Here is a 72089-nt window from a genome sequence, read left to right as displayed (position 1 = left end):
GAGATAATTCATTCTGAGAAAAGGGGTCTGGTTAATGTAGAGTCTGTTTGTTTCATTTTAAGATTATACTTATCAATCATTATAAAAGTAATCATTAAGAAATTATTTAAATAAATGACTAGAACATGCAAACAGAGGGCCGTAAGACGAACAACTTGTTTGAGACTTACCTAAGACTGCACTTAAAGTTACAAAGCTCGTTTTACTCCCATGAAATTCAGTTGTAGTTCTATCCATTAAGCATGATTTTCCTCCTTTCCTCTTCATGGAAAGGGAGGGAAATATGTACAAGTTCATTGGTAGCATCTAGGAATATGCTTTGCCAAGCGCCTTATACCAGCACCACCTGGCGTGTTCCCAGGAGGGTACCAGTCCCGTAGCCTGGGGGCCCCTGTGACATGAACTCTCTGATAGTTCAGCTGGCACGCTGGCTTCTCCCTAAAGCCCTCGAACTACCTAATTGGAGAAGAAAGTGCAAAGAGGGAACCGGATCGACTTCTCCCCTTCAAATGCTGAAAACATACTTCTGATCTCCTGATGCAATTAGAGAGAAAACAGAACTCATCAACATCATCCAGGGTTGCCTAAACCTGGTGATATAAGACAAGATATCCAATCTAGAGATACACTTGAGGGTTAGGAGATTAAATGCCTAACCCTAACTATTCCACACTATATTTCATTCTCTTATTCTATACCTCCTTAAATAAAAGCCTTTGGAATATTCATTTATGTACAGGGGCTAGATATAAATGTAACGAGACACTCGACATGTATATCAGTTATAGATCGTCACATTATAAACCACCTGAAATTTAGTGGCTTGAAACAACCACCATTTTATTTGCTCAGGATTCTATGGGTCAGCAGTTTGGGGTGGGCTTAGCTAGTGGTTTTTCTGTGGGTCTTGCCTAGAATCGCTCATGCCGCTGAAGCCACCTATCTGACAGGTCAGCTGGGGCTGGGTGATCTAATATGGCCTCACATGCGTGCATGGAAGGTGGTGTCGGCTGTCAGCTGAACCCCGTGTCTCTAACAAGCGAGCCTGCATTTCTTCATATGGAGACAACATTCTGAAAGGGGAAGCCTTAATACACAAATATTTTTCAAGCTTCTTGTACCATGTTTGCTGATAAGTCATTGGCCAAAGCAAGTCACACGGCCAAACCCAGAGTCTCCGTAGGAGGGGACTACTCGTGTTCATGAAGGACATTGCTATGGGGACCTACCACACATGGTCTTGTAAGGAGAGAGGTTAGACACATTAAAGTCAAAACCACAGTACAAGGCTCGCTTGGGCTTCTCAAGGCTTCCTGCCGGAACTCTTTCTCCAGCCCACTCTCTCTCTGTTCTCGCCAGTCTGGCTCCTTCTTTCCAATTATGTGCCATTCACATAAGGCTCTGACAGACCCAGGGGTCTAACAAAGAGACCTAGTCTCCCAGCCTCTGAGCCGAACACCTCATTTGTTCCTGGCCAGCAATCCCTTACTATTCGTTTGTTTTGTTTTTATTTTAACTAGCTTAAAATATAAAAACTTAAAACATGTACCTGGTTAAAAAAAAAAATCTAAATACTTCATAAGAATATAATAGTTCTTCAACTTAGAAAAAAAAGTAATTTCTTCAACTCTACCTACAGAATCTTCTAGATTTTTCTTCTGAAGACATTCCTGCATTATCTGAGCTCCCAAGTCCTTTTCATTTCTCACTCCAAACTTCAAAGCTACAGGAATTCTCTGGGTCTGCAAAAGCAGGCGAAGATCAAATGGGCAGTCAAGAGGGTGTTTTAAGGCGTTACTTGGGGAGTGTCATAGAGTCCAGGTCCCTGCCGCCTGGGGATACACCTTCATCTCAAATTCCACTTAGGGATTTATTTTCCCCACCCAATAACGCGGAGTTAGCTCATTGCACTGGCATAAGATATGCACTCTATAAAGAGCTAAAACACTGCACCCAGAGCAGGCAGACACAGGACAGAATGCCAAGAGCACACACACAGGCAGAGGCTAAGGGGACAGGCATGCAGACAGGGCACCTGCCCTGGCGAGGAGACTATACTTAAGAAGAACTGTTAACATGGGCATTGATGAAAACTGAGACTAGTCATGACAACTCTGGCTGTCATACCAGCATGGGACCTGCAGAGATATGTAGCCATGCCCGGACACAGGCAGAAGAGGCACCCGGACCAGAGCAAAACGTGCACCGTTTTCTCGGTCACGCTAACCCGAGGGTTTTCACCACCTCCCCTGTGCTCAGGAAATATTACTATAATTATCATCGACATCAGAAGGGCAGGTTATATATGAACAGGAAGTGCATATGCACAATATAAATTATTCTTCAATTAATTGTAGTAATTTTCATCCGATCTTTTTTATCATCCTCCTAAAGCCCCCGGATTAGAAAACTCTTGCAAGTCTTGTTAAGAGGAAAATGTATGGGCTATGCAGACACTTTCCAGCTATTGCTGTCGAGAGCGGGCCCAGAGCAGGCCGGGCCCTAGAGAGCCTCACTCTTGGCTGAATTCTGCTTTCATAAGCTTATTTCCGCCTTTTCTCGGGACACGGCGTACTTCCTCGTGAGGTCTGCGTTCATCCCTTCCAGGAAGATCCTCATTTCTCCTGAACTACGGAAGTTCAGGGTATCTTTTCCCCACCCCTTTTTGCTTCCATTCCACCTTCTCCTGTTCCCCACTCCCTTTTTGAAATAATATTTATTGTTATTCAACTTGCCCCATAATCTCTTTGTTACTTTTCCTCTGGGTTCTGGGAGAATTTCTCCATCTCATCCCTCCCTTCCCTGATTTCCATGTCGGTGGTACCCAATGCCTCCGCTGGGGTTTGCGATTTGCCAATCACGTTCTTCATCTCCGCGCCGCTTCCCCTGCTCTCAGCCGTCTGCTTCCTCGAGCTTGTTTTCACTGTTTCCCCAGCTCAGTGTCCTCTGGGGTCTTATTGAGAACACAAATCAGAACTTTTTTTTGCACTGAGTTGATTTCGTAGTTGATTCCGCATATTCACTGGAGTCCTCTGATGGGCTCCCTTCTGTAGAACTGTGAAGTCCTCTGTGTCTTGTGCATTCTGTCTGAGCCGAGTTTCTCAGATGAGCTCTTGGGAGCTGAGGTGCGATCTGTCAAAATGATGGAGCCACCTGTTTGAGTTTTTCACACAAGGAAATTCACCCTAGTTTCACTTTGCTAGGTCAGAGGTCCTGCAGCTTTGGCAGAGAGCATGGTGGGGGTTGGGAAGAAAAGGAGGGACAAAGGCAGTGCCACAGGCCCTTCCTTGGGCAGAGGGCTTTCTCTCTTGCCATTGTCTTCTGAGCAAGCAAACCCGGGTTCCCTAACTCTGCCTGGCACTGTTATCCATTCCACATACTAGCACTGGACAAAACTGCTCCTTAAAGATTCTGGAAAGCTGGCAGAATCTCAGTGTTTTTCTCCTTCCCTTGCCTGCCCCCACCATCCTGCATGCATTCACCTGTCTAGTCCTAACCCTCAAACTCGGTGGATATTGGTGAGGGTCTAAGCCCCTTTCATTTCCCAGATAAGCAGTTCCTTTACATATATGTGCAATATGATGGGGGAAGTCATATTTACCAGAATTTCTTAGAGAGGAATTTCTGTGTCTACAGCTCAGAGAGAGAGAGCTGTATTTGGGAGAAATAATTTGACAAGCTGCTTCACAGAGTAGATGAGACTCCAAAAGCATAACCCTTTGCTAAAGGCAATTGTTTAACTATGGACCAAGAGACAGGGAGAGGAATTTGTTAGAAATAGAGAGAAAGAGAGAGAGAGAGAGAAGAAAGGGAAGTCATAGAGATGGCAAGAACCCATGCATAGTGTCATATCACCAGACTAGTGACCTTTACCTCTTCAGTTAAGGCAGAGTTTCTCAATGTCAACATTAGTGACATTTGGGACCAAATAATTGTGTCATGAGGGGCTACCTTATGTACTATGTCATCCCAGGCCTCTACTTACTAGATGCCACTAGCAATTCTTCTTCGGTTGTTATAACCAAAACTGTCTCCAGATGCTGCCAAATGTCCCCTGGGAGGCAAAATTGCCCCGGTAGAGAACCGCTGAGTTAAGACAACTGAACTCATGAAATGATTGGTCTGAGTGAATTTTTTGTGCAAAGCATTGAAGGGTTTAAGTTTCTGTCCAGGCTGATTTGGGCCAAGCAGGGGCAGTATGAGGGACAGCGAAACCAGAGGCAGAAGGGATCGTGAGAATATAAGCCTCAGGAATGTGCAGATATGGTGCGTCTGGCTTTGATGTTTTACAGGCTGTGGTCTCTGGGGACAGGGAGTTTGCCTGAGTCTGCATCGTAGTCAGTCCCGGATCAAGTCCTCCCTTCCTTAAATCTGCTCCGGTCTGAGCTGTAGACACAGAAATTCCTCGTGTTGCTGGCACGTGGCGGTCAGTCTTCCTTCGTTTCCAGCTCTAACTCAGGCTGCTCCCCTTTCTTTAGTGAGAATCTGGGAGAGAACTAGATGTCATCCTGCCCAGAAGGTGCGCTGTTAACCACGTCTCCACACCAGTTTTGCGTCTCCTCCTGGTGTTCATGTTGACACGAATGTCTGACTCAGTAAGACGGGCATCACTGACAGCCACGTTGTAGGACCTCAGGACAGTTTTTTCAGCTTCAAGTGAAGCAATGTCTTTTTGGTGGCTTCCTTCAAGATAGACGTGGCCTGAAAACTTGTGTGGCCAACTGCTTGCCCTTTATGTGAGTGCATGCATGTGCATGCGTGATCACGCCCGCATCTAAGGTGATCAGTGCTTAACTCCTAGGGATTCAGGGCTTCTGTCTACGTCCTCCAGCCTCTGTGATAGCCTCCCTCGGGAGCATTTGAATGGTTTATTCTGCAGGGTGCCTCCTACTTTTCTTCAGCAAGCGCCCCACTCAGAATTTTCTGAAATCACTTCCTTCTCTCCTCTTCTGCTGGATTTTTATTCTCTACCAGTTTCCTAAGCCCTCATGGTGGGTAAACTGTTAATTCAAATCAAATCAGCAAATACATATTGAGGGGTTGGAATAGAATGCTGAGGACATGAAAACCGTGGCTCCATCATTTTTTGAGCATTTACGTGTGCTCTCCAAAACTTTAGGGAATTAATCAAACAGTAGAAGCCCACTTTAAAGATTAAAAAACTGAGGTTCGGAGAGGTTAAGTAACTTGCCTATCGTCACAATGTCAGCGACTGATCTGACTGCAACCCTTTCTCTTTACAATATAAAATGACGTAAAAGAGGAGAGTATCGGTTATAATTTTGAGCTTTTCGGACACGGATAGCATACATTTATGGAAAACGAATTTGCTTTAAAAAATGGGGTTGTTATTTTCAAAATTCTAGCCTTCGGCTAGATTCTTAAAGGTGGAGTTTGGGGTCAAAGGTAATGAACATATTTTCAAGGTTCATGGTACCTATTGCCAAGTCCTTTCTTTTAAACTCTTTGCCCTTTTGACAGGTGAAAATATGCTATCTTTTCATTTTATGGAACATTCTTTCTTTATCTCTAAGGTTAAACATTCTTTTGCATTTATTGGTAGGTTTCTGCACTTTTATTCATGTCTTTTATCTATTTTTCTGGTGCGCTTTTAAAAAATATTTTATAAGTTTTGCTTGTAAAATAAGGATATTGACTACCACAGTGTTAAAATATTTTTGATAGTTTATCATTTGCCTTTTTATTGTTTAGTGTTCCTTTAAATGCATAAGAATTTCTTTTATTTCATTTAAAAATCTCATTCTTTTTCATAACAATTTATTCTGATGTGGTACTTAGGAAGTGCTTAATTTTTAATTTTCTTCTGCTTTTAAAATGTTTTGTGTTTTACTTCTATGCTAATCCATCAGTAATATGTTTCAACATGTCAGGTGAGATTGTATTTTCGGTCTTCTACAAATAACCAATGAATGTTTCCGACATTTTTTGAATAATCCAATTCTGCCCTCATTGGTTCCTTTATGATCTATTAAGTACTTAAATATCTGTGACCTCTCTAGGTTAACTGTTCAGTTCTGTCTATCCATTTACCAATTCTTATGCCCAGAGCATACTGTTTGAAAGTAGCTTTCTGATCTCCTTTAATATTTAAGGCTCTTTCCTCTCCCCATTACCCCTTCCCAAAACCTTCTTGGCTCTGTTGCATGTGTATTTTTCCAAATGAAGTTTAATCATTATGTCCTTTTTTTAAAGAGAGGCAAAATCTCACTGTTATATCCATGAAGTTGGTTGGGTTAGTTTCTTGCCATTCTCCCAAAATCCGTTTCAGGGCCTTTTAGCTCCCTTTGTCTTTGCCTAGAATTCCCTCCCCTCCCCACCCCACCTCCTCTCCTGTGTAACTCTGGCCACTGGTTCAAGCTCTCGGTTGTTCATCTGTCTGTCCCATGTCACCCTCTCCCTGCTGCCACCCTATTTAAACTGTGACTCTTATTCTAATCGTCTGCCCAGCAGTCCTCTTTCTAGCAAAAGGTGTTGAATGAAAGAAAAGGCAGAAATAGAGCCAGGTAGAGGTGAATGTAAAAAATGAGCTTCGGCCTTGATCTTGAGGCAGCCTCAGGAGACTTAGCTGGGCCTTCCTAGACTCAGAACATAATCTCCACGGTCTCTTCAAAAAGACTTCATCAAATCCATGCCTCGCTTTGACCTTCTGCGGAACTGCTGTAGCACAGCCCACATGGAAGGGATATTATGAGATGATTTCTGTTAAGGACCCAAGTCAAAGACTTATGGAACTGAATTTTAATTTCAGAAGCACAAAGTGTGAATAAGCATTACCATGCTTTAATGCTCTAAATTTGTTGTTAAATTCTTTGCTTCTCTACGAGTCAGAAGCCCAATAAACAACTTATACAGTGATCCAATAACTACTTTGACTGTCATTTCAGATATTCTGTATGAGTCATAGCCTATCTACAGAGTCCAACCACAGAAGTACTTTCTGACTAAAGCCTTAAACCTGAAAATGCATAACTTTCAGAGTCATGGGAAGCAGTTTGGAAAATAAGGATGTTTTCGGAGACATCTGGAGATGTCCGCAGGCAGCATCTTTCTATTTGGTGGGCATGAACACTGAGGTGGGGGCTCAATACTTGTTTTCATATCTGTCCTTATGCAGCTTCCAATTTTAAAGGTGTAGGGAAGGTCTTGCTCTTGAAATATAAATGGAGCCATATCCCTCTCTAATTACACTCTCAACCAAAGATGCTTAATTTGTCGTGGGTAAACAATCACCACCCCTTCTAAATCTGCGCTCACACCCTGCATTACAAAATAAGTGGTAGGATGGTCCCTTGTACGTGTGTAGGCGTGTTAAATTTTCAAATCTGTACCAAGATTTTGTGAGCAGGCTACCCCATGCTCTGGCCCTATATATAGGCAGATGAGCAGGCCACTGCCTGAGTGGTAGGATTGAGAACGTAGTTTACATTTATCGCCTAAGCCCACACGCCCACATCCAACTGTCACAGAGCCTGAAATTCCTACCATTAGAGTTGCTACTTTTGGTCGAGGCAGAGGGCTTCAAGAAAACCCTTGTTCAAATATAAATATAATAGGCAAGAATTGTTCCATGACATCAGTTGCAAGTAGCATCACATTTCGTTATTTTTCTATGGCAAGTAAAAACGGGTCGGGTGGCTTATAAAGAATAGAATAGGGGAATGGAAATAGCATCTTTACGGTGGTGAAACCTGGCAGACACCACCTTCACCTAGGGACGAGGGCTGCCACGATCAGTGACGTCATGTGGGTGTCACGTACCCTGGTGTGAGGCGATGAGAAAGGCACTTCACCCTTGTGGTATTCTTCCCCAGATCCCATATCCCTGGCCTAATCATGAGGAAAAATACCTGTCGAACCTTTAAAAGACTGTCAAGGTCATGAAAATGAAGGAAGACTGAGAAACCATCATGAACCAGAGGAGACTGGGGAGACGTGATGATTAAATGCAACGTGGTACCCTGGGTTGGATCCTGGAACAGAAAGAGGACATTTGTGGAAAAACTGGTGACATCTAAATAAAGTCTGAAGTTTAGTTAATGTAATGTACTAATGATGGTTTCTGAATTTTGACAAATGAACCAAGGAAATGTAACATGTTCACAACAGGGTAAATCGGGTAAGGAGTGGACATGTATTCTCTGATTTATCTAAAATTAGTCCACAATAAAGTTAAGGGTCAGGAAGAAGTCTAATATCCATGTTATTCTTTGGGGCTTCCGCCCGCACTCTTGCGCTACACAGGACCTGGGAACTTAGAAGTGTCCTGAAAAATTCTCTAAGTCTGGAGTCAATGCTCAGCTGGTTTGTCTTACATCATCTTATGTACTGTGGGTGCAGTTCATCACCATCTGTCCCGTGCTGTGGTTCCATCTGAAGGGAGCCTCACTTGCTCCATGAGCCCAGGCCAGCCTGGTCCAGGTGCTGGCCAGTAGTTAATGTTGAGCACCACTCCCTGCGTGTCAGGCTCAGTGCCAATGGACATTTGCCTCGGCTATTAGGGACCTGCACATTGGTACTTGACCCTTCACTGGCCTCCAAGTGACCAGCCCTCATCCAGAGTGTCACCTTTCATGAGGTAGTACCTGCAAGCTGGGATGGGTCTTAACCATTTCAGAGCCTCACCTCCTCCCATCTGGCCAGCCTTGGGGCTCCACACCCTTCAACCTCCCCTTCAACTGCAGAGCCCTTGGCATTCCAGGGGGCTGAGTCCTGACTCCTGCAGTAACCTAGACTGTTGGGGGAAAAAAAGCATCAATTCTCTCCTGAGAGGAGAGAAGTCTAGATATCCAGGACACAGAACCTGGTTCTTCTCTTTGGAGTAGAAGGAAAAAAATGTCTCTCATATTTTCCTGATGGGCTTTCAGCTGAGAAAAAATGGGCACAGAATTCTCAAGCTGCTTCTTTCATCATGTTAAATGTTCAATATATAGCTTTGCACCATTAACACACTAAGGGTGACACAGTACATGGTAATAGCAAGTATTGGCACCAGTCCCTGTACTGCCCTCTGCCCCAAGAGGGAGACGGAGAAAAATGGAAGGATGGAAGAATCCTTTCCAGAAATGTTCAGCCAGGAAACCTTGCCAGGGGTGTCGATGGGAATAGCCAATAGAGGGTAGTGCAAGTCCTTTACTATCTTGGGGGACTCCAAGGTGACCAGACCACTCTGAGTCACATATACAGCCTTGCAGTGTATGTGAGAATTTTTTCTTGATATGAGTCTAGACTAGACTGCTCCTTGAAGTTTAATATTTGTCCTTTGGAGATCTGCATGAGCTTGCTCTAACAGGTCAAGTAGTCAGAGAATCAGGAAGGCCTGCCATACCAATAGCAGAACTGGGGACAAGGAGACCCAGTCTAGAGGATTCAGTTACCATGGGTGTGGACCATCTCTTCGAACTTCACTGACTATCAAGCTGAAGCCCCACGTGCTACTCCAGACAGAACGACTCCAACTCGCAGTGTTGGGAAGCATAAGACCCTTTCATTGGATATGTTTAGGTTTCCCAGGAGAGGTGGGGGAGATTCGCATGCAGATCTCTGGAAAAGGAGAAACATCCTGAGGACCAGAGGAGCCTGGTTAAGATTTGGGGGCGTCACGTCTAGGGTGGTGGCCACTACAGCAAGCTTATAGAGGACCTAGAAGTTCATCCAATATGAGGAAGTCACAGGGCAAGCTGCATTCTCTTTGCCTAGAGAGAAGGCAGTGGAGCATGGCCCAGAACAGCTCTAGAATTGATTTCCTGGATTGTTGCTGGCTGCATAGCCTCCTAGCTTCATTCTCCAGCCCTCCGGGAATTCTAGAAGTCATCTAATACACTTTATAAATTCTTTTCTGCTTTAAGGGAAAGACTTGGTTTCTGTTATTCACCATTAAGAACCCTGATTGACACAGGTCAACTGCTTTTGTCCTAAATTTTTGTAGATAAATGTCACATGGAAATGATTCCCTTGAGCCTGGAAACAGTAAATTAAATGGATGTAATGGAATCAGGCTGCTGTTTAGCAAAAGAGACTGAAAATGTGTTTTTGTTTCCTCCTTCCACAACGCTTATTAAATAGCCCCATCTTACATTACTTCTGTGCCTCAGAGACTCGAAAACCACCAGAAAGCACATGAGCCTTGTGAGTGAAATGTAACAGCCTTTGCTGGGTTTGGCCTGTGGTTTTCCTCTTATAATGAAATGGTAAGAACAGGGGAGGTGATGAGCCCCACGGTGTGTTGCTGCTAATGTTTTCAACCAAGGCTAATGCTGTTCGATGTTTTTGGCTTCATCATTCCCGTCTCCAGTCCCATTTTGGAAATAAAGCAAGATCGAAGTCCAAAGTGAAGATCCTGAGCTACAAAATAGTCTCTTTGGTCCAAGATAAAAAGTTAAATTCCTGAGGTCTCTCTTCTTCCCATCTGAGTTTGCTTTTTTTTTTCATGTGGCAAGCTGTACTTCCCTGATGCTCTTCCTACCGCCTTGACCCCCACCCTCCGCCCGCCCACCCGTCCTGCCTTAGTACCGCAGGCTAGTTTCTGCCCCAGTTTATCTCGGTATTTCTTTTATGGCTGTGGACGTCTTACCTCTTCTTGGGACACCTCTTGTGCAATGAGACTTCAAACTCAGGACTGAGCACTAGAAAGAAATCAAGGTGTCACCACTTTGTTCCTGGATATCCAAGGAGGGTGTGGCCCTATTGCCCATCTTGCCCAAGGGCCACCACGGGACGTAGAACCCAACAGAGAAGGGGGATCCCAGAGCTGAGCTAGGAGACGTGATATTATATTCCTCATCCAGCTTTGAAGTCTCCGAATTCGAGCCAGAGATCAAGGGTGCATGAGGGTATTATTTTACCCTCTATGAACTAAGGGCATTCTTCAGCACAGGTTCAGAACCCCTAAGAGCAAAAAATACCAATGCTGCCTTCTTTTTGCAAGGAAGTGTGCGAATTTTTCTGGTCTCTGTGTACTCTCGTGTGTGTGTGTGTGTGTGTGCACATTTGTGTGTGAGTATGTTTGTGTAACTGGCCCTCGTTTCTCAGAGAACCCAGGTTTGCCTTACTCTATCAGATATTCTGTCTTTAGGAATAAGAGAATTTGAATTTTCTTTTCAGCCCGAGTTGAGCACATGTGGCTAACCGAGTCTCAAACCCAGGGTGACCTCCAAGCTCTCCTGAAACTCCAGACCCTGAGCAGTCTCCTGTGATTGAGGAAGGAAGAGTCAGGGGGAAGTTGTTGAAGGCAGGAGATATTTTTGGTGAAGCTCCCTATGAGCTGTGTAGGAAGACAAATTAGCAGTCTTCTCCTGCTTAATGAAATTTTCTGTTGAATTCATCCAGCCAACGTGCCATTTTGCATTATTTGTAGATAATGGATCACACTGACTCAGCATCCAGCAGGGTAGGTGTGAAATCAGCGATGGTAGATAAATAAATGAACATATGACTTGCAATATCGCTCTTGGCTCAAATTCCTAAGAAGGCATGATGTTTAGTAGCACCTTTGCAACTTCATCTTTTCAAGCTGTGGCCTCCACATCTTGAGTGAATACCAAAGAAAATGTGATATTCACACAGGCCCATAAGACACACTGTCCTAAGCTGCATGTCTCACTCCTGTAAGATAACAACTTGCCTTTGTATAGCATTCGATACCCTCAAAAGTCTCTTTTCTTACTTCATCTCAAGTCTAAAAATAAGAAAGAAAGGCAAGTTTTATTCCAGTTTAACCAATAAGTGGTACAGGCTGAGTTGTGTCCCCCAAAACTCATGTGTTGAAGCCCTAACTCCCATGACCTCCAAATATGACTGAATTTGGAGAAAGAGCCTTCAAAGAGGTAATTAGTTAAAATGAGGTCATTAGGATGATCCCAATCCAATATGATTGATGTCCTTATAAGTAGAGGATATTAGGACAGAGGTGGGGAGAGAGACAGAGACAGAGATTCAGAGACATCAGGGAAGTGCATGCACAGAGAATCAACCACGTGAGGTCACCGCAGGAAGGTGGCCATAGGCAGCCCAAAGAGTGAGACCTCAGAAAAAAAACAACCCAACCTGCCAACACCTTGATCTCAGACTTCTAGGCTCCAGAACCATTAGAAAATAAATTTCTGTTGTTTAAGCCACCCAGTCTGTGGTATTTTGTTATGGCCGCCCTAGCAAACTAACACAGGCTCAAAGAGATTAACACTCAGTAAGGGGCAGAATGAATTTTAGTCCACATGCCCCAATTTAAAAATCCTTTATCAAAAAAAAAAAAAAATTTCCTTAGGCGAGAAAAACCCTGCCTCATAGCTGTTAATGCATAATGAATGGGTCTTCGATTCACTTGCTACTTCATTGCTGTTTAATTGCCCCAAGGGGTAATACACACAGGGACACAAATTATAATGTTCCTTTCATTTCAGGCGACTTTGGGTCCAAATAGTATTTACGGCAAAATGTTCCTTTGATCCTAGGCAACAGTGGAAAATAATTCAGGGGAAAAGCTAAAACATCCCTCATTCTCTATCCTTATTTATCCAATATTCACCTTTCCTATTTGAGCCATAAGCAGAGAATGTTTAAGATTCGAGAAAAATTAGACTTTTTCAGGTAGACCCAATTCCAATGAAAACAGCCCTTTGACACAGACTTGTTTCCTTTGGGGACAACTGAAGTGCACTGCTCCCCCTCCTCCGCCCAAGCCAGAAGGGACTGTTCGCTCAGAGGTGGCCAACTTTGTATTTCTATTGTTAATGTTTTCCCTGCCTCCCATTTCTCTCTGAGAGGCTGGAGCCTGCTCCCTTGCTTTGCATTCTGCAACGGAACTGAAACTTTGGTGTGAGCAGCATTTTGCATTACGAGCCCATTTCCTCTTTTCTTCCCTGCCTCGAGAGGGAACGCTCACACAGTCCCAGCTAGATCTGACCTCTGGGGAAACTTCTCAAAGCAGAGGGAACAAGAGCCCCTCAGTCATGAAGCCGGTTCTGGAACTGGCAGCCCAGAAGCCAAGTTCTATTCTGGGCAGAACACTCCCCCTGGTGAAAGGGCTAGAAAAGCATTTGTCGCTGCTGAGGAATGAGGGGGACAGGAGGAAGGGTGCTCCCGACTTTCCCTGCAGGCAGAGATCAGACACGACCTGGCGAAAATAGTAACTGCTGAAAGTGACAATGACATAATCCATGCGTGCAGCCACCACTGAGTGGTCACATTCTGGTTCTCCATCCCTGTGCTGGCTAAGGACCTTCCTGAATGATGGTTTTGCTCCCTGTTTAGCTCCGAGACCAAAACCTAAGTGTTCTTGAGAATTTAGATTCCTGTTCATTTGTTTAAGTGCTATTTATTAACTGGATTCATTAAAAACATGGAAGCCTTTGTGTCTTCATTATTATTCTTATTGTAGTTTTCAAGATGATCATGAGATCCTTATCAATGCATGCAAAGCTGGCAAACATTCCAAGCATGCCAAAAGAGGCCAGCCTCAAACCTGTGATCTTCAAGTCGAGTGGAGAAGTCAGCATCCCACCCAGACAGACTGTGACATAAGGGCTTGGGAGATATGTGACTCTTAGCTGGGTCGGGCTGTCAGTAATGCAGCTCTTCCCTCTCTTCTGGTGACCTTTGAAATAAAGGCATATTTAAGTCTACTGATTCCCAAGCATCCTAAGTGAAGTGTGGGGACCTTGGGGTAGTGGTTGATTGTCTGTCTACTTGTTCCCAATGCAGCACAATGGAGTCCTTTTCAGGAACAAAAAAGCATCCTTCACTCACCATTACAAGAAAGTTTGCAAATTCCTAGATGCGCCCCAGTGTGATTATCAAAGCTCTAGAAACATACCAAGTTACAAAAGCAAATATTATCCTGCGGCACATGGAAAGGGCTCCTTGAGAAAAACTTTTCGAATATCAAACCGGAAACCATCTATAACAGGAAAGAAAGTCCTGAGTGCGGTTTTCCTTTCTAGAGAGAAAACCGTTGAGAAGAGCCGAGGTTTCCAGGGCAGGAAGCAGCACTCAGCACCCGCGGATTGCGAGGGATCCGGGGCCAAAGGCTGAAACGGGGATGACGAGGGTGAAGCTGGGCTCTGGAAGCAAAAGGAAGGGCAGGCCAGTGCGGTTCAGGCCGCGGGAATCTGCGAGTGATGATCTGGGAAGTCAGTGGGGGCTGCAGCTGCGGGCAGAATGAAGTGGCCGAAGCTGCAAGGGGAGCTGTTCCCAGCTCACTCTCCACTTCTATGCACCTTTCAAAGGCCTGCCTAGACACTTGGTCAAAGAGATGAGACGGCTCAGAAATGAGGGTGCAGCTCCTCCTCCTGCCTTTTAGTTCTCCAAAGCCTTGGCTCTCCGCCTCCGCGCCGCCCCTGACCGTGGGCAGGCTCCGCTCGCGGCTCCCTTTGATTCACAGATGGCTGCGGTGCCAATAACCCTTTATAGAAGGCAGGAGGAACTCAACACCCAGCTCCTGGCTTGCAGGGGCGTAGGGTTTCTTTAAAGAAGGAAATGATTGTATTGACTTAATTTGGAAGCCCCTGAATTTCATTTGCCCTTAATTTGAAAGCTGGGTTTTCTCTCCAACTTTCTTTCCAAAGTCAAGAAACAGATCCTTTGCTGGAGAGCTCCACTCACAGAAGGAGCATATGGCCACTGTGGCAATCACTTGCAGAGGGGCTGGATGGATAGAAGATGCTTTGCCAACATCCCAGCTAACACCCAAGGCTAGTGGCTCGTCAGTAAGGCAACATGCCCACATCAGAGATGGAGATGCTGAACAGATCTGGGACACACAGAGGACTTTTAACTGGCAGCGATAGTGACTTGGGCACATGTAGGAGGGAAGGGTCCCACACTCTCTGTTGCCACCTCCAAACCCAGCTCTCTGTCATGGCAGTAAGATGTCTTTTCAGACTGTAAGGTCTTTATTATATCTCTTGACATGGATCCTTTTCAGGCCACACGCCCTGCTGTCATCTCCGCTGACCCTGCCCCAATCTTCAGTCACCATCTGCCACCTGGGACCAGAAGGGGAGAAATGGATTCTTAAACCAAGGACCTCAGTTAGCTACCTTGATTTTTCTGCAGAAATTGGAACAATTAAGTAAACGGTTATAAATCATAGAGGAAAACTTTGGTTATTGTTAGCAACTTATATTAAATATGATAAAATTCTAAATCTTAAAGCTTCATTTGGTAGTGACATGACATTGGAGCAACTCTTTCCAGGTGGGCATTTTCTGTCTGCTGACGTGCCTGCTTGATCAATCTCATCCTGAACCCTCTCCAGATACAGATGAGTCAGAGTTTAGAAATAAAAAGAGCACCTTCCAGCTCAGACTCAGAACCTTATCTTTTCAAAAATGAAAAAATAAGACTCATTGAGTAAGTCGCTCAAGTTTAGTTCAAACCAACTTCCCCAATTTTTAAGTGTTAAGAACTATGTTCAATATCCAAAAAGAATGATCTCTGAGATTAAGAAGTTAAAGACCTTGATAACAGTAGAGTCGTGTGCCCCTCCGTAGAGTGAGTGGGAGGAGGGAGGTTGGGAAGCAGATCTGCCTTATGTAAGGAAGAAAGATGGCATCACAACGCCTTAGGCTCATCCTCTCCAACAAGTGCTCTCAAGGCATCTGCAAGGACATTGCCCCTTCCAAATGTCCAGCTCTAGGAGACTTGAAAATAAAATTTTTAAGGTTGGAAGGCTTTTGATATTTTCTCTTTAGGAGTTTGGGTGACAGCGGAATCGCAGTCATGATATGCTAGAATCTGCTAGACTCTGCCATCCAGGGTCATGCAGTCATCTGGGGGGCTGAGTGTGTGGAAAGACAAGGACTAAAAGCCTAAATTACAGGAAAGATCTCTTAGGATCCTGCAGATAGGGCACCCAGTGATGAGAAGGAAAAGGAAATGCACGCATGTTAGCCTGTGAGAAATGGCTGGTTTCATAACATTCCTCTGCCACCTAGTGGCATTTAGAGCCTAAACTTAAGTCCTATGGAACTTTCTAGGGGTTCCTATGTCAGGGAGGACTATCTGCAAGACTTTTATGAATTGTCTTTATTTTTTACTCAAACACATTTCAAAAAATTCCTCACGAGTCTCATCAGAAAGAAGATCAAAGAGAACTGACATCCAATCTGTGCTGGTCCACTTTACCTGGACATTGCCTGATCATTTTTGGCAGGTGTCAGCTTGTAGCTTCATAATAATGTGACCCACAGCACAAAAATCACACACACACACATCCTTGCTATCTTTACCACTGGTGACAAGGAGTTCCACAATAACTCCACGACTGTGCTTTTACCATTTGTCCTGCTTTGGGAAATCGTTTATAATGATAAGGCCAAGTCTTAATTACATCATGCTGTTCACGTGACTGCAGTCTTTTGCCTAGTGCCTATGACCTTGCACTGTCCTCAAGCCTGGAAGAGCCACGTTCAATGCCGATGTTCTGAAACTGTACCAGGACAACAGCTAACACATATTCAGTGCTCACACCATGGACAGAGTACATAACGTGCTCTTGACTCATTATCTCATTTGCATCTCACGACAAGACTACACCTGCTCTCACCACCATTTTACATATGAGGAACCCGAGGCTCATAAAGGACCAATGATCAAACCCAGGCAGCCGATTCCACAATGTACACTTGAACCATTTTGCCACCATTTCCATCAAGTTTCTAGCCCCGCTGTCAGACTTCTGGACGGCACAAAACTTCTATCTAATTTTTCAGGCCAGCCAAATTGCTTAATAATTTAAGCTCATCACCACACTTGAATAAAAGGTCTCTCAGCATAAAAATAAAAAAAAAAAAAAAACAGCCTTACTCTAGGAAGTGGTTATCATATTTGCATTGCATATCATGTTATGTCAAGGGCTTCTTAGCACAAAAGCAGAGGCCCGGAAGTGAATTGTACACATGAAAGGCCTGCAGCCAGGTGAGCAAACTTTTGTTAGGATTTCCCAGAAACATTCCAGGGGAAGAACATGTCAGTGGTCAATGGTGTAAAGAAGTAAAATGAGCCCAGATCCAAAATCAGACACTGAGCCCTTGTATGCAATCAAACGAATTAGAAACCTTTCTTAAGTACTAAACATCTTTTATTTGACAAAACCAAAAGAAATAAGTAAACACTGAAACTTAAAATTTTAAGCAAAAAGTGACAGCATAAAAATAATAGTTCAATTTACAAATTTTCAAATGAGCATGGAATGACTTTTTTAATGATTCGACATGAACAAAATCATTTAGTTTTGTACCTTTCAACTTTTAAAGCCACTTGAGGTTTTAAGGCTAAGTGTTGCTAACGCTGTTAAATGTGCTTGTTAACCCAGGTGCTTCTTAAGTCATTTCAAATTTGTTTTCATTTAGAGAAAACTACGTTCAGCTGAGGATGGAGTAATGAGAACGGTCAAAATTAATAATATTAAGGGGAACATACACCAGAAAAACTTGTACTCATGTCAGTTGAGGTTGTGTATTTTTTTTTCAATTTTCCTTTTTAATTATTATGTACAAGGCAGTAATTGGTGTTACCATATGACTAATTCTGTAGATCCCTACTTGAATATTTTTTCATATCTTCTATGCATCTTTCACAACTGACATTCGATCCATATCGATTGGATTAGAATTAAAATGTCAATAAATCAGAAACTGCACTTGGCCTTGAAATTCTTGGGTCTTTCTGGGCAATAATATATATATATATATATATATATATATATATATATATATATATATATATATATATATTTTTCATAATATAATGGAATTTAAAATGGTAAATTATACTCTTTTACCACCCCATGAATATTGAAGCTCACAGAGATTTCTTATTGGCTATTGGTAAGTCAATCAACAAAGTAGTTAATGCAAACATCTTTTATATATCATTAGATTTTTAGCAAAATTTCTGCCAAGGGAGTTTTTCAGTTCAAGAAACCAAAATTTTTTAAATACACAATTGTATTTATAAGTAGAGATATATTTAAAAATAGAATTTGAATCAGTCCCAAGACAAGGTTGTTTTCTGCTAAATATTGAAATGAGATGACAAAGCTCCGCTTACTTTCAGTGAAAATGTGGCCAAATATCAAAGGGCAGCCCATAGCCAGGGCAGTTCGTGTTCCCTGAAGGCAATGTCTGCTGCCATATCCTGCTAGCTAATAAATTGGCAAAGACCAAGAAGCTTTCTTAGACTCTGACACACTAGGAAGCAATGCACACCACTTTTGTGTTATAATAATCCAGGCATAGTATATTCTTTTTCACTGGCCTGCAGAGTAAATTGTATCTTGCGCTGCACAAATTAATCTGAATTACCCAGGGAAAATGTGACCAGTACAGAGATCTATTGTGATATTGTTTACATGCTTGTGTTTCTTTTTCTTTGGCACTGTGTGATATGGTCTTGCAAATGCTTAGACAAATAGTTGTTAAGAGAATACTGAATAATTTATAACTCATTTCATTTATTCGATAAGTGGTGATTGTGCAATTTCCTCGTGCCTGGACCATGTTAGGGCAGAGAATCCTGGTGACTAGGAATTTGGTGTTCTGGTTAAGAGCATGAACTCTACAGTCAGATGGCCTGGATGTAAATTCTGACACTGCCACTTACTAGCTGGGTGACCTCGAGCATGTTGTTTAACCTTACTACTTTGTTAATCTCTGAAATAGTTTTTTTGTTGTTGTTTGCAAGAATCAAATGAGTTAACGTAAGTCATCTCAAACAGTACCTGATTTATAGTAAGCATCTGCCATTTTCATTAATATGGCTATAGATTAGCACCGCTGGAGAAGAGGCATTGCCTTGGCCCTGACTGATTTATCGGAAAAAGATAGATAATTGTGAAATTACTCCTCGTTCACTGTTAGGGAGGCATTTGTTTTGCTAGTGTTGTCATATTTACTGATTTCATTAAAATTTACCTGTTCAAGGCCACCGTCAACACCACTAAAACTGTAATCTCACATGAATCTCTTCGACTCGCCCATGTGCCCTAGCATAACATATCCATCGAGCTGACCGCAGCTTACGCAGCCTGATGGTAGACGTCTTCTCAGCATCCCTTGTTCTATCTTACTCCACTCTGTACCATTTCTTTGAGACACAGCACACGCTAACCACCAGAATTTCTCACAACAGGTTTCCATTTGACTCATGCACTCTCTGGAATTACCTGAAGGCTCATCATTTCCCATCACGGTCCTTGAAAAAACTAGGAGATGAAAGGATGCTCTGAGGCAGATTGTCAGAAGAGTTTAGATTTGCTAACCAGCCCTGGTTGAGTCTCTCAGTGCACTGTAGGTCCCTGCGGCCCAGGCCCCAGACACTTCATGGTCATCTCGTTTGTTGCCTTATTTACACCTTGTCTTCATTTTTCCTCATTCTCACGCCCAACTATGTGCCACCTAAATTGTGGGAAAACACTGAGCGTTTAGAGCTTACCGTTTCTCCGTACGCCCATTAGTAACTACAAGCAACTCAAGGAAGCACTACGCTTGGCGTAGGATGACGATTTGTTTGCCAACTAAATTTGAAAAAAACAAATTCCTCTCTTTAAGAGAAAACATTTCAAAATAATTTCTCAAATTTCTGAAGTTACTTGCTTTATGCCAACAATTTAATCTTTATTAAACGTGTTCACTACTGGTGTTCCCAACACCTAGAACAATGCCAAACACGTGCTCAGTAAATATTTGTTAAATAAATTGAAGAACAATAGGCATGATCATAAACATGAGGTTGTTTGGAGAAGAGATGGAAAATTATATCAAGGGTCTCGTTAAACTATATCCAGAGTAGAATGTATTTGTTCATTTATCCATATTTATTCATTTAATAAATACACTTAATGCTTAATATTTGCTAAGCACTATTATAAGTGATTTATACAGAGTAACTAATTTAGCTAATATTTCCTCTCTATAGGGCTGACTAATCAGATGTTAGAAATTGAAATGAAGTTCGAAAAATAATAGGCGTGTAGATTTATTTGGGTATAAGAAATTTATAACTGATTATTTCATAGTATTCACAATATATCTCAGGCTTACACATTCTAGCAGGCCCCATGCCACGTGCTTTATATAATAAACCCCTTTCATCCTCACAACAAACATATGTTGTAGATATAAAAACTGAGGCTCAGAGAGGGTAGATATAGGTCCCATGTCCAAAGTCAAAATGTTAAGAATTTGAACACAAATATATGTGATTTCGAAGCTTTTGCATACTTGTTCCCTTAGTCACTATCTGCCCTCTTTCTTCCTCGCTCCACTCCCAATTGTAAGCTCTATCCATTGGCGGAGAAAGCCTGCTCTTTCGCTGGAGTATATCTGCGTCTAGATCAATGTCAGGCCCTTGGTAGGCACTTGAGAAATATTTGTTCCATGAGCGAATAAATAAACGGGCTCCAGAGTCTTCATGGTGGTACTGCACTGCCTCGCTGGTACCAACAGTTTCCACCAAAATAAGTTATAACGATCTTCAGACTTACTTTCCTAATTTAACTATTTGTTATCTGAAGCATCTATCTGATGCTAGATACCTCCTTCAGACTTCAGGAACCAGTCATGTTGAAAGAACATGGGCTTTGAGAAGACGTACGAATGGCCAACAGGTATGTGAAAAAGTGCTCAACATCAACATCGCTAATCACCGGTGAAATGAGAATCAAAACCAAGATGAGCTACAATCTCGCCCCTGTTAGAATGGCTGTAGGCGAAAGGACAGAAGATAACAAGTGTTGGCAAGGATGTGAATGAAAGGGAAACTGTACACTGTTGATGGGAATGTAAATTGGTATAGCCACTATGGAAAACAGTATAGAGGTTCCTCAAAATATTAAAAATGGAGCTACCATATGATCTGGCAATTTCTCTTCTGAGAATATATCCCCCATTCATTGCAGCATTATTCATGAAGCCAAGATATGGAAATGACCTACATATCCATTGACAGACAAGGGGAAATATATTAAACGGAATATTATTCAATAGCCTTAAAGAAGAAGAAAATCCTCCCATTTGCGACAATACAGATGAACCTGGAGGACATTGTCCTAAGTGAAATAAGCTAGACACAGAAAGACAAATACTGTATGGAATCACTTCTATGTGGAAACTAAAATAGTCAAATTTCTGGAAGCAGAGAGTAGAATAGTAGTTGCCAGGAGTAGTGGGAAATTTAGAAGATGGTAGTCAAAGGTCACAAAGTTTCAGTTATGCAAGATCAATGAGTTCTGATAATAGCCATGTACAGCATGGCAGCAATAGTTAACAATACTGTATTGTACACTTGAAGTTTGCTAAGAGGATAGATTTTAAATCTTCACAACTCATACACATACATACCATGGTTAACTATATAGGGGTGGTTAGTTATTTAGCTTGATCTTTTCACAATGTATACATATATCAAAATATCAAGTTATATACCCTAAATATATACAATTTTTATATGTCAAAGATATATAAATAAAGTTATTTTAAAAAAATAAAACTGATATTTGAGCATTAAAAAGAAGAAGAACATGGGCTTTGAAGACAGGCCAACCTGGAATCAAGTCCTGCATTGTCTTCACCTGGTAGGGCCTGGTGGGTCCCTGGATGCAGTGGGATTGCTGCTACTTGCTGGGGCCCCAGAGACCAGTCTAATCCCTCTTTACCTGGCAATTCTTTAGCTCTTTGGAGATACTGCTCATATCTCCCTGGAATCTTCTCCTTCCAGGCTGAAAAAGATATTATTTTTTTTAGTCCTTTCTTAAGAACATGATTTTCAGTCTTCATCCTCCTGGTCGCCCATTCGGAAGAGCCCACACATTTTCAGTGCCCCCTTTAAAAAGTAATGTCTGTGGCAAATAAGTGTTTTCGAGGATGTAGAGCAACTGGAACTCTCATACACAGCTAGTAGGTGTGCGAATTATACAGCTACCTTGGAGAACTGGTAGGATCTGCTAAAGCTAAACATATGCGTATCTTCTAGTCCACCAAATCTGCTGCGAGGCATATGTGCAATAAATATATATCCATTTGCTTTGCAATAGACATATACCAAAATGTTATAGCAGCTTTATTCATAGTATCCCCAAGCTGGACACTCCCCCAAAGCCCATCAAGGGTAGAATAGATAAATTGTGATATATCAGCACATGCAATACCATACGGCAAAGTGAATAAATGTCCTATAGCTATACTCGATATGGATGATCCTTATAAACAAATGTTGACTCAAAAGAATGTGTACTATATGAGTCCATTTATATCATGTACCAAAAAATCAGGTAGAATAAATTAATGCTGTTAGAAGTTAGGATAATGGTCACCCTTTGAGAATGGGTGATGACTGAGAACATGAGGAGGGTTGGGGGATATTTCTGTCAGGACCCAATCAGAGAAAGCAAGCCTGGGGTGTTGTTATCACAGCTGTGTTTATTTTGTGGCAATTAATTAAGCTTTATACTTAGGACATGTGCATTTCTCTGGATGTATTACTATACTTCAATAATTTTTTTTTTTAATATAATGACCAGATTGCCAATATACTAATGTAGATGGTACCTTGAACTGTGGCCTTCGGTTGAGGCAACTTTTATGGCAAACTCAGTATTCAAGTGTATTGTATGTGATGTTCAAGGCCATTCACAGCCAGATTGCTATTAGAGAACTTGCTAAGGTCCCTTCCAGTCCTATGGGTCTTACCATTGGTTGCTGAACATGATAAAGGTTGGCAGTGGCAAAAGAGATTCCGTGCTTTTGTGCCAAGAACATCATCCAGATCGAATTCTAGCCAAATAGAACTACCAGCTATATCTTCTACATGTTTCTTGTTACCACTTCTGTGACACCTGTACTGCCTTGAAACAAAGGCATGGCGCTGTCTTCCATCTGGACTTCCCCTCCATATGTTCAATTTCCACCTATACATGAAGGCCCCTCTCAAATGATGCTGTCTCTTCCAGCCAAATCTTGTCCTCTCCCACGCCCATCAGTGCTAACTTAGGATGCTGGTCTCTTCCCACCTTGTTACAGTATGGCACTTGTTTTATCTCCCACAGTGCCTTGCATGTAAATAGATAATAATGAGTTTGTCAAATAATAGAATGAGAAGAAATATAAAATTTTTTTTTAAACATTGAGGTTTTGAGTATCAAAGAGCAACCTCTGATCTCTGTGCCTTTTCAGAAGGTTGTAGGACATACTTCACTCTGGCCTTCAGCAGCAGTCTGGGTCCAATCAGGAGATAGAAATAACACAAGTTAAATGAAAGTTTAATACAAAGAATTATTAACAGTAACAAAGGAGTATAAGATATAGGGAATTTCCATACGGTACCTAAGGGCTGAGGGAGAACACCCAAGGATGCGCAAACTCGGAAGAGGTTCAGACCTTGTAGGAGAAGTTGTGGGTCAGCCCACTGGGTAGCGGAGATGTTAGCTGCTTCAGCCAGGGCAGAGCTGTTTTGGATTTGTTGGGCAAGCAAACCAGCTACCCTATGTAGCGCCTTCAGGCAGTCAGCAACCAGCGGTGTGGACGTGTGGTGGCTATTTTGTGTGTGACTCTTTGGACCACAAGTAATTGTATCCATGTGGTGGCTTTGGTTTCCATGTCAAGAGGGTCATGGAAAGGTGATCACCAAGTGGAGTCTGCAAGGTTGCAGAGGGATGGCTGGGATAGGCTCCACTGGATGTCCTCACAAGCACAAGGCTGACATCTAGTCTTGGCTAGAAATTTCCAGAAGCCTCTTCCTTCTGTAACATGCCTCTGTTTGCCCTCTACTGAGGAAGCTTACCACCATGCTCACTTTAAAGGAGAAATGGTTAAAGAAATTCTCTTATCATGGAGCAGATATTAAAGAATGAATCTGGAGCCAAGAAGCAATAAATCAATAACCTACACACCTTCTGTCTTCAGAACTTCCTTAATTCACTTGGTCCCATGGAACGATAAAAGCGTTGGTATTAACTGTGTTTCAATAACTGGCAGAGTCATCGGTGCCTGTACGGCAGAGAAAGAGCTGATTAGGTGTGACCGCAGGAAATCACTTCCTGTCACGGGCCTTTTTCCTCATCTTATAATGAAGGGTTGCAGTGGATCAGTGGTTTTCAAATACCAGGGTACATACAGCAAGGTGAGAAAAACAAATATAGTGTTTCATAGAGCCAAACTCATTCTATTTAAAAGTTGAACCCTTCAACCTTTTTTGTTTTTGTGTTAAAACGTCTTGTCTTTTATGAAATTATGGTGATAAATGATAATTCTTTTTGATCCTGACTTAGCTAAATAAAGCAGGCAAAAGAAAATCTAAACAAGGTGCTGGCTTCAGCCACACAGGGAATAAATTTGGATCCATCACAGATTAGCATGGCTCCTGCACAGCTCATAGATACACAAAGCAGTTCATATTTTTAAGATATTTTACAAACTCTAGGACAACCACTGAAACATTTTATAAAGAGGCATCACTCGTAAGCCAATAATGGAGCTATAATCGAATCATTCAAAATACTCAATCCAAAAGCAGGCAGAAAATTTAGAAAAGGATGGAAAAATTATTTTACATGTATGTCTTGGTTAGCATAGTGGCTAGTCTTAGTGGCAGCAAGCAGAGCTTGAGTTGTATCAAAACACAAATTATTTTAGTTAGGGATAGTGCTTCAGTTATCTATATTGCTTTGAAAGCATTATAGAAACTAAAAATATTGATGATGGAACTTTCTTAAACTTAAGATAATGAGAGCCAACCATATGACAGGGGGTGACACATGCTTAGGTACCAGCTAACCTGTCTGCCTTCCTTATCTTTTCAGCAACCCACTGCTTGTGTACTAAACAAAGGGTGGCGGAAAACACAGCATCGTTTGGACCTCCTCACCCAGAGCAGTTAGGATGCAATTCACGTCAACACCTCCCTTTTGCTAGTTAGTAAAAAACCAATTCCTCTAGTGCTTTTTCTCCCTTTCTTCTTCATTCCTACAAAGGGGTAAACCACCCGCTGTCCTATCTCAATAGAACCAGCCCCTCAGGACAGAATCTGTGTGAGAATGTGAGACAAATATTAATTTAAAAGCTACAGCCATCTACACACGCCCCTTGCTGACACCTTGGCAGCTGTGCACAAGAGGGTGAGGTTGGGTTCAAAACGAGTGTTAAGTGCACAAGTTTCTTTCATTCTTCTAGTGTATTTATTCTAATAATACAGCTGCTGTACCTACATTCCACCTTCAGAAACGGGGTTAGGCTGTAGGTGTCTTCCAGGTAGCTGTCTGAAAGCATACAAAGGTCAGAAACTAGAACTGGATGATAGATCTTCTGAGGGGATGATGCTCAAACAAAGGTTGCTCCTTCTGAGCAAAACACATTCGCCTTTTACCTCTTTCCAAACTCAGTCTCTTTCAAGAGAATGAGAACATTGAACAATAGGATCTTTTCCAATAATGAATACGTATGTATCCATACTATCTCCACACAAACACCCCCTCCTTTTCATTCTGAACTCTAATAGTGTGAGGTCAGGCACGTGATAGGATTCTTAAACTAAAATTTAAAAAGCCAAATGTAGCAAAAACAGTACATACTCATTGAAAACTTTTTTAGAAACAGGAGAATATAAAGTAAAATATGAAAGTACACCACTCATCAGGGAAAACCACCGTTGAGTGTGATATGTATCCCATTGGCAACCTTTTCTTACACATACACATGGATGTATACGTAACAGTATTTTTGTCGCTTTGTTGTAAAGGTTATTCTGCTAAAGCAACAATTTTTACAATACTCACATATAGGTATTCTTCAACATTTTTGATAATAGTATGTTTAAATTGAAATTACCTCTTTATTTTTTAAAATTTTAGCTTATGTGTCCACATAACTCAGAGCTTTGCAGCTTGCAAAGTTCTTTTGCACGCATTATCCTATTTAGACCTCAGAATGGCTCTGCAAGATAGGTTTTATCATCCCCATTTTACAGATGAGAAAACTGGAACTCAAAGAGGTAAAGTGAGGTGTCCACAGTTTCAGAGTCATTGTTCTCTGGCTGCCTTAGATGGCCATGGGCAGGATGGGGGAGGCTCTCTTACAGTCACCTATAGGACAGCACAGAAGGGTATACCCACCCACAGGTAATTCAGAAGTTTAAGGAACACCTACTCATTGCCCAGACTGTCAAGAAAATTATAATATCCTCTATCAACTAACCATGAGTCCCCCACCGAACCTTTACTGAGTTAAAGGGGAAAAAATGACTGGTTTTATTTCTGTTCTTCTCTGATTGCAGTTAGGAAGAGCTTAGTCAAAAGACAATCAGAAAGAGGAAGAAAAGAGAGGCACCAAGTCTCCAGCTAAGGGTTTGTTAAATCGCGCATACTCACATCCATCTTTTTTTTTTTTCCCACACATATCTTCTTTACCAGATTATTGGTCTTGTTGTTTAAGCAATATTAGTGCAAAGAAAAAGTATATGACTTTAACTCACTCACTGAGGTATTAGAACCTGTGACTTCAGGGAGGCAGCAGAGGACAGTGGAAGGCATCTCCACACTTGGTTCAAATGCCATCTCGACAAATCCCTAGCAGGAAGGTTCTGGAAATGACTGTGTCTGATTCCTACCGCATAGGGTTGTCTGAGCCTCACTCAAAGCAGTTAATTCGTATTTACTCCCTGTCCCTGCCTTGATATGTTTACATTTTAAATGTGTTCCTTCATTCCAAAAGGAAAACAAACACTCTTAAAATACAAAAGCAATACAGTACACAGTGTCTGATTTCTGACCAAAGCAGCTCCTAAATGCTACTTTGCTTTTTAAGTATATATAGCATTGGGTAAACTCCTAAAACACATAATAACACCTCACAGGACAAATCATGTCCATATAAGTCGCTACTTTTCTCATGCTGGAGAACAAGTGTCCAGAACACACGAAGTGCCTTTTAACTTCACTGACGGATGGATCGAGAACAGAGCTGTATTAGGAAGAGAGAAGCTCGGCCCTGGAACTAAAATATCCATTACCGCGGACTTCACCTTTACTTGAACTTGGTCCTTACCCCTGCTCCCTCTCGACAAAACTGATCAAGTATCTGCTTCTCAGTTCCACAGCCTACAATTCTCTATGCTATGCATTTTATCTGTTAATGAGCATTTAAAACAAAGGTCAATCTAAAAACATTTCGGTATAGTAAGTAAATATTTCCTATGACAAATTGGATTTTTAAAAAATCTTTTCTGGAAATCAAACTTTAAATTACATAATACATGAATATACTCTTAGAAACTGAAACAGCCCTTTAACCACCTCACAAAACTCCCTGCACCCCCTCACCCCGTCCCCGACAACACACATTTACCTGAGGTAACTTCACCAGGAATTGAGTGTTTAACTCTCCAAAACCCCAGCCTTTAAAAAAACATATATACACACACATACGTTAAGCTAGTACACCTCTAGTTTGACTTAAAATTCCAAAAAGATACAAAGTGACATCAGTGGTTACCTCTTTAACAGCCTCGTTACCCCAGTCCTGCTTCCCCTGGCATACAGCCCACAGCACAGGTGAGCCCACCTGAGATGCAGCATTCCCGCCATCAAAATTAGAATTTGACAAATGTTGACAAGGGATCTTGCTGAACTTAATCTCTTTTCCCTTTTGTCTCTTCTTCACTTGACTGACCCGGTAATAAAAGCTCATCTAAGCAGGATGATGAATTGAAGGTTGGTAACCCAGAGGTAGCCAGACCACCTCTGAGCAAGTTAAATGTCCTGATTGTTGTTTTGGGCGTAGGTCTGTTGTGTGTTTCGGGGTAGGGGCATGGAGGGGTGGCCAGAGACAAAAGGAAGGATTGTCTTCTGCTCTATACCAAGTTGCTGCTGAAATGGGTATGGCATCAGACAGGCAGGTAGAAGGTCATCTTTGAAACCATCAGCAACCTCTGTGCTCTACAGCTTGGGCTTTGACATTCAAGCTACTCACACTGATTCCTTCAAGTGCAGAACTCCATTGTGAGATCACAAGATGGGATCATCTAATTTCTCATAAGGGACCGGGGACTGGAGCGTGTGGCACACACTCCACCATGAGGCTGGGCCTCCCAGCCTCTGCTTCAACTTTTTTTGAAAGTTGGTGCCTTGGAGCTTAGAAGGCATTTAACCACATAAAAGTAAAGAAAAAAGGTGGTAATTGTTTCAGGAAAGCACACGAAGCCTTTTTTTTTTTTCCACTATAAATTTTGATTAGAGACTTAAGTACCCACTTAAGTCTGTGAAGAAGTGAGCTCTGAATTCCAAATAGGATACCAGGAACAGACTTCCTAGCCTGCTAGTCCAGCAGGGTCTCCCTCCAATTCCTCCACCCTCACCCCAAATTAACACAGAAACAAAACACGAAATCCAGGAAGGGTACTTCAGAGCCCAAAGCAGCACTCTCCTTTAACATGGACTCCTGGGGACCTGGTTTTTTGGAGAAATAGGATCTATGGTGTGTGAGAACAGACGCTGAAAAGTGTTTCTCCTATGCAGTAACAGAAACACAGCTCCAGACCTACAGCAAGGGAAGCAGGGTGGGTGGGCATCTGTGATAACTTCTCTAGCCGAGAAGTACCTGCCTAAGAAACAGTAGAGAGGAGGGCAGTTTAATTGATATTTCTTGGAACAAGCAAAGTGGGAGGGTGCTGAAATCACATGCATACATACCACTTCCTGCCCTTGGGACTTTAACTGGTTATTAAAAACAAAAACCACATAGTGAAATGGATGATGTGGAAAGCCATTTTAGTATTTAATATATTTCCTAAGTTAATGTTACTACAAGTTGACTATCAACAAGTTAATTTCAGTGGCTTCTAAACTTTCAACAGATCTATCTTTGCATTGGGTTAAATGGTAGGGATTCCTCTCTTTAATACATCTCATGCCTATTTTAGAGTACAGTTAGGACAGTCAGTCTGCCTGGCAAAAAAGCAAGACCTTTATGCAATCAAAAAAAAAAGAAAAAAAGCTGAAAATTCCTCAGAATACTCCTTAAATGCATTTGTCTTTTAAAATATAAGAATCCAGTCTCTTAACTCAGGGATCAGCAGTACATCACAACAAGGACAGAAACTTTTAGTTTGTCACACTGTTCTTGGAAAATCAGCAAAACAGCATCAGTATTTGGTTAAATGGAGGCAGCTTTTCCAAGTTGCTGGTCCTGAGAAGTGTGTGCTCTCTACACTCACTGACTGAAGCGGACTTTAAGAAAAAGAACAAAGTGGGATATAAGTTCGTTGGATATAACCGTCTTTCCAATCTTAAGACTGTGGGTCATACCAACTACTTAAGAACCACAAGCCAACATCCCTTTCCCAAACTCACCCTATTCCTGAATATATTTATTCTTTTCTCTTGCAAACAAATCCACAGGCTACCAAAGGCAGACTGTTAAGGATGTTGGGAAAGCTTCCTCTAGTCTATTAATTTTACCTTTATTCCAAGGTCCTGATTTCAGGGGAACCCTTCCAATAGTGAACTGGTTAAAATATGTGGCATAACTTAAGTACCAGAACTGTTACAGAAAAGGAAAACAACACAATGTGATTTGAAATATCCAGCACACACATTCACTTCATTAAATTAATGCTATTTCAATATTTATTGAACACAGATCTTTATTAAAGCCAGATAATTTGGCCAAATAAGTTCCATAGTTTTGTGGGAAATCTGAATACCACTGGATCATCAAGTTCAATGAGAAATTTTCACATAGATATGTGAAAATTTGCCTTTTGTAAAAGGCCAAATTTTGTCATCAATAATTTAAACGAAAATTTAAAATACAGCCCAGCATTCAATTTAACCTGCTTACTACTGTTCATTGACTTCTAATTAAGGATAAGATAAAGATAAACATGGAAAGCAAAAATTTCTAGTCTGGTTTAAAAAAGAAATTCAAACAGTCTGGAGAATCAGTTTGTTTAGTAAGCGGTGTATGTAAATAAATAATCAAAGATGACATTAAAATACGACTTGGTAAACAGGCATTACCTATTTAATAAGTACAATATATACATAGGATTCTCTTGAAAAGCTTCATTTTATACAGAAACATATTTACAAAATGAACAGTGTAATCAAATTAAAGATTATATGTACAATGCACACACACATATATATATATATATCTGTCTACATATATGAACTTTGGAAGAGAAACGAGTTTCATCATTGTCGTCAAAATGGACAGCCGTATTGCATTTTAAAAAAGAATTCCATTCCAGAAGAAAAATACATCTTTAATATACAATTATATTTTTCATTTATTTTCCCGAAAATTCTTGATGTATAAATACTTTTTCAATTATTTTCTCTTGTTCAGCTTTGAAAAATTTTCAGGTTTCTGGTGCCACCAACTGGTGTTAAAAATTAACAATCTTACTGTCAAAAAATAACTGTTCTGTTTTAAAATGAAAAGATTATTGAAAAATAGGCTACTGGAGTCAACATTCATAAGGCAAATTAACCATATTGAATAACAACATGATTGATAAAAATATTTTTACAAGGGTAGCACACATAACGTTGACAATATTAATGGTTTCTAATGTTTTGTTTTCTTCTACTGGTAAATTTTGGTCTAAATTAATATGTAAAAATCTTTAGAAAATAATAGACTGCAAACCAAAGTTCAGAAATACACATGATTAGATTCATCTTTATGACCATCAAGTAGGCATTAATAATTTACTAAAATGGCAAAAATCGAATGCCATTTTATGGTCTTTGGGTTTTTTTTCCTTTTTAAGGAATATTTAATCACCAAACTGTAACACAAAGATAGAAATGTGCATAACTATCAAGAAAACAGCAATCTGCTCTCAGCATACCTTGGTGAGGATTCACTTCCCAAAACTTCATACCAGAGTGAGACCTCTAGGTTACCTACTTTTACCAGTAGATTAACCCTCTTCCCACAAGGGGCTGGCTGGGAGCTACAAAGGCTCAACGAGATCCCCCTACTTCCTCCCATATGTTTTCACTAGACCATAGGCTCTATGGGAACAGAAACTGCTGTCTGGCCTGTTTGCCAATATAATCACAATACCGAGAAAGGTGCCTGGCAATGGTTGGTTTTCAACAAATGTGTTTATTAAAAGAATAAATAACATACTGGTAGCCTGATAAAATTTAATTTCAAGATAAACTGCTTTAAATGATTATGAAGATAGAAAGTTAAAAAGAAAATACCAAAGTTCAAATTCATTATTCTGCCCAAACCCACTATTTTCAGTTAAAACGTAACAGGTTAAAGTGGTATGGGAAAAAAGGGAGTCACAGTAGGTATTCACTTAAAATTGAAATCCTGTGAAGTGTACAACATATATATGCACACACAAAATAATTTCCTGCTCAAAGAAACCAAAATAGTGCTAACTAACCAAAACAGCCTTTGATTTGTATACTTCCTAATAAATTTTCCCCAGATCTCGGGTTTATCCAGACCATTTTCCTTTTCCTGACACCCCATTCTTCTCTCAAGACCCTCTAAATCCTTCCATCAGGAGCTGTTTGTGAATCAGTATAGGGATAAGAGATCTGATATATGTACATTTTTTGTACAGTATTTTGCTCAGACTTGATCCATATAAGAAAGGATGTAGTAGAAACTAAAGAACAAAATGAAAATAAAGCATTTTCTTCAAAAGTTTTCCATAGTTTCTTACATTTGGGAGGGAGTAATAAGTTGAAATATGATTTATAATAGCTTTCTTCTAAAAATTGTTTCACAATTAAGTTTCTCCAAATGAAAGGTGGCATAAATGTCAATATTGGAATGTTTCAATTTTGTATATAATAAACGTATACATTTTTTAAAAGTGTATAGACATTGGACACTATGGAACTGATCACTATTTGTCTCCACTAACACGTTTGTGTTCTAAAAGAAAACAGCAACAAATATTGTAGTGTATGAATCTGTATCACAAAAGAAGCCATAAAAATTTAGGTATGTTGGCTACTCTAGTCTTTAGCAGTGTCAAGAGTATGACTAAAAACAAATGGGAAAATAATTCAGATTGATTGCACTTACCCTTTTTTCCTTTATTTTGATAAATCACTATTGGTAAAAAGAACAAGACACCTTATGGTAAGACTAGTACTTTTTACAGCTATTTTAAAAATAAAATGTTTTTAAACTTATATTTGTTTCCACTTTGAAGTAAAAACATTTTGGTTTAGGATGACAATATATAACTCGATATACAGAAAAAATAAGATACTATAGTGAATCATCTAATCCTTAGTAAATGATTTTTTGAAACGATGATAAAAAAAAATGTTAAGACACATTAAAGGGGTATTGCCACCATGAGCCCAACTTTGAGAGCTACACAATTCTTTAAAGGCTTTTAACTCATTATCCCAAAGCTGACTTAAGGGAAGAAAAAAGGATTCAAAATCCAAAATGAAAATGAGACTTGCTGCAATATCTATCTGCGTATGAGCCAAGGTATCCAATCCTAGATATGACCTAAAAAAAAAAATGAAATTTGAAAACCACACACAGAAATTTTAACAGGTGGGAAATTATAAGTGAGAAAAAATTCAATGACAAAGAAATATTGACATTATAGCAACATTTAAGTATACATCTTAAATATTGGGAAAAACCAATAGGATACATAAATTTGGCTCTAAAATTCCTTTGGTTACAGATTAAAATTTTGTGTTTTAAATAAATATACTGAAACAGCATATTTGGGGACTCTAAGTTCACTCCACTATAACATATATCGACAGTAACAAATGGGCGCTCAAATGAAATGGTTAACAGTGCCATATATCACATTCTCTTGGGAACTGGTTCTTCATAAATATCTTAAACATTTATCTTCACATTTGATGTTAATAAAACTTAAGTGTTTCAGTTTCAAAGAATTCATTATTCATCTGTTTTAATAACTAATCTATTTCACATTTTAAAATATAACTGAAGTCCACAGAAATTTTCTAACTGAGCATGTTATTTAAAGTCGTATTTTATGCAACTGAAGATTTAAAAACTCAACTATAAACTCAAATACTTTTGAATCTGAAAAAAATGTACCTAACACACTTAAGAAAACCTGATAGGAGCATACAATGCCTGATCAATGCTAGTTACCACAAGCTATCTTGCCTATCAGTCTCCATTAAAATTAAAAAATTTAAGAATCATTGTCATCCCCTTAAAACACAACCAAATGTTTTACTGGAGTGTCAAAACAAAAACTTTTATTACGTCTTTAGTTTTAAGTTGGAAAAACAGCATATTACTGAATGAATACCTGGTCCTTTCACACATAATTTTTAAAAGACAGAATCAATTTTGACATGTATTTTAAAGGGAAGAAATATGGAGAAGGAGTGTTCAAAAGCCCTTGTAATGTTAAGCACTTCATATGACTATCAGCGAATTAAATTAGGTTGTTTTGGTTCAATGACAGGCTGTCACTATACAAAAACAAATTTCATTAAGTTTACACTCAAAGTATACATAGCAATGCACTCCTCTTGTAAAAGGATATTTTTTATACAGATGAAACAAAACAAATTTTTTACTGGCTGACACACAAAGCAAAGAAACACTTCCAAAAATACTGGGCAGTGGCACCTGCTCCTTGTGTGGTTTTTGTCTCTCTGCTGATCAACAGTTTCGTGCTAGGTTTTCTTCATCCTCTGTTCTAGTTCATGCTGGTGTTTAATAAGACGTTCTATTTCTGTTCCAAGTGTTTGTAGATTTTCCTTGAACCATTGGAGAAGGATCAAAAAGAAAACAGAACTACTAAGTATAATAAGTAAAAGATTCAGTTTGAACTACTTTAATGGAAATTTTGAAGCTGAAAGAGTAATGATTAGTCTTAAATGCTATGTGAGATAAACTAGGCAGTCAGCTGTTCCAGTAGTCCTACACATTTCAGAGACATACTTAATCTTTTCCCTGAAGCTACAGCAAATTCTATTGCATAAAATTATTACTAGATTTAAAAAATATGTTTTTAAAATCCATTACCATCAAGGTCCAAATACAGCACAAATAGAATAGTTGGGTCAGACAATAGCTGTAAAAAATAAAATAAAGCTAGAAAATACTTTAGAAAGTAAATGCCTCAATCCTAAAAAGTCTCAGTAATCAATTTTAACAAATTAAATTTAAAAATTATAGTTTTTAACAAATTACCCAATAGCTAAACTGATTTTTTGTTATTTCTTTCATTGCTAGTTTTAAAAACTGTACTTTTCTAAAAGAGAAAACCACACAAATTTTATCTCTGGCTATCTTACATTTAGAAATAGTCCATCTATGTGCTAGATCAAACTATGACAGATGCATCATTTTGCCATGTTTACTGGCTGGTAAGTGAATGAAAACAACGAATACCTTCAAAGTAATATTTTTTAGTAATGTATCCTCCAAAACAGCCTGTAATTTTCGGTTGATCTCCAAAGAGAGTTCCAATGTTAATCCACTATCAGCCGGATGGGATGTATATAGAGATGCCATGATGCCACCCCGTCTACTTAAATGGACTTTATTAAAATCAGATGCCTCTGAAGAAAGTGTGCCCGATTCTTCCCGTAAAATGTAACTCTGAATTATTCTGCAAAATAAAGCGACACTATCAATTATGTACCTGCAAAATTAAAAACATTAGAATTTGCAAGTCAACTAATCATAAGCATGAAGATGATCAGCATGAATACTTATTAGGTTAATAACAGAACTATACTAGAAAATAAATGAGGTTTCCTCATTCAGATGTCTTCTTTAATGATCCCATTTTTGTTTTAACATGGATGTTAGATTAAAGATAAACACTGCTTGTCTATTTCTTTTCTTATTACTTTAAACTTAGTACTGTATTTTACTCTTTTTCTTTTAAAAGTCATAGGCTAACTTTTCCCTAAGTCTAAAATTATTTCAAAATAAAATTTAAAAGTCATGAGTAAAGATCACTGTGTGTGTGTGTGTGTGTGTGTGTGTGTGTGTGTGTGTGTGTGTGTGTGTGTACCTCTTAAATGAATACAGTATTTGTAAGAGGAATGTGGCATACGGGTCTGGAGCCTCACAGCTGGGCTTGGATCTCCAGCTCTTAGTCTGTCACTTACAGGATGAGTGGTGATTCTGGAACATTTAGTGATTTGACCTGAGTCCCAGTAACTTATCTGCCAAATTACAGAATTCATCCTCTCCTTGAACCGATGTAAGAAATCAATGAGATATTGTTAAGTCACAGGCATAGTGCCCTGTACTTAGCAGGTGCCCAATAAAATACCCCACAATGTTCTACCCAACAGGAAAGATAATCCACAATCCCATGTATCTTTTCGAACCACAGTCATGAAAATAAAAAGCTAAGTTGAACACTATCTTTTTAAGTCCAAAATTATTTTGGTATCTTAAAAAAATTAATGTCTACTGAACTCTATATCACCTTAAAGGAAAGATATGCATTTTCTTTCACCTCTGTATTTCTAAACCTATAACTAATAAGTGATCATTAAAAGATTGAGAACTCAATTACTATAAGAATTATTTTTTGAAAGATAAGATCTTGATGTGATTAACTTGAAAACAGTAACTTTACCAGCTGAATAATGGTATTTCAAACAGATTATGTTACTATAATAATAATAATAATAATAATAATAATAAATACTTTGTTTTTTTCCTAATTTCTTCCACCAATTGTTTGATGTGATCCTCCATAAATTCTATCTTTTCATTTTTCCGGGCATGTGCTTTCTGCAGCCTCACTATTCTCTCAATCAACATGGCCTTGTCTACTTCTGGAAAGTTATCCACGGCTCCCGACGACCCAGTATTTTCTGGAGATCGATCTTCTGCACTGCTTCGAGCATTAATGGACCCTAAAGACAAAACAAAATTTAGGCATTATACTAGCTCTACCGTCATCTCTAATCTCATATTATTTCTCTTAGCATCATTTTCAAATATTCAATCTAACGGAGTTGGGTACAGAACACATGTCATACCTGGCCTAAGTTCTCATTTCTGAATACACTAGTGACCAGAAGTACAAATCTACTATGTCTTTCAGGAACAGGATGAGGGAGTACCAACAAGAAGAAACTTAAGAAAAAGTCAGAAATAACAAGTCTGAAGTAAGGCCAGAATTAAACCAAGAGAAAGAGAAAGATAGAGAAGACAGAATATAGCCAGTTTGGTTAAGCTCAGGAGCTGGTTTTCCTAGGTTCAAATCCCACTCCTCCACATTCTAGCTGTGTGACTTTGGACAAGTTATTTAACTCTCTGTACCTTGGTTACTTCATCTTAAAATGGGAATAATGACATCGTTTACCTCAAAGGTATATTACCCTCATTTAAATGGGTTAATATATGTGAAGTGCTTAGAACAATGCATATATAGTAAGCATTAAGTAAATATTAGCTATTATTTTTATTAACAGCTGAAAACAACCTTTGATCCTCTTTACCCTACAAAGATGTGTTTTTTTTCACCCCACTTTGTACATTTAAAACAAGTAATATATCGAATCAAAAGTCATATACTAATAAATGGCAGAACTGGGATTTAAATACCTACATGTAATTTCAAACCCATGTTTTTTCTACTACACAGTTTTCTCACTATTGTAACAGTTGAAGACATTTTCTCGCTGAATATGCAACTCCTGGGAGGGAGTGCAGCGCAGTGGCGTGCAAGGACCCTAGAATCTAAGAGTTCAGTTGCTGTGGATTTGGGGCAAGTTATGGAAACACTCTGAATCTTAGTTTCCCCATCTGTAAAATGGGCATTAGAATACCTCACGTGACTGACTTCTGCAGAGTAAATGATATGTTTCAAGCATTTAGTATAATTCCTAGCATTCTAAAAATGATAAATACACTGATATTTTGCTAATTATAATTTTCATAATGTTACCAATCATAATTTCATAGACGCTATTCATTTCTGCTTTAGACCACAGGCATATTTACCATGAGAAAAGCTAATAGATTGAGAACTCAATTACTATAAGAATTATAAAAAATCTGATATATAATCATAGCCATTTCATTAGTTCTCGGATGTTAAAAGTAAAAGAGAGATCATACTATAACACATCTCTCTATATGAATGAATACAAATCTGAATTTAAAAATTGAAGGGGAACTTGTTGCACAGAATAAAGAAGCAGGTAAGAAAAAAGGAGGTAGAGAAACAGACAACATGACAAACTTGTAACCTTGGGTAATAATTAGAACTTAAACATTTAACTGGAAATATTTTTTACAATATAATTATGTATAACTATCACTTTTTAAAATTCGAAATGAAAGAAAAGCATATTAATATATTTTACAATAAAAAATGCTATTTCTCTTCATAAGCAATCATTAACTAAAACTAGTTATTTTTACCTGATGAACTAGAACGACTTCCCATGCTGCTGACTTCTTTATCGTAGCTTCCGTTCTCAACCTGATCTAATTTTCTTCGTGCTATAGGGAAAAAAGTGAGTACTTGTGACAATTATCATGACCATTTGCCTCCACTACCTCTGATTTTAATTGCTAAAATCACTTAGGCAAAAATGGCAGAGATAGCAAGGGGAATTTCTGGAATACATATTTTAGACAGGAGGGCTGTAGGTATCATTTATAAAAAATGACAACTAGAAATGTGCAGGTCAAATACAAAATATATAGAAACAACATTATGATAATTGATACCGGTATCACTAAGGTGCACTGAGCATAATAACTTTTGGAGTCTTGAAAGATGTAGAAGAGTACCAGAAATCTCTACCCCCAAATTCTCTTTAATTATATCTATAAAAACAAACTGAGTTCTTATGGAAAATATCTGAATATATTTCTATTAAGAAAATGCTAAGTCTCTTTTACTTCTATATTCATCCTATTCTGACACGAATAAAGCAGAGGGGAATAGTAGAGAATAAGAAGTCAGAATGCAAATCTTATTCATCTTTGTGTCCAAGCACAGGGCATAGATTCCCAATAACTGTATGGATTTTTAAATCAAAGAGATCTGGGTTCCAGATCTGGTTGTTAATCATTATGTTTGGTTAATCTACATCCTTCTTGGATCTGAGTTTCCTATAAAATAAAGGGTTAGGTCTCAACAATCTCTAAGTTAGAAGTCTCTAAGTTGGGGTGCAGGTACCCTAAATGCTGCCATAGACGCTGCACAAAACAATTCACAGATGTGTAGGCAGAAAATATCAGAACTTCTAATTTATACTTATAAATCTGATCTTTTAAAATTTCTATTTTCTTATTTTTTTCTAATACACATAAAATAGAGTAATACATGTTTAAAATTTATAAAGAAATATATATAAATTAAAGAACAAATACTTAAGTACCTTTTACTAACAGAAGTATGTGATCAAAAAAGTTTAGACGCTACTGCCCTAAAGTACTTTCCCAATTCTTACATTTTGTGGTTCTGTGAATAAATGTCCTTTAGCATAAAGGATGCTACACATTATTCATGTAACTGCAAGAAGTTTAGCAATTTGGTTTATGAATATTAATACATTAAAAAGAACATAAGGCTCTAATCAATGTGGTGGAACCTAATGTAAAGTATATATTTCTCTATAAATTCTAATAATTAAAAGAAACAAAAAATATTCAAGCCTGAGCATGGAAGAATTTCATACCTTGCTGAAGTTGCTTGGTAAGATCCTTGACACTAGAGGCATGCTTACGTCTTTGAGTTACTAATTCATCTTTCAATTCTTCGACCTGGGTACTCAGTGCTTTAACTTCTGTTTGTTTACAGGTGAGCTCAGCTTGCAGAGCCTGGACTTCCTCTTTTCTCAATTCTTCCTCTTTCAACAATCTACTTTCCTGAATATTAAACGAGATTTAAAAAACACGAATTTTAATAGGTGACTGTATGTTTCCATTATTTCTCATGGTTTAAAGCATTCAGAATACAAGGTCCTTGATAGTAGATCCTTCTATCATCACTCCTTACTAGGTTTTGTGTACTGAGCTCCTCAAATTCTTCATGCGGTAATAATGCAGAGGGATACATTAAATGCGTCTGCCATTCTATACATGCAAAACAATATGTGACGCAGGTCTCTGTATTTTTAGACCAAAGTCCCAAATTATTTTTATAAGTAACTTGAAGGTGCTCTCATAACTTGTAAATATTAAACAATTTTTAAACTACAAAAATACAAAAATTTAAAATACTTTTAAAATATATATAGTTTTTCCAAATAAGAATGACAAAATTCTGGTTTTCTTATTTTCAAATGTGAAATACTTCTTCATAATTAGTTTAGGGAAAATTCTATTATAAATTACGTAAGTTGAAAGAAAAAATTAACAGTTCTCACAGCATTTGAAATTATAAGAGTGCCAATAAAAGAGAGTTTAGATCAACTACCATTAGGTTTATGCCATTAGAGAAATTTAATTCGTGCTTCTTGCTATGTTGCTTTAAATGTTAAATGTACATTTATACTTACCAAATTAATATTTGTCTGTTTCATTTGCTCACATTGGCTTTGTAACTGACTTTCGCTACAGGAAAGTTTATCAAATTGTGACTGTAAAGAATTGGATTCAGACTGGAGTTGTGCATTCTTACTAGTGAGCTTTTCTGTAAATAGTAGTAGCTCAGATTCTCTTTTCCTACTGCCTTCGATGTCTTTTTGTAGGTCATTAATCAAAGAATTAAGACTTTCCACATCTTCTTTCAAATTTTCAATTTCTTGTTTACCTCTAAAAAACAAAGTTTATATTTAAGAAAAAATTAAACCATTAAAAGACATTAAATTAATGGTTTGGGAATTTTCATAGAATGATATGCTTTATAAAGGTACTTTTATTCATTCATCTAAATATTTATGAATGACTAATATATACTGGGAACTAAGAACTGGGAATATAAGTGAGTGAGACCGACGGTCAGAGCTTTTAGTCAAGCAGGAAAATTATATGAGCGTGATAAAACATTTTTGATGATGAAAGCACAAAGCGAGTCACCTAACCTAGTATGATGCTTGAACTAATAGTTAGAATAAAGGTTAGCAAACTTTTCCTGTAAAAGGCCCAGATAGTAAACAATTTAGGCCTTTGGGGGATATGGCCTTTTTTGTAACTGTTCAACTCTGCCACTGCAGTGTGCGAGCAGCCACAGACAACACATAAAGGAACGAGAGTGGCTATGTTTCCTGTGTTCCACAAAAAAAGGCAGTGGGCTGGATTTGGCTTGTAGGGCACAGTTTGCTAATTCTTGACCAAAAGGAAAAGTAGGAGTGAACAAGAGAACAAAATATGTTCCAGGTGGAGGAAATAATATGTGCTCAAGTTGAGAAGGGAACAAGAAAATGGCTTCCTGTTGGTCTTCACAAATAGGTGTCCAATATTGATGAAGATAAAGATAAGCACTCTATCCCTAGCATTGAATACAGAGCTTGACACTTACAAGATGATCACTCGACATTAGTTAATCAACCACTGCTGGAACACAACAGCGAAAAAGTAGAAGGCATAGAGGGCGTAGCAAGGGACAGGTCACTAATGACCTTCTCAGCCATGTTAAGGCTTCTGAACTCACCAGGCAATCTTTGAGGCAATGAGAAATCATTGAAAGGTTTTGAGATTTCCTTTTTAAAAAGCTTGTGATGCTAACCACAGTGTGGGAAACAGATTAAAAGTAAGCAAAAACAAACAAAAACACCAGTTTAGAAGCTGTGGCAGTTTTCCAGACTAGAGTTAATAATGGCTTGGATAATGGTAGCAGCAGCGGGAATATAAAAAGTGGACTTAAAAGACATTAAAAAGTTAGCATTAATAACACTTTGTGACTGGTTAGATGTATGAATATAAGGAGAGAAGAGCCAAGGTGACCCCCAGGTTCCTGGGTTGGAAAACCATGTGGATGCTACACTCATCGCTCTTCTCAGGAACATCAGAGAAGCAGATTTGAGGGTGGGATAGATGAATCTGCTTTGGACTTATTAAAGTTTGATACCTGTGTTGTCTGGAGCTCAGCAAAAAGGGCTGAAGGTAATGATTTGAAGGTCCTGTGGCATACTGTAAGAATAGATAGCATCACCCAGGGTTATAATAAAATAAGAACAAAAGAGAGTTTTATGACAGAATGAGAAGGCTGCCAAGGAGACTGAGAAAAAAGAGTGACCAGCAAGTGGGGAGGAACATCAAGAGAGCATGATGAAACGAAGCCAAAGGCACGGCAAGAAAGATAATAATAGGCTCAGTGGTATTAATGCTGAAAATTCAAGCAAGGCTTAGCCTGAAGGAGTGTCTACTAGATTTAAGAAGGCATTAGCGGTTTTTAATGGAATGTTGGGGTAGAAAACCAGAATGAAGTGGAGAGAAATAGAACAAAGAAGTGAAAAAATGAGGGACAAGTATGGATGATTCTATAAAGATGTTTGGTTGTGAAGAAAAGGAGAAAGTAGGACAAGGTCATAGCAGTTTTGATGTTTTTAAGATATAATAATATTTAAATGTAGAAAGAAAAAAGTCAGTAGAAAAAGAAGGGTAAGAGATAAAGGATAAAGAAGGAATAATTAACAAAGACCCTGAGAAGGCAGGAGAGCATGGAGCCCACAGCTGAATAGAGAACAATTCGATTTAGAGAGAAACAGGAACATTTCTTCCCTAATAATAGAAGAAAAAGAAAAGAATGGTTGCAAATGCAGGCCAAGTTCATGGGACTGACGGCAAGAGGTTAAGAGAACTGTCAACTCATAGCTACTATTTCTTTCTGTGAAGTAAGAGATAATTGCCTGCCAAGAGTAAATGGGGTGAGAAGAACAGAAGTGTGAAGAAAGCAGTAAGATCTGGAATAGATGCTGAGCAGATGGGAGAGAAGGCTCTAAGGACATGTGGTAGGATTAGAGGTATACTATTATTCCCATTTGAGGTTGCTAACCATGAATTGATAGCAGCATCACTCTGGATGATGGTGATGATTTCTTTAGCCTGGGTATCAGTGGGGTGTGAAAAGTATTTGGATTCAACCTGAATCCATGCTCTTCTAAGTAATGTCATGAGCAGAATTTAGCTAAATGGTTTTATAAGAAGCCAAGAAATAATTTCAGCTCCTGACCTCAAGCAACATATATGCAAAGATATAATACATATCTACCTTTTAGAAGAAAAACTAAGTACTGTGCAAAAGTTAACAGAATTTGAAAGCCAAGGAATGGATAAGGAAACTAAAATCCATTCTGTCTTATAAACTGCTACTGTCAATGTTTAGGGAATATAAACTTTGATTTTTAGAAGCCATAATGGGAACTTTAAAGAAAATCCAAAAAAGTTCTAATGAAGACAAGAATTTAAATTTTGTAGCTAGTAAAACTATAAAATTATTCCGTTTAATGAAATAATTGCATTTAAAAATAGAAACCTGAGTTAGAATTAAAAAACCTGTTGATTAGCATAAACAGAAGTTGCTCATTTTATACCTTTGATGCTGCTCCTGTATCTGATCCACGATTTTCACTTTGTCCAATAAATTCTGAATTTCAGCTTTTTGGCGATTAATAATTTCCTTATATTTTGATAACTCATCTTCTGTTCTTAATCGCTCATCTTCTAGACATTTCACCTATTACATAATCATAACCAAGTTAAACTACAAACAATATTTTCTTGTTCCTTAATAACTATTTCAGATAGTGGTTATATGCTAAGAATCTAAGCTTAATTCTAAAGCAGTATTAATTAATGTGAAGAAAACATAATGAGAAGTTAACGGTCCTGGGTTTCAGTCTCTGATTTCTACTCATTTAGGCATGGAAGTTTTAGTAAGTCACTTAATTTTTGCTGAATCTCCATTGCCTTACCTGAAAAGAGGATATACCTTCCTATCTACCTCAAAGAACTGTCATGGAGAACAAATAGAAGGATATGTGAAAAAAACTTTAAAAATTAAGTGATTGCAAATTCAAGATGGTTACATAAAAGCCTGTTTATAAATAAATGAATGATATACAATAATAAGATGTTTTACAATCATATTAAAAGGAATACTATTCTTACAAAAAAGGCAATAAACACTGGTAAGAATAGCTAGTTAGAAATTAAAACTGTATACAAGACTATTAAGTATACCCAGAAGAAATATAAAGTCTTTCTGTTATTTTCTTATACTCACAGTTCTTAAGTCAAATTAATCTTACCAATTAATTTGACAATAAGTGCCTTTGGATCAGCGGCCCAAGGATAAGTTATAGATACAGCGAATGTGTAATAAAACGGGATTGTTTGGCAAATACTTCAAAGGGACCGAAGTGGGAGACATTTTCATTTCAACAATAGTTAATTTTATTGCTAATGAACTGATATTATACTCATGAGTTCTTTTACTTTGGAAAGCAAATAGTAAATAATAAATACCCTTTCTCCAACATTTCAAAAATCAGAATGAGTCCAAAATTAAAAATATTTATCCTTCCTCTTGAGTCATGACTAAAAATTTAATTACCTTTGTCCTCAGGGTTCGTAGCTCATCCATGCCCTCCTTAAATGTCCTCTTCAGATCTTCCAGTTCCTTTATTTTGGCATGATGCATCTTTTAAAAAGTTTAAAAGAAACCATAAATCATTATGTACTAAACTATATCTCAAATTTATTGCCAGCTCCTCCCAAAAGGTCTTAAAAGTAGATGACAATAAATACTTGGCATTTCTCTCCTTCTGTATTTATTACACAATACATATTATCTAGGGTATACATAAAACAAAACTACTCACTTCTAGCTGGTCAGATTTTTCTTGCATTTGTTTTTCAAGTTCTCCTTTAGTGACTCTAAGCTTGGCATCAAGCTCATTTGATTTAATTTCTTCTGACTCCTAATAGAAAGGAAATGAAAAAGGTATTAGTTAATTCTTAAAGTTTTATACTTTGAAAAGTGAAGAAGGCTTTGGCAATTAAGCTTACTAATTGAGAAATACAAAGCTTATGTATTTAAAAATGATGACTGCACTGAAACATTTAAAATGTCAATTTTGCATGAACAAGAATAGCATACTTAAGATATATAACATAATAAAGAGTGGTTTTCTTTTTAAGTTATACATTTCCTTGTACTTTTCATTCTTCTGGCATTTTCTAGTGTTTTTATCTGGTTAAAAACTTTCTAATAACTTCTCTACTTAAGCTACAAGTATTTTAACATAGGGAATAGCCTGTATTTTATTTAACTGCCCTACCAAATACATTATACGCTTCAAATGTTACAGATATAAAAAGTTAACAAAAAAAAAAGAGTACTGATATTTGGCATAATTTGCTACTAATCTACCTGAAAAGTTAGGCATACCTGGTATGTTTTTATCATATCCTGACAATTTTTTCGTATCTGGTCTGCTTCTTCCTTTGCTTGAGTTAACTTTGTTGTTGTCTCTTTGAGTTTATCTTTGGTTTCCTGCGTTGACAAAAAGACAGTGACACACTTTGGCACAATGATGTGATGAATGGTAAGAACAATGACCAGAGAATGGAAAGTTCTTGTCTCAGCACTGCCACTGAGGGGTCGAATAACTGAAACCCATTAAATAAAGTTAAGTTTGATAGGGTTTTTCAGCAAATCATGTGAATTTACTAACTAATCTGATATGACAAGAAGAGCAAATACTAAATACTTCTTTGCACACACACATAAAAGACAATTCTTTGGTTTATGGCCATGATATCTAGTCAAAAACTGCTTTTATAGATTCATTCTGCAATTTGGTTTCTGTTCCAAACCACTCTAAAACAGCAATTCTGAAGGTTTACAGGGATTACTCTCTCAGCAAATTCAATGACTTTCATTTTCTCATCCCTTATTCTTGACTTTGCTCCAGTTCTGACCTCTCCTGACCCTGAATATCCTTCCTGTTTCCATTACAACACAGTATACTCCTGTTTTGTCCCTTTTTGTTGTTGCTTTGTCTCCTTGACTGGATTTTTACTTCCTGTGGTGTTTTCCAAGATACAGCCCTGTCCTGCGGCTCTTTCTCCAAATACCTTCAGTGTACCATCCAGTCCCATGGTTTTGGCTAATACGTGGATTTCAAATGAGAATCATCTCCTCCAAGTAGCTTCCCTTCAGAAAGGGGTAAATGCTGCTATTCTGCCTTCCCATCAATAGAATCCATGGCATTCCTAGATTACAACAACTGACACAATGGGCTGTACGTGTCTTCTCCGATTGAGGATACAGCTTCTCGGCAGCACCTAGCTCAGTACTTACCACATATTAATGCTTCAAGTTGTATCTGCTGAATTAATAAAGGAATACCTAATATAAACCTTCTGCTCTAGTTAGGGTGGTCTTCCCAAATAGCAAATACTCATTTCACGTTTTTCTTGTTGTTCCTCCACTTGGAATGCCTTTCCCTTCATCTCTGAACCTTTTAAACTTCATCAATCCTTCACACACTGCTTCTTGTATGTCATTGTTTTTGTATAAATATACCATACAATTAAGCTCTGAATTATGTACTTTCAGCTGCTGGTCTTTTAATAATAATTTGACTTATATAAAAACTCAGTATCACTTTTAAAATATAAACATTTGGAGACTTTTTCAAATACTGTTCCTTTTTTTTTTAATATTTAGAATATTACTTCTACAAGAGGACAGAGAGGAACTTTGTTTTTTGTTTTTTTTTTTCCCCTCAAATTCTATGTCATCAACTGAATCTGGCACATAGTAGCTACTCACTTAATTCACTCAAAAATTAGCAATTGAGAGATTCCTATATGCCAAAAATATTTATTAAATAATTGAATAAAAAAAAAGTGAGAATCACATTAAATGTGTTTTGGTCAAGGTATTAACTGTTTCATTCATTCAATATTGACTGAGCACCTACTATGTACCAGGTACATAAGTAAAAATGTTATATTATATATAACATATATATATAATATGTTATATATTATATTATATAGTGACAAGTACTAAGGAGAGAAAATAAAGACACGAGAAAGTTTGGAGTAGGTGATGAAAATTCAGAAAGAGCAGCCTGAGAAAGTCCCATTGAGAAGGTGATAGATGAGTAAAGACTCGAAAGGACTGAGCAAGATTTACTAAGGGACTGGATATGATGACTGAGAAAACTCAAGAATAAATCTAAAGGTTTTGGCCTGAGCAACTAAAAGGATGGACTGCCATTTGTTGAGATGGGAAAGCAAGGTAGGGAAGGGGCATGTTATCCACCTAATTTTAAACTTGTTGAGTTTAAGATGCCGATGAATCATCCAAGATGTCAGATGTCAAGTAGCTACTTTAATATATAAACATGGAATTCTGAGTAAAAGTTCTAAATCTGGGAGTCACTAGCATACAGTTTTCTATTGCTATGTTTTCATATATGTTTTTCAAGTTCACTAGTCTTGTCTTCGGGAATGTCAAATCTGTTCATTCCATCGGTGTATTTTCTGTCTCAGACGTTATATCAGTTTGGCCTTTTTAAATATCTCCCATGTCTCTCCTTAACATACTTACACTTTTATCTATCTTCCCAAATATAGGGCATATGTGTGTGTGTGTATAAACTTTTTAATATCCTTATCTACTAATTCATCCATGTGATTTCTGGCTTTATTTCTATTGATTGAGTCTATACTTCCCTGCTTTTCGTGTCAGGTAATTTTTTATTGGATACTAGATATTGTGAATTTTATGCTCTTAAATCTTGGAGATTTTTGTACTCAAATATTTTTGGGCTTTGTTCTGGGGCATAGTTAAGTTATTCAAAACAATGTGATTTGAGGCTTTCTTCTACGGCTTTATTAGGTGGGTTCATAACAGACTTTAGTCTAAGGCTTAAGAGTCCCCAGTGCTGAATCAACACCCTTCTGAGGACCACTAGATGCCCTGTGTTGAGGACTTTCCCTTGGCTGGTGGAAACATGAACAATTCTTAGCTGTGTGAAAGCTGCTTTAGAAACTGCTGTCTCTACTCCTTTCTGTTCTTTCTCCATCTCTGTAGTGTTCTCACACACATATAATGATCAGCAGTGAGCTGAAGAACTAAGAGGAATACAATGCAGATCTCCATACCTTTCTCTTCTCTGGTGCTCTGCACTGGTCCCCATACATCAAACTCTGTCTCCTCAACTCAGGAAGACTGTTGGGCTCTGTTTGGGTTCCTCTCTTGAGAACTCCAGGTATTACATCTCGTTTATTTCCCTTCTCTCAGAGATCACTGTCCTATGCTGCCTGTGTTATCCCAGGTCTAAGATTCTTTGTTTCATATATTTTGTTCTTTATTTTTAAGGTGGGCGAGACCTTGGACCCTGTTACTCCGTAATGCAATAGAATATAGTTACAGAATAGAAGAGTTATAGAAAAGAACACAGAATATAGTTTTACTAAGTGAGATAACAGCAAAGCTAATTAAAAGTGAGCCTGGGTTTCTAATTAGTGAACCTTATGAGTAAATAAACCACTTAAGAATGAGGCTATCATTGACAAATGATAATCTGGGAGAAGAGCATAGTAAAGTAAGTGGTGGAGTCTTGCCGAAGGGCTGCATCATAAAATATACCATCCCCTAGTCGCACATTAGGTCTGCAGTATATTACAGTCTGGTACTTCCTGCTGCTCTAGACTCTGTCTTGACACCCAAGACTCCACTACTTTAATTTTCTCTGAAGCAAAAATGTCTGGCAAGTACCCAGCACAGTCAAACCATGTTCTATAAAGATCTACTGCCACCTCCACCAGCCATATCTATGCTCCAGTGAGATTATATTATCCTACAGTTTTCTCAGATAATACTCTACACAAATATCCAAAAGTTATTAACAGTTTTACTGACTTTATTATTTTTCTCCCCTCTTTAATCCCCCCGCATCGCTTCCGCCCTTGACCTATGGATGTTGCTGTTTCCCCTTAAGAACTGGATCTCTGAAGGTGCGGCATCTCCTCCCACAAGTTTGCGGGGTGCACCCGGGGCCTGGCCCACCAGGACCTGGCCCCCCCAGTGTATTCAGGGGGCCTGGCATACCGGGGTATGGTCCATGGCTCCACTTGGGGCGTGAACCCAGGACCTTCTGCGTGTAAAGCAGATGTGCTAACCACTACACTATGGAGCCACCCGGTTCTATCAACTTTAGAATTATTTAGTGAGATAACTCATGATTATGGTTTTGAACAATATCATTAAGCCTATTTTTGAAAACTTGGAAATTACTGCCGTAACAGTGTTCTTTTATCTGTCATATTTTAGAGTTGTTCTTTTATTTCACATTCTGTCATCTTCGGATTTTTATTACCTGTAATACTAGTTCAGTTAGTGCTTAAAATTATGGCATCAGGAATCAGCCTTTATAATCATTCTTCATTATAGTAAGTTTTTGGTAAAATGATATTCATAAGTAGGCACAATACCAATGGAATTATATTCATAATACGCATTTAACTTATTCTAAAAATCTTTATATTACCTTTGTATTTAAATAAGAATTTATATTTCTTGATTAGAAGACTCCTAGCATCAGTGGTATTTTAAAAATTTCCCAGAGTATACTTTCAATTTTTATAACCTATAGATTCTCCTCTTCCTCTCAAATTTCTGACAATGTTTAATATAAAGTAATACCAAAAAATGCTTAAAGAACAAAATCAATTTGGAGGTTGTAAACGATGAATGATAAAATTTAACATTCTACCCAATTTAATATGTAAATTATATGAGAAAATATCTTTTCATAATCACCAAATATTCAGGCCCAATCTATCGTATAGGAGTCACTAAATTAAGTTTTATGCCTCATTAACTAGTACTTCATTTGCTCTTAAAAATGATTCTAATAACTTTCCATTGCATTATATTACTCACCTTGTGTGAATCCATTTCTGCTTTTAATTTGTTTTGTGCCCATTTTACTTTAATGATGTGAGAGCTGATATCTTCCTTTAATTTGTCTATTTCTTTGATGAGTCTAGAAGTTTCACCTTCCTAAAATAATATCACTAGGTCACATTTTTTATTCGACAATCAACCAAATATTTGTGTATCTTTTATACTTTCTCAAAATAATTAATGCAATAACACTATAATTCAGAAGCTAGCACATTATGGACTATGAGCTATAAAACTGATTTAAAGGGCATATAATAAGAGCAGAGTAAAATCCTATATCCAATTAACAAACATAATTAACATATATATATTTTAACCAACTAGGTATGTTGCAAGTACAAGCATATCTTTAAGATTCTTCTTAACCAGCTGGCTTTAAGATAAAATACAAAATTAAACTGATTTTTGCCAGAATTCCTGAGAACAATGACAACATTCCTGATCTACAAGTTAATTAATAACAAATAACATTCATCATCAAGAAATGCTAATCTACTGGAAACAAGACCATGTCATGAGGCTGCAACTTAATGCAAGGGCTCTGAATAGCTCAGTAATGGAATCTCCTTAGACAGCATCTAAGAACATGCTTTTTTCCAAAAAAAAAATATAAATTCTATTCTATGATGAGTGTTACATTAAGATTCTGATTAACTTATTAAACTATGCACGTTTTGACACTACTAAGTATATATTTTGCCAAAATAAATTCTTTTGAGCACAAACTCATTTCTTCAACATACAGACTTAATAAAAAAGCTTTTTAAAAGATCTATCAAGAAAAAGTTATCTCATAAACAACATGTGTCAATTTCTCATCTTTTCCCAGCAAACATTTTTTGTAGACAAGTAACAAGAAACCAGAATTACTAAAGCACACATATTCTAAGAAGGTAAACTAAACAACTTTATGTTTAATAGCGGTTTACTCACATTAAGTTATGACTGATTAAACAAGAAAAAGCAAACAATAAATTTCAAATAAGGTACAATAGCACAAATTCTACCTTTGTTTCGTAGAGCTGGTGCAACCGTCCTTTCTCCTGAGAAAGCTGCTTAATTTTGTTAGTGTTTTTCTCAGATTCTTTATTTGCATCTCTAAGTTTTCTCTCAAGTATCTCTTTCTCCTTTCGAAGGTCTAAAGATTCCTTCTCACCTCTTACATACTTCATTACCATTGCTTCTTTTTCTTGGCGAGCCTCTTCACATTTCTTGTTGGCCTTTGAAAAAATAGCTAGCATTAATGAAAAATATTTTTCAAATAAAAATAAAAATAAGTGTGATTTTTCTGTGATATTACCGATGTATTTTTTGGTCTTTGAACATTCCCAGGACCTGTGTCATGAAATTTTAAAAAGGAAAGGAAAAAGTCATAATTGTAGAGAAACAATACAATAAACAAATTATTATCACTAACATTTACTTTTACCTTTTCCTAGTCCTTTTACTTTGGCTGATATGGTTGCTATTTTCTGTTTACTCCTCCAGATCCACTTTCCCACTATTTCCCATCCACCCTGTGCTCCAGAGAGATGACCTTCAGATACTATATCAATAAGTTTCCTTGCCTTCATACTTGCAGTTGAGTTCAACCAACAGGAGGCACTAGCCAAGAGATCAGGAGCATAGGCAGAGAGTGAGATGTGGCTCCCCCAGAGTCACAAGTTGGCCAAAGGCCACTGCTCCTGTCAGCTGTCCTCTTTATACAACTACCTTCTCTGAGTTGTACTCCCTGTGCCCGCTCTCCTATTCATTTAGCCCAAAGAGTGATAATGGCTCCCCCAGCAGCCCCAGGATCCTTCGTTTTCCCTTGCTGGGCAACCTAAACCTTGCCTGTACCATTGTAAAGAGTGCTTCTATTAAGTCCTCCTCAAATCACTTTCTGTTCTCTGCCAGGACCCTTACTACATGGCTAACAATTTCTAAAATCTATAACCTTAGCTCCCTTGCAAAAAAGTAACAATATACTAACAAATAATCATTTGATTTCCTAAATATGAAAAGCTTTCTAAAGCATTTTGCACTTAGCAAGAAATATCGAATTAGATTAAGTGTGACATCGTTATAATCATTTAAAATTCCTTATTCGTGTAAACTGGTACTCCATGGTCTGAAATTTTATACATTAAAAACTTCTCCACATAGCTTTTCATTTAAGTAAATTCACGGTTTGCAAATATGACGGAGCACATATTTATTTTATAGAAGATGGAACCTCAAGCTTTAGGGATTTTCAATCGCATCTAGTGATAAACGCCAACTGATACTATAACTGAATTGAAGAAGGTACAATGTCTGGAGAATATAGGAAAAGTTCCTATGCTCTGATGAAAAGTGACTAAAGAGTTTCATGAAGTTCTGGTAGAGCTGATAAGCACATTTAATAAACACTCAAAATACTATACATATATGTGTAAGAACTTTTTTAATCATCCAATTGGGATTTTTTTCCTCCCACTGAAATAGCCTAATTTTCAAGAGAAATTAAGGAATAGGGATTTCAGAGATTTGACAAGGTGCTGTGGACAAAACTTGAGAAAACTGTGCTGAAATTAGCTAACAGAATTAGATTCGCGTAGATGACTGAGTAACTGTACTTAGAAAAAGTCTATTAATAGTAATGTCAACTTTAAAAGCAGTTCTCTCACGATAACTTAATGCTCAGGTAATGTATTAGGTTTGAGAAATACAAAGAAAAATAAGTCATGGCTTCTGTCCTGGAAGAGCTCTCTACCTAGTAAGAAGGACATATAAACAAATGTTATAATACAATACAATTTCTAGTGGATGAATGTACAAAGGTCTTTGAAAACACAAAAATAGTAACTTTCCCTGAGAAGAGTTGGCATAAAGGGTGAAAGATGGTATACTTTAAAACTATGTGCTATATATACTTGAGCTAGACATTGAAGTTTAAGTAGGATTCAACAGAATAGGAGTAGTTAGTCAAGGAAAGGAATTCAAAGTAGAGTGATTATCCTGTGTGAATGCTTAAAAGTATAAAATAGCGTGATATATTTAGAGGCTATCCAGTCATTTTGTAGGGTTTACATTTGACCTGCAGGTTAGAGTGGGAAGGAAGTAGTTATAAAACAAAGAGAGGTAGAGATTAGATTGAAAGGTAGAAGGGCTTCCCTTGTCATGCTAATGATCTGAAATTTTATCCTATAGGCAATGGGAAACCAAAGAAAGATTTATAAACCAGAAGCTTTTATTAAATATGTGTTTTAATAAGATAACTGGTGGCAGCATGGATGCTTCATTGAAGTTGAGAAACAAGAAGCAGAAAAAACAAAACAAAACAGGAAAAAAGACCATTCTAATAGTTAAGGGAAAATAGATGAGCTTCTTGAAAACAGCAGGGAACGTGCACCAGAATGTCCTATTACTCAAGAGTCATCTGTGGATAAGTTGTAAAGGAATAAACTGGGGTGCTAAAAGTTCACATTTCCAGGTCCTAATCCAGATAATGGCAGTACCCACTTCATTATTGGGACTATTAAACAAGTTAACATGGTAACTCCTATTAAAGCTTCTATAGAAAGTCAGTCCACTTATAAGCACAGATAAAAAAAGAGGAGCCAGTAAGTCTTTGGACTTGAACAGTTTCAGATGTTTATTTTTGACTTGGATGAAGTTAAAGCATGAATAAGATAATCAATGAGATTCAATAACCAGCTAAAATGATTAGGTATATGAAGTTGAGGGAAAAATCTATAAAAGAAATATGTACAGTAAAATTCCAATCAAGTAGGGGGAAAAATATATGAATATGTACACATAAGCATGTGTGACTGATATATGCATATGTGGTAAGATACAAAACCAAAATATCGATAATTAGCAATGGAAAAAGGAATGTGATGTAGAGGGATTAGGGTCAGGAAGGGAGAAGTACAGATATGTGGACTTTCATTTTTTTACTCTATATATTTCCTTAATTTATTATATTATTTTTTGTAGGTAGCACATATTTACATTTGCTTTAGTATTTTTAAAAAGGTTAATTTTTATATAAATAAAATTGTCTATTCCTAATACATTGCTGATGTCCAAAAATCAAAGAGAATTAGTTCACTTTAATAAAAAAGAGTCCTCAGAAAGTTAACGATGATGACTTGAAAAATACCTGTTCCATCCGATGGGCCACCTCTTTGTGTAATTGCTGAATTGCATTTTTTGCTGCAGTGTCTTGAGCTATTAGTGTATCTTTGGAAGCTTTAACTTCTTTATTAAGTTCCTCTATTCTTGATTCTAACTGTAAAGAAAATTATTTCCAGATTATTTTTATAGCTATACCAAACAGACCACCGATACTTCAATTAAACAATGGAAATGAACATAAAGAATATAATGAATATACTTCAACCATAGAAATCAAAAGTAAATGATAGTAATGTTTCTGTATCTCATTAGAATTAAGTTAGTATAAATCTAAAGCAGATTCTGATAAGATGGATGGTTAAGTTCTAGAGTAATTACTAAGAAAGTAACTCAAAATAATACAGTGAAAATATCATGAAAAAAATTAAATGTTACATATTCAGTTAATGCAAAAGAAAAGCAGTAAAGGAGGAACAGCTGAACAAAACAGACATGAGACATATTAAAAAATGGTAGACATAAATCCAACTATCAATAAAAACACTAAATGAGAATAAACTAAATAATTATATCTAAAGGCAGAGACTGTCAGACTGGAATAAAAACAAGGTTCAACGCTATGCTGTCTACAGGAGATGCTTTAGATTTAAAGATATAAATAAACTGAAAGCAAAAGGATGGGAAAAAATATATCAGGCAAATCATAAGAAAGTAGCAGTGGCTATACAGATATTAGACAAAATAGGTTAAAATAAAAAAAAGTTACTAGAGATAAAGAAGGACATTTCATAATGATAAAAGGTCAATCCAGCAGAAAGATATGACAATTATAAATATACATGCACCTAGTAACATAGCACCAAAATACATGAAGCAAAAACTGACTGAAATGAAGGAGGAAATATATAATTCAATAATAGTTGGATACTTCAATACCTCACTTCCAATAACAAATCTAGACAAAAGGTTAACAAGGAAATAGAAGATCTGAATAAAACTATGAAATAACTAAATCAAACATATCTATCTATATAACATTCCATCGAGCAACAGCAGAATATAGTTTCATGAGGTGCACACAGAATATTCTCTGGGATAGAATAAGCTAGGTCATAAGTCAAATATCGATAAATTTAAATTATTGAAATCATATATCTTTTCCAACTATAACAGAATTAGAACTCGATAACAGAAAGAAATTTGGAAAAATTCACAAATATATAAAAATTAACCAAAATAACCAATGGGAGAAATCACAAGGGAAATTAGAAAATACTAGGTAATGAATGATAATAAAGACACAACATCTAAAATATAGGAACATCTAAAGCAGTGCTCAGAGGGAAACTGATAGTTATAAACACTTATATGAAAAAATAAGATAGATCTAAAAAAATATAACTTAAACTTCATCTTAAGACACTAGAAAAAGAAGAGCAAAAGAAACCTAAAGCTAATAAGAATTAATAACGATTAGAGAGAAAATTAATGAAACAGATAATAGAAAAATACAGAAAAATCAACAAAACAAAAAATGATTTTCTGAAAAAAAATCAACAGAATTGACAAACCTTTAGCTAGACTGATCACTAGAATCTAAATGAAAGAGAGGCATAGAGTTTACAGAAATAAAAAGAATTATAAATATTATGAACAATTTAACTTAGATGAAATTAACAATTTCTAGTAAAACTGACTCGAGTAGAAAATCTGAATAGACCTATAGTAAGTAAAGATATTGAATTAGTAATCAAAAAATAGAAAACTTACACACAAAGAAAAATTCAGGTCCAAGGAACAACACAGGTAAATTCTACCAAACATTTAAATACCATTCTTCACAAACTCTTCCCCTCAAAAAGAAGCAACACTTCTCAACTCATTCTATTAGGTCAGTACTACCCTGACACCAAAACCAGACAAAGACATCACAAGAAAAGAAAGCTGCAAGACCACGATTTCTTATGACTATAGATGGAAAAATTATCAACAAACCAATCCTGCAATATATAAAAAGATTTATGCACCATGACCAAAAGGGATTTTATACTTATAAGGTTAAGCTGGCTTAATATCCAAAAATCAATTAATTTAATATACCATATCGATAGAGCAAAAACTACATGACCATCTCAGTAGATGCATAAAAAACATTTGATAAAATTCAACACTCTTTCGAATAAAAACACTCAACAAATTACAAATAAAAAGGAACTTCTTCAACCTGACCAAGAGCATCGGTGAAAAACCCACAGCTACTATAGTATTTTAATGGTGGAAAACTGAATACTTTCTCTCTAAGATTAGAAATAACAATAACCACTCTTGCCACCTCTATTCGACATGGTATTGAAGGGCCCAGCCAGAGCAACCAGGTAGGAAATGAAATAAAAAGCACCCAGATCAGAAAGAAAAATGTAAAACTCTCTATTGGCAAGATGACATGATCTTGTAAATAAAAAATCCTAAGAAATTCACGCAAAAAATTTTAAGTAAACGAGTTTAGTAAAGTTACAAAATATAATAAAATCAATTGTTCTTGTACACTTATATCAACAATCTGAAAATGACATTAAGAAAACAATTATTTTATAATAGCATCAAAAAGAATAAATTATCTAAGAATAAACTTAACAAAAGTGCAAAATCTACACTCTTAAAACTCCAAAAGACTGTTGAAAGAAATTAAAGATCTAAATAAATGGAAAGACAACCCAAGTTTGAAAATGGAAAGACTTGCTATTTTTAAGATGGTAATAATACTCCCCTAATGAATCTATAGATTCAATACAATCTGTGACAAAAACCCAGTTGGCTTTACTGTAAAATGCAAGCTAATAATAAAATTCATATGAAAATACAAGGAACTGAGACTAGCCAATCTTGAAAAACAAAATGGGAGGAGTCACACTTCCCAATTTCAAAAATTACTGCAGAACAACAGGAATCAGGACAGTGTGGAACTGGCATAATGACATAGAAATCAACGAAACAGAATTGAGAGTCTAGAAATAAACCCATATATCAACTGATTTTCAAAAACAATACTAAGACCATTCAACAGAGGAAGAACAGTCTTTTTAATAAATGGTTCTGGGACAACTGGATAACCATATACAGAAGAATGAAATTGGAACCTTATATCATACTATACACAAAAATTAACTCAAATTGAGACTAAAATATAAAGCCAAATGATAAAACTCTTAGAGGAAAACATAGGGATAAAACTTCACGATCTTGGATTTGGCAATGGAGTCTTGCATATAACACCAATTGCACAAGCAATAAAAGAAAAAATAGATAAATTAGATGTCATCAAAATTTAAAACTGTGCTTCAAAGTACACTATCAAGAAAACACAATCCACGGAATGGTAGAATATATTTGCAAATCATATATCTGATAAAGGTTTATAGTTAAGAATATAAAAATAACTATCACAACTCAACAATTAAAAAAATCTAATTTCTGGATAAATATCTATTTAAGATATACAAATGGCCAACAAGCACAGGAAAAGATGTTCGACTTCACTGGTCATTAAGAAAATGCAAATCAAAACCATGACATACCACTTCATACCCATTAGGATGGCTATAATCAAGAAGTCCAATAATAAAAAGTGTTGGACTAGGGTGTGGAGAAATTGGAACCCTCATACACTGCTGGTGGAAATATAAAGCGGTGCAGCCACTTTAGCTCTTCAAAAAGTTAAAACAGAATTATCATTTACTCAACAATTCTACTCCTAGGTATACTCCCAAAGAAATGAAAGCATATGTCCACACAAAAACTTGTACATGAATGTTCATAGCAGCATTATTAATAGCTACATGGTGGAAACAACTCCAGTATCCATCAACTGAGGAAAGAATAAACAAAATGTTGCATATCTATACAATGGAATATTATTTAGACTTTAAAAGAAATGAAATACTGATACATGCTACAACAAAAATGAATCTTAAAAATACGCTAAATGCAAAGAAGCCTGACACAAAAAGGCCACATATTACATGATTTCATTTATAAAAAATGTTCAGAATAGGTAGATAGATAGAGACCAAAAGTAGATAAGTTAGTTGTTCCCTAGGGCTGAAGGGAAGAAGAGGAGAAGGTTGGAGAGAAATGAGAAGTGACTACTAATGGGTTCAGGCTTTCTTTTTGGGGGATAAAATATCCTAAAATTGTAATAAACATTACACAACTAAATACCATTGAATTGGACATTCAAAATGAGATGAATTATATGGTATATGAATATCTCAACAAAGCTGTAAAAAAATCCCTAAATGTTAGCTTATAGTACACGTGTACTAATTTTCCTTAAGACAAAATTATCTAGAGCAACACTGTCCAATTGAAATAAGAGTCACATGGATAATTTAAATGTTCTGGTAGCCACATTTTAAAAGGCACAAATAAATATGAAATGTTTTATTAAACCCAATATATTAAAAATACCACTTCGATACACAATCAACATAAAAAGTGGAGCTGTTTTACTTTTTTTTGGTAATAAGTCTTCAAAATTAAGTGTGCATTTTATACTTACAGCACCTTATAATTTGGACTAGACACCTTTCGAGTGCTCAATAGCTATATGTGGCTAGTGGCTGTCATATTAAATGGTGCAGATTTGGTGGCTGTCATATTAAATGGTGCAGATTTGGAGATAAAATTAAAGAAGAAAACCCTGCTATACTGGCTAGCAAAAGAAAGATGAATCCAATTTTCTCTTTTAAAAAGACATAACCCCTGACAAGCCTGTGAAAAGAACAGCTCTTAGTCTCTCCCATCTATTCAGTTTGAAGTGGCTGATCACTAGCAGTGATATGCCTACCGAAATATAGATTCAGCCTATTATTAAGGTTTTCTCACACTTTAAAATTCTAAGTTTTGTTTATATGTATGTGGTGGCCCTATAGCACATGACAATCAGGAATAAATATGTAACATTTTACAAATAGTCACTTTCCAACTATGTAAAGGTTCATTAAGTATAAATATACCAAGGCATGAGCAGGCGAAACTTAGTCTAATTTTTTATTATAGTATTACTTACTGTTTACTGTTATTTTCATTATATAGCTTTCTGTAAAAGATACCAGTCTGAAAATTCACTTTATTGATCCATGTATCACAGTGGGAGGGGAGGGGAAGAGAGAAAAGGCTAGGGAAGCCAGCTAGCCAGATAATCTGAAATAGGAGAGCCAGTCTCCCCAGTATAGTTCACAAAGTACTATATTGGAATCATATTAAACTATAAGCTTAAAAATATTCTGACAGTTATAAATATTCTGATGTTTGTTTCTGACTTAAATGGGTAAAAAGGTCTATTTTACTGCCAAATCAAATTGTATTTTCTTCTCAGATTTGTTACATACAGAATATAGTCACATATATAGTCACATATAGCATATAAAAATGTAAATTTACATAAAAGAAAAAATCAGGCTACAATTCCCACTTCATAAGAGAATGCTTTATATACCAAGCAATCCTCCGCATTTAAAATATAATTTAACTTACAGAACTTCAACTTATATAAAAATTTTCAAGAATGTATTTATTTTATAAAATTAAATATAGTCCTTTTTTAAATTAAAAAAGATTTTTCAATTACAGTTGACATACAATATTATATTAGTTTCAGGTATACGACATGGTGATTAGACATTTATATAACTTATGAAATGATCACCTCGATAAGTCTAGTACCCAACTGACACCATATTCAGTTATTACAGTATTAATGGCTATATTCTCTTTGCTGTTTCTTACATCCCCATGACTGTTTTATAACTGGCACCTCTTAATCTCTTTACCTATTTCACTCATCTATCCAACCCCGCTCCCATCTGGCAACCTGAAATAAAGTTTTTAAAAAGACTGTCTTTTTTACCTGTTTAATTGTGTTCATATGCTGCTTTTCCGTTTCTGTTCTTTTTTTTAGTTCTTCTCTTAAATTGTCTTTTTCTGAACAAATGTCTAAGATGAGCTCCTGATGCTTTTTATTTTCTTTTATTAACCTAAATATACAAAGGGCAGTATAAGTAAAACAATTTTAAAAAGAGATGTGGAATATAATGTTTGCAGATTAGATTATAGATATTTATGATTAATAAATTCACATTCCTAAGTAATCCTTTTGTAATGATACATTCTACTTTGTAATACATTCTTTGGCCAGTCTAAGTATTAACTTTTTTTGACAAATTTGTATATTTCAAATCAAGTGAAATATAATCAGGTTAAAAAAACCATACTCTTTTATGTCTTTGGGCATCTCAGTTATGCACTTCATCCCTTCAGCACTTGAATCCCTTCAGATCAGTTAGTAGTTCTCAACCAGGGGCAATTCTACCCCTCCAGGCATTTGTCTGGATACATTTCTGGTTGCCACAAAAGGGGTGGGCGTTACTACTGGCCTCTTGTGGGTGCAGGCCAGGAATGCTACTAAACATCCTTCAACAGATAGGACAGCACACCAACAACAAAGAACGACCTGCTCCCACATGCCAATAGTGCTGAGGTTAAGAAATCTTGCTTTAGATTTTAAGGGTATTTAAATGATATTCTAATAGAGAAGAGTAGTCAATGCAAAATAAAAGTTTAAACAGAGGTTTCATTTTCAGTACCCTAGAAAAATATAAACAAAATCTTAAAAATTACCTGCAAAGTACTTAGAACTATAAGATACCTAAGAAGGTTAACAGCTGATATTTTAAGATTAACAGCTATTACTTAACATTCATTGCACAATTACTACTTGCTAAGTTTAAGTGCATTATTTCATTTAACATTCAAGTCTATGAAATTAATATCTATGAATTATTACGTTTTGTGAATAAAAAAACTGAAGCCTAGAATTTGTTCTAGGTCATTCAGTTAGTAAGTGGATGAACTGAGATTTAGACCCAAGTCTACTTCCATAGCGCAGGTTTTTCCATTTTCTACTTTGAAGATCTCTCATTCACTCAGCAAATGCTTCCTGGGTACCTAATGCTGTGTTAAGAATACATCAGCAAACTGTCCCTGCCCACATGGAGCTTACATTCTAAGGGAGAATAATAAAATAAACAACTAGATACATAATAAAATGTCAGGTAGTAAGTCCTGCAAATATCTAGGAAAGCAAGTTATTCAAATCTTTTTTGTCACAGTGGTTTAACTTTGACTACTTACATGATTAAGGTGTATACTCAGTATGTTGCAGAAACACAAGAATTCTGGGTATAGTTCATAAGTAAACAGTTTAGGGAAGAAGAATAGCAAGCCCTCAAATTGTCATTATTACATGCCAAACGCACATCCTATAGACGAGCTGTTCTTAATTAACAATTCTGGTTGGGACCTTGGACAATAATATTGCTATTACAAAATAGGAGAATTGATGTATAAACAAAGACATTTGGAAATAGATACATCCTTTAGCTTAGATACATTTAAGCTAAAGGAACTGAAAGGCAGTTATCTTTACAGAAAATTAAATGAAGGAGAAAAAATTAGCTGTTTGAGAGTTAACCTGAGTCATGACATACTTGAAATTTAAAATATTATGTGTGTAACAGAAGATAAACTTAGATTTCAAATGACAGTAGCCAACATTTTTATAATGCCTTAACATCCATGAAACAAATCCATTAACTAAGCATCATCCCTCTCATTTGATAAAAAATCTTTGATTCAAGAGAGGTTGATTTGGCCAGTGAAACAGAGCTTGCAAGTGGCAGTGGGAATCTTCCAACTCTTGGCTTCTGACCAGAACTGTGCTTACCTCAGTCCACTGTGCTTCCACTGTTCAGACAGAATGGAGTAAAACATAGGAATAAATGTGGCTAAAAATATTAGTAATATAGTAGAAAATTAACAACTTGTAACTAGTTCATTTCGGACAACATTAAAAATTCTCTGAAGCCAGACTAATTAGGCTTAGATTTTAACTTTGCCATTTACTAGCATGTGACCTTGAACAAACTGCTTAATCTCTGTGCTTCAGGTATCTCATCAGTTCATACCACATAGGGATGCTGTAAGGATTCTATGAGTTAATATACATAAAGTGCTGGTCTCGTAATTAACAGTACATAATTTTTTGCTATTATTATTATTAAATGTACAACATCTTATATTTTATGAGAGAGGCATGAAAGTGATTAAGAGTCTGGATCTAAGAAAAGTGGGAAAAGGCATCAGGGATAATCTCAAAGGGAAGGTCTAAAAGAATAGAGAGCAAGAAAATGAGAAAGCTACCCTAAAAAGCAAGAATGGCAGAAACACTGATGGTTCAAGTACAAAGTCATATAATTTATTTATAATAGCAGCATTCTAGTAAGAACATGAGTAGGAATAGCAGCCATTAGTTTTAGGGTAGTATTAAGAAGGCCTTAGAGTCTCAAGAGATATTTGTACACCCGTGTTCACAGCAGCATTATTAACAATAGTCAAAAGGTGGAGGCAACCCAAATGCCCACTGATGAACAAATGGATAAACAAAATGTGGTATCTATGGAATATTATTCAGCCTTGAAAAAGGAAGGAAATTCTGACACATGCTACATAATGGATAAACCTTGAGGACATCTGCTAAGTGAAATAAGCCAGTCACAAAGAGGCAAATTACTGTATAATTTCATTTATATGAAGCATCAAGAACAGTCAAACTCTTAGAAACAAAGTACAGTTAAACCCTGAACACTTGATAATCATGTATAACTTGTGAATCCCCCAAAACTTAACTACTAATAGCCTACCACTGACTGGAAGCCTTACTGATAACATAAGCAGTTATTAACATATTTTGTATGTTATTTGTATCATAGTTTCAGATTTGCATGAAAAGGCTGTGGAAATCAGATGCACTACAATGGGAATATAATGCAGTTAACACTACTATATAATACACTTAAAAATGGTTAAGATGGTAAATTTTATATGTATTTCATCAAAATTTAAAATTAAAATTAAAAACGGGAAAAAAAGGGAGGGTTCTGGATGCTAAGAGATTAAAGTTTATTGGGTAAACCAATAAAGATGAGCTGGTTTTGGGAAGACTGATCCACTGAGCAAGAAAATCTGTGAAAAAAAGACTAGAAGCAAATTGATCATTAAAAGCCAACTACATATCCAGCAATATTTGGATAATGAATTTTTTCCTCCTCCTCTGGTATGGAGACTTCTTCTCCTTTCTCTACACACACACCTCCTATTCCGAATTTTGTTTAAAGTACTGTTTTTTAAAAAGAGAATCAGTCTGTATTTTAGCGAAGGCTAGTCTGTTTTATTTTCCTTTCTTAGAGGTTATAAAAGAGTACCTAAACATATGCATCACTTACGCATATAAATCTAGAATAAAAACATGGGGTAATATAATACTATTAGAAAAAGATCAAGTGAAATTAAACTAGTTAAAACAGAAATTCATGAATCCAAGAAGTCTAAAAATAACCATGTTCTTTATTTACTGAATGATAATCAACCAATTCTTCTGTTCTCTAAATTTTAATTTTTTAAACCTATGAATTTATAACGGGGATTTTAAGACTACTTTTTTTAATTTTATGACTTCTCATTTCCTTTTGAATTTCTCATAGTTTTGACAATATTATGCTCCATTCGTTTAAAACTAAAAAATTTGAGTTGTCTTTAGAAATATCTCTAGATCTTAATGAACTTATGCTATTTATAAAATATTCCTTTAGACTTAATATATTAAGTCATGTAAAACAAATTTTGAATCATATTAAAATATTGACTTTATATGTATAATTTATAAATGCTAATTGTATGACATATAATATATATAAAACCACTGACGCGTACCTATTTCTAAAATAATGAAAAAAATACCATAATATTAAAAAAAAGACATATTAAATAACTGGACAAACTTGACATTTGTTCATTCAGTAAATACATATTTTCTGATTAACTATAATGTGCATGGATCTACTGCGAAATTTAAAGTGCACAAGATGATTACCTTCCTTTAAAAAATGCTATTTTTAATCTCTGTGGAAAAAAATAACCTAAAAGAATAAAAAACTTACTTCCTTATGGTGTGTTCCTGCTGCAAATACTTATCTTGCACACACTTTTCAAACATAATTAATGCATGTTCTCCCTTATTCATTCCATTTGGTACTCGGTGTTCTGCAAAATCCGTCGATAAGAGCTCAGATTCTATTTCTTCCAACAAATCCTCTGATGCTGAAACATTCTTTATTTTTGAAATAAGTTTCTTGGTGCAGTCTGTATCATAGGGACTCTCAGAATACATCTTTTGACTAGCTGCTTCTGTAAATGTAGATGACCTCAATTCCGCCAATATTTGAGTTACTGTCTGTTCTGTTTCATTTGTTTTCAAAACTTGCTTCGTAAAATCTCCACCAGGAAAATTAGCTATTTGTTCAGAATTTTCTGGGCATATGTCTGCTTTAGCACAGGAATCCTCTCCTCCACCATGATCTGGAACATAATTTTCCTGTGCTTCGGTTTGACTACTGTGTTCATTAGGCTGACATAAAGTTTTATCAAAGTTTAATGACAACAGTTTAGATTCATTGTCTAAGCTACTGCTTTCGTCAACAGAAAATGAGTTGCATGAATCTTCCTTTAATTCAGATGTCTTCCCAATATTTTTATCTGAGGAAATGGAGTCTATGTGCACTGTCTCTGACATGCTGAATGGCACCAATTCACTCTGCATTTCTTCCAATCTGTTCCTGATCTTCGTTTTACATCTAAGAAAGTCAAAACATCGAAATAAAAGTTTTTTTTAAACCAAGACCATATATACTTGCACATATTCTATGATGTGGAATAACTAAGGGCACAAATTTTATCACTAACAGTTCTTTCAAAAGCCATTCATTAAGAAAAAAAAAAAGAATAGGACAGCAATCCAAGGGTGCCACAACCAGTAGGGTTCTACAAATACTAGTAACTGGAAGATTAGTGCCAAAGAATTGTTTAGCTAGAATTCCTTTGGCTCCATGTGAAGAAAATGACTTTCTTAAAAATCTATAAAATAGTGGGGAAATAGGACAGCAGTGAAAACACCAGAAGAAAAATTATAAACCAAGATAACAAAACAATGCATACTAACGATTACATAAATTTACTGAGAAGGAAAACTAAACAATAACAAAACATGGCTACCAATAACAAAACACAGCTACCTAGAGCCCAGACACCTAGAGCTGAGCTGAAAGAAGAGTGTAAAGGATCCCTGACAGAAATTCATTTTTCGTCCTGGCAGAAATCCAGGAGGTACCATGGGGATTTCCAAATATGCTGCTCATCAAGAATAAACAATGTTCAGTGCAACTCGAATGGAGACCATATGCACTGCCTAGGTCATAAGAGCAACATTTACAAAACTAATTCAATAATGTTAGAATACATTCGTACGCTATTCATGACGGTTATTCTCTAGCTATTTCCTGAAAATAAGTCAACTTCAAAAATTAACCTGAGATAGATAAATATAAACATCCCAGCAATCTTGATGGAAAAGAACTGTCAACTTCTTTTGTCAGATATCAAGAAAGCATGTACGGGGTATCAGCGGTACCGTACATTTTTGGCACCAGGGACCAGTGCTCCTATGAGAATCTAATGCCTGATGATCTGAAGTAGAGCTGAGGCGGTGATGCTAGCACTGGGGAGAGGCTGCAAATACAGATGAAGTTTTGTTCACTTGCCTGCCACTCACCTCCTGTTGTGCAGCCAGGTTCTTAACAGGCCACGCACAGCCAGGGAGCTGGGGGCCCCTGAGGTAGACAATTTACTGGAGTCATGTGAGGTTGGATAAAAATGTGGGCAGATCATAGTTTTGACAGAAACTAATAATTCCAAATGGAAGATGTACTTATGGAAAACAAAACCAAGACTAAATTTTTGAATAACAGAAAGATATATGTTCATGTCAGTCTGTGATGGAGGTGGTGGTCAGAGATGGTGAAAAAGGGTAAAAGAAGATGGTCAGGTAGAATCCTCAGAATGATACACAAGAATGAATTTGCTAAAGACAATAAATCATAATCAATTTGTATATACTTGATTAGAGTATAGGGCTTCTAGTATACAGCAGGTTCTCAAATATTTGTTGAACTAAAACACAGAAGTGACAGGATAAAACTGGTATTTGAGGAATATTTTTCTAGGATTACAGAAAACTGAAAGAATAATTCTAAGAAAGGAAAAGACCATATTGTTTGTCAAATACCTTGTCTTTTAGTTTAGACAGCCCTTTGAGGTATAAATTGTTATAATATAAACATTGGCCTTAATACTATGAATTACTTAGCTGTAAATTTGCAAACAATCAAATAGAAATTATCATAATGATCTTATCACATATATGCTATACCTAAGACAAAGCCCACAATAGTATTAATGGCTTNTCTCTTGTAAACAAAAATATAGCACATTTACACTCATCAAGCACACAGTCACAGCCTTCCTTGTGACATTTCTTTTAAACGATTTCTGTACTTACAAGAAGGCACCTCATTCTTAACTGAATCAAACTTCTTAAATCTCAAGCAACAGTAATAATTGATAAATCTAACAAATATATTCTCTACCGCCCTTACACTCATTTTTGCAAGTGCCGTTCAGTGGTTCTCCATGACGGTGGGACCTACTGGTTTTACACAATAATCTGGGGGGGCTGAACAGCACTTAGTGGGTGGGAACCAAGTTGTTAAGAAGACTCATAATGTGCAAGACAGCACAGAGCAATAAAAATCTGTCTCATTCTGCTGAATATTCACTTAGGTAAACAAACAAACAAACAAACAAAAACTTGATTTTATAATTACCTCAGCTTAGACTGTTTCACTATTATCCTCCCATAAATTAGGAAGGCTTACTTTAACCTCAAAAGGCAAGTCCTTTCTATACTTTTGTTCAGTAACATGCCCATGAAAAGTCTTCATATAAATTGGCATCTGATAACCATTTAGCTTTCAAACTTAATTTTCTGATGCTCAAATGAATACTGATTGGATGCAAAAGGAAATGGAGAGGGGTTAATGAAGATGTATGTATACACATGTAACAAAGCCATCACCAAAGACTAAATAACTATGTAAGAATAGGGGGGAAGAGGGGCCGCAATGAGCTTATGTCCATGATTAACCAGGGGAAAAAACAGTCAGCTGAGTCCTCTTGTGGGCCTCCAGCTGGCAATGCTGATGTAGGCCAGTTTGACTGCTGTCCAAGTTTTTTAGGGGAAAGGAGCTGGGGGTGGGAGATGCCATCAAAAGCTACTGAGGATGAAATAAGTCTAGAAACAGATTAGAGGCAGGATGTAAAACTACACCCTTATTTACAAGATTGTTTTAATTAAGATCTTGTATAAATTAAAATGACATTCATATATAGTGTTTAAAATTATATATTATAATACATGCTGCTTCTTTGAGATAAAAATAAAGGGTTATTTGACTTTTAGCAACTATAACTCATTAGGAGAAAATACTGTATTTAAAACTTAGCAGAGTCACAAAATTCCTCTTAATTTAGCACTTTTTTTTCTAGAGTTGTTTCTGACACAGTACTACAGGACCAATTCACACTTCAAAATTGTTTCAGTGGAGTGAGAACTGGTTTCGCTCTTACTGGAGCTCATCAGCTGCAGGCAACTGGTCAAGAAACATTTCTTGTTAGCCTTAAAGCCAACCATTATCCACCTTGGATTTTATTTCTTAATGTTAGTACTCACATTTCTACGAAATCATTTCCATACAAGAGCCATGTAAATGAAAACACTGTCTTTAACAGCTTTTAGCACTATTTGTTTTCCCAGTAAATTAGCAGTATAAACAAAAAAAGCTTAAGCTCATTCAGTTAATTACAAATGAATCCAATCCACAGATATTTGGTAACAGGTTATCAAAAAAGTCTCATACAAAAGCACCAAGTCATAAATACATTTCCAAACTAGATATTAATTCACCAAATATGTATTCAGCATGTATTATGTGCAGGCACTGTTTTATGTACTGGGAGCAGAGTAGTAAATAAAACAGTGTTCCTTTATGGAATTTATATTCTGGTATAGTGGACCAATACATAAAAACTACGTTAAATCTTTTACTCTTTGTGTTTCATTATTTTAATTTGAAGGTCTGTCAGTGTTCCATCAGAAGCTATATATGATATACATGAGTATTTTTTAAGTCCAACAGAAAAATCTGACGCAGTTCAACAAATTGTTTACAACTACAAATGTTTAAATCACAAACTGTACCATTTGAGTCTCAAATAATACCAGCTGTATACTTAAGTAATTTCCATTAAGCAAGAGCATTTCTGTTCTTCAATATAAGCGTTTACCATCCTTGAAAGGACAAGTACACTAAAGGGTTTTTACATAGTCCTCAAATTAACTTTGAAAGCAGCATAAACAAAAAAATAATCTTTCTGACCAGTTCTAATGAGGTTCTGAAATGGCAATTAAAATCAGAAGCAATAAATTAAATCAGAAAAACATCCATAGTGCAACATAATCCTACCACAATCCCCAAGCAAGTGATTTTTAATAGACATTAACTTTAAAATACAAACACTTTACTGGATGAAGTTTTTAAAAATAGAATAAAATAAGAGAACAGAAAAGAACCTGTGTAAGAAACATGAAAACCATTTCACATGATGAAAATATCTGACATTGAAGTTCATTCAAATTTGATTTATTCAAATCAAATTCTACTTTTAAAAGATTAAAAACTCAGCTGGTTATCTCAAACAATTCTAGATTAATTCAATCAAAAAGAAGAAATATTTTGTAAAATAGTCACATTCTTATTAAGTTTTTGGATAAAATTAAACTTTACTGTTTCCTTAACATGAAATATATCACTAGATTTTAAAAGCTGCTTTTAGTCCATCAGTTTAAAATGTATGTTATATGAGGTCAAGGTCAATTATTCCTGTAAGGGTTTATTCATCTTTGCACCTAAGACTCAGGGCAGAATGAATTTTACGGTGCATTATATCACATGGACAAAAACGATGTTAAAAAGACAGACTCAGGGCAATGAATGCAGCAGCATCCTCCTGCCCCCCAATATAGTACCAAAGTCTGTAACAGAATAACAGAGAAATTATGGTCCATCAAAATTCCAAGAAAAAGAGGCTAAGTAGCCACATCATAAATTACATTATCAAGTTATATATCATTTGATCAGTTTGGTATCTTAAATCCATGTAATTTTATATATCTCATTTTATAATAAGTGTTAAAACAGAAAATTATTAATATAGAAATCTTATTTCAAAGCTACGTGTAAGAGCTCACCATTTGAATTTTAATGAGTCTGATAAATCAAGAAAAGTATTTTCAGTTACTTTTTGTTTCCAAATCTGAAATACTTTTAAAAGAAGAAATAAAATTGACCTGTAGTTCCTTTTCCAAAAAGGCTGATAACTTTAAAAAAAAGAATTAAAGTTGTAAATCTGCCTTAAATTAAGGAATTCTGTCTGGTTAATGTTTAAATTTTGAAACTACCTTTTGCTTGGGCTTGGTTAATTTAGTATGATGTAGTTTACCAAAAAATTAAATTATGCATTAGCACATACTACATAATCATTCTTACAGTAGACTATCAGTTCATATGTCTTAAAGACAAATACATTCACAATTCAATCGATACTTACCAAGGCTGGGTTTGATTTACGCTTCATGTCTATTACCCCTTCACCCCAATATTTTTCCATTTGCTTACTTCTTAGCCCAAATAGACTTTTTAAATCTCAGTAACTAGAAATAAAGTTCAAAGGACAAGTCTGAAATAATATAAGATTCGAGGATTATTTGTAAATTTAAATTATCTATGCTTTCACTGTTGCCCTGAAATGAATAAGAAATACAACATTTTCAATACTGTAAGCTCAGTGACATGTTTATGAGAAATTCAAGAATCAGCTTTAGTTATTTAAAGCTAGAGATAACGCATAAAAGCAAAAACTAAATTTTATTCAAAGAAAAAAAACTGAACTTCAGGTTAAGGATTTTCTCATATGAAACTGTTGGATGAATTTGGAAAACTAGTGCAGATTACGAGTCATTCTTCAAAGGGAAAGATGATTTTTCTAAATCTGTAAATAAGGCTGCTTCGTCCTATCATCATCTCTTCCTCAAGAGTGAGAATACTGCACTGCTTTATCCTCACTCAGTGATGTCAGCATGTAGCTGTAAATAGATGTTTTTAAATTAAATATACTAAGCAATCATCATCAGATAGGCCGTCATTGTATATCATCAAAGCACAACTCTTGAGTTTATGGGTGAAGAAATAAAAGGGTAGAGTGGTTACTGTGCTATATCACTCCTTTTGTTAGCAATAAATAAAACTGAAATAACCATGACACTTTGAAATCTCCACTGTTTAAAGAAACCTTCAAGTTTATATGCAGGTATTCTAAATTAGACAAGTTCTTAAGAACAAAATCAATATAAACAAATCCACGCATTTCCAGGGAATAAACCAATATAAACATAAGCCAGGCATTTCCAGGTAGACTCGTCTGTAATTATACATGCTTGCCTAGTACAATGGGAAAAAAAAAAAAGACTTTTAATTCTTTACACTGCAAGATTTGTGAACTACTCAATATCTTCACCTAATTTAAAATAACAAGAAAAGACCATAAAAAAATGGAAAAAAAAAAAAGGAGGCCAATCAACAGTGTTTTCTGTTTGTGTAATGAATGATGGATGAAGAATTGAAAAGTAGCTGTACAGAGAACAGCGTTCTTTATACGCAAGCATAGTTCAGTTTCACTATCGATGTTTCTAGAAATTTAATCTTTTCCATAAGATCAACACACTGCAAATATGAAGGTGTAGTTAGGAAGGCTACACCCACTACCATATCTAAATACTAAATTTTTTTTTTTTTAATGACTACCAGCACACCTCTTGAAATACTGTTTCAGTGATTTACTGCATATTTTCCTTAGAAAAACTCCCAGCCTATCATTTTGGAAAAAATTAAAAAGCTGGGGATCAAGGGAACATGACACAGGCACGGAGAAAACTAACAAAATGCCTGGGACAGTACGGCGTATTTTTATTATACTGTCTAATTCCCATAGATAAGAGGACAATCAAGTGAAAGAGGCGGTTTCTAATCCAGACATTATGACTCCAAATGCAGGCCTGTTTCTTCTAAACAAAATCAAGACATGAATAAGTTGTTAATAACAATACCACACCTGCACTGTTCCCCAGGATTGCTACTACAGGATATGTATAAAAAACTTTACCTTTTACACGTTTGATAGAGACAAAATTGTGAAATATTATCCTTACCAACCAAAGTTTCAAGATTTATCAAATGCCTTGATGTCCTCGGAAAAAGGCAACATAAAAATCAAGAACATATCTATCTCATACCCACAATCTCAAAAAATCGTCTCTAAGTTACCTAAAATCACAGTAATGGCAATGTTCGGAAGACGATAAAAAGTCGCCACAACAGTAAACATAAAAAACACACACAGTCAACTTGTACAGACGAAGAGAGAAACAGGCGATCGAGTCTATGAAAAAGATCGCTGAGCAGGTGGGGCCGAGCGGCAGTTCGCATTGGGAGACCAGGCCATACGCCCAAATTCCGCCGCTCTCCAAGCGCAGCTCTGCTGGCGCGGCCCTCGCGACCCCCCGTTCAACCTCTCTCGGCCGCCACCTCCCGTGGCAACCCGGAACCAAGAGAGAGAGGCAGGGAGAAAAAGGGATCACGAACTCCGTCCCCCAGAGCCCGACCGATCCTATCAAACGGAGAGCTGCCCTGGGACTTGCAGGACGGAGCGCTAGGTGGGCTGCCCCGCCGCGCCGCCACCAAGACTCCCTGGCCCGCCCCAGGCGACCCACAGGCACTCACCCACTTCTCCGAGCCTCGGGCCGCACCCCTAGCGAGGCCGCTGGGGCTTCGGCTCAGGGACCAACTTCTCCATAGCGAGGTGCGGCAGAACAGGAGATGCGGGCACAGCGATAGGGAACAGGGCCGACACCGCGCCCTCTCCGCCGAGGCTTCCCCAACCCCCCGCGGAGCTGACACATCAACAAAGATGGCGGCCACGGCCCCGCTACAGCTGAGGGGGGTGGGACTTCCTAAAGGAGCCAATCAGCGTTGGGCAGCCGGTGTGACGCGACGCACCTTAGGGCAGTGTAACCTGTCTGCAGTGGGCGGGACCGGTGCAGCACCGCCTTCTGCCTTGGTAGCGTCCAGCCTAGCACTTACAGTCGCTGGGCACCCACGCCCGGTGCAAGCCGGCTCTCCTGCAGAGAAGTCCTCGTAAGTCTTCTTACGCCCCACCCCGACTCAAGCGACTTATTTCTTTCTGCAGGATGCGCTCCTTGGATATAATCCTCACCCTCTGGCCTTTCCTCGTATTAATCAGGTGTACAAAACAATGAGAGAATTCAAAATTATGACTTCCCAGCCCCTATACACAACCCTTATACCTGACGTGGGCGGGGTCGGCGGGAGTAGCCTACCTGCCATTCTGAGAATTCATCAGAAGAGGAGACTCAGGGTTTCCATAACATCGCGTTCGTGTCCACAGCGTGTCACCTACTGTCATTGTTTAATAATAAACTGTTGGGGCGTTCGTCTCTGGCACCCAACTCTGAGCTCCTTGAGCGCGGGCTATGTCCTCTCCCAGCTGGGGTTTGACATGCAGCAGCTGCTCTAGTATTAATACTAGCGACAAAAAGTGTGTGGGGGCGGAGAGGGAAGTGTATTGAATAGTTGCCTAATTAGGTCCCAAGAAGTCAGGTAAGCAGTTTCAGTCTGGAGGTTTTGCAAACCTACACTGTCTAGTGAAGTAATATGCTTTTGGTTTAGGACTTAGTATGCGCAGCTCAAGAGTGAAAATAGTTAATTCTGACGAGTCGTCAGTGCAAGTGTTTGTAAAGGAAAACGCTACTATTCTGTTAAGCTTCGTGATTAACTGCTGGCAAAAAGAGACAGAGTCAGAGATGGGGGGATCACATTTTTAAGAAGTTGTGTAACCCTCTTCCTTTTAACTTTTCAACAGGAAATGGCACCTCCCTCTTTAAATGAAGATACTGCATTAAAACACATTTGTAGTTA

The 72089-nt window shown here is 37.0% G+C and overlaps 1 protein-coding gene across 1 annotated transcript; it reads right to left on the bottom strand.

The window, feature by feature from the left end:
* Nucleotides 1-29998: 29998 nt before the first annotated feature.
* Nucleotides 29999-71014, bottom strand: CCDC186 (coiled-coil domain containing 186). Its single transcript, XM_039871153.1, has 16 exons — nt 70875-71014; nt 63027-63719; nt 58880-59006; nt 52997-53125; nt 49875-50087; nt 48844-48963; nt 44329-44433; nt 43760-43858; nt 43492-43578; nt 42470-42612; nt 39494-39749; nt 38672-38861; nt 37404-37484; nt 35677-35887; nt 34398-34617; nt 29999-33760 (listed from the first exon to the last, which is right to left on the bottom strand). Exons 2-16 carry the CDS (start codon nt 63683-63685, stop codon nt 33677-33679), a joined length of 2724 nt encoding a protein of 907 aa, XP_039727087.1. The 5' UTR covers nt 63686-63719; nt 70875-71014; the 3' UTR covers nt 29999-33676.
* Between the last annotated feature and the right edge of the window lie 1075 nt (nt 71015-72089).

This window comes from Pteropus medius, unplaced genomic scaffold, assembly GCF_902729225.1.
Source record: "Pteropus medius unplaced genomic scaffold, Ma_sr-lr_union100, whole genome shotgun sequence".
Taxonomy (NCBI): domain Eukaryota; kingdom Metazoa; phylum Chordata; class Mammalia; order Chiroptera; family Pteropodidae; genus Pteropus; species Pteropus medius.
Note: the sequence above shows the minus strand (reverse complement) of the source record. Positions and strands in the feature narration are given on the sequence as shown.

Excerpts from the sequence above, each read along its gene's own strand:
- CCDC186 (XM_039871153.1), bottom strand. The coding sequence starts at position 63,685 with ATGCAGAGTGAATTGGTGCCATTCAGCATGTCAGAGACAGTGCACATA. Across the intron at positions 48,964-49,874 it reads ACCAGCTCTACGAAACAAAG|GAAGGTGAAACTTCTAGACT; the intron begins GTAGAATTTGTG and ends ATATTATTTTAG. Across the intron at positions 43,579-43,759 it reads AAAAATCTGACCAGCTAGAA|ATGCATCATGCCAAAATAAA; the intron begins GTGAGTAGTTTT and ends ACTTTTTAAAAG.